Raw genomic sequence first — 72,089 nt, forward strand, 5'->3', positions numbered from 1 at the left:
AAATACAAGAAAAAATATGATGGAAAGAATAGAAATGAAAGTCATTTAGGGTAAAGTGGAGTGTTGTACCTTGCCCTGTAAAGGAGATCCCGGCGGAGGTTCGAGCCCTCCCTCGGTCATGGGTGTGTGTGTGTTTGATCTTAGGATAATTTAGGTTAAGTAGTGTGTAAGCTTAGGGGCTGATGACCTTAGCAGTTAAGTCCCATAAGATTTCACACACATCTGAACATTTTTGAACCTGTAAAGGAAGTTTAACAAATTTCCTTTTACGTATTACAATTTCTGGCATTTACTTTTTACGTGCTGAAGTCTTTTTCTGTAACTACGAAAATTATTCCGAAAAATTAAGATATTTCCATATGTGAAATCATGACACAACATGGTCATGTGGTTAGTAACAAATATTCTACTGAAATTTAACAGAGTTGCAGTCGAGTAAATACTGTCAATACTACATTCAATCGTCTGTCTGTTACGTTATTACTGTACTACAAGCCAGTAATCACTAACTGAAACCAATTAGACAGAAGTATCATCAAAGACCAGTTGCTAGTTAAATACATTGTGAAATAGAAACTGTTAGAAACTAGCACAAATTCTATTCTGAATGTAGTTGAAACAGTTAAGATATTAAAGAAATTCAGTTCATTTGCAAGTAGCAAATGGTAAAAGACATTTTCTGTTTCAAGGTACAATGTGGCGTACAACCGACGAAGCAGGTCTTAACTGTCCATATGTTATATTAATAAAAGCTAATTCTAAAAATACATATCATTTTACTCAAAATAAAATACTGTTCCCGAAGAATTAACAACATTTATCGAATATCCTTAATATATTATAGAACTATTAAATGTCTAAAGCGCGAAACATTTACAAATTTTGCTCGAAACACAACCTCATGTCCAAGAACAACGAAAACAGTAGAAAAGGTTGTTGACTGCTCATGGGTGTCTCTCGTGCGCTTTCCTTAGCGTGATTCTAAAATCAGTCGCTAGATTGAAGTATCGACCAAAAATCATTGTGTGCTGCTACTTACTCTTTCATCTCCTCCTGTTAGTTATGTCAAGAACGAGAAAATTTCATTATCAAACTAATTAATTAATTTTCATTGATTTGTTTTGTAAACTCTCCCTTACGGCCCTTTATTTTCGTTACAGCCATTTTTCAAATAATATGTTCCTCCAACGGAAGTTGCTGACTAAGAACGACGATACTGTTCCGTCCATTGATTTCATAGGTAATTACGCGCACGTTTCGCAAATTACCCGAATCATTACTCACTGTTACCCTACCAACCGACGGAATACTTCAGATTCATGTAATTCATCATATTAAGAAACTCTTCAAATAATTTTGGTGCCGCGCAGTTACATGTGATCATTCCGCGCTAAAGGCCGAACAAAGGCTCTCTTCTCACACATTGGCTCGTGATTGGTAGTTCTTGGTCAGTGCTGAACGTAAAAGTATTATCATTATTATTAAATTAACCCCGGAAGATCTTCAACAGTAATGTACTAAATAAGGGTCTTGTCGTACTTAGAAAAAAATTTTTTCATCAGTGCCATTCGAACTTATTAAATGTTCAATAAGGCCCATTAATTGTTGGTTTCCCATCATGCCAAAGTTTTTCACTTCTACAGATTCGGGCATTATACTACTAAACTTTTCTTTTAAATTTTGGATTAATTTTTTGACATATACGGAAAACATGAGAATGATGTTGGTCGAAATAGAAAGGATATAAAATGTAGACTGGCAATGGCAAGGAAAGCATTTCTGAAGAAGGGAATTTGTTAACATCGAGTATAGATTTAAGTATGCATCTGTTTTGCTGTGATTTCGACTAGTTTGCTTCTTATACATCTGTGCTCTGCAGAGTGATGGTAGAGGGTAAACCGTTACATCGTGTTACCATCGTCGTCACTTCAGGCCATCTTCCGTTCCAAACACGAGCGGTGCGCTGGAAGAACGGCTGACGGCAAACCTACAAGTATGCTCGAAATTGTCTTTTTTACCGACAAAGTCATTTCTTGAAGTATATACTGCATGAAGTAATATACTGCTCGACTCTCCTTGGTATTTACTTTCTCAAAATTTTCATCGTAGCCTCCGTGTTGTTCTTAATGCGTCAGTACCTGCAATTCGGTGAACATTTTCATTACACATTACAGTTTACTTACCAAGCTGTCCTTAGGATCATCTCTACGACATCTGTTACTTTTACCTGGTAATGATCGAAGTCTGATGAACAATGGCCACAAATAGCTTGACGACTGTTTTTAGTTACTATCTATGTGCTTGTATTGTATTTACATAATATTGTTTCAATATAACTCAGTCCAATATCCCGTTTCCCTATAAGTAGCTTCACCAGATTAAATATTTTTGACCGCATATTGCTGCAGGTGTAAAATACAGCGAGCGAAAGGCTATTTACAATTTATACAGAAACCGGATGTCGAGGGGCATGAAAGGGAAGCAGTGGTTGGGAAGGGAGTGAGACAGGGTTGTAGCCTATCCCCGATGTTATTCAATCTGTATATTGAGCAAGCAGTAAAGGAAACAAAAGAAAAATTCGAAGTAGGAATTGAAATCCATGGAGAAGAAATAAAAACTGTGAGGTTCGCCGATGACATTGTAATTCTGTCAGAGACAGCAAAGGACTTGGAAGAACAGTTGAAAAGAATGGACAGTGTCTTGAAAGGAGGATATAAGATGAACATCAACAAAAGCAAAACGAGGATAGTAGTCGAATTAAATCGGGTGATGCTGAGGGAATTAGATTAGGAAATCAGACGCTTAAAGTAGTAAACGAGTTTTGCTATTTGGGGAGCAAAGTAACTGATGTTAGTCGAAATAGAAAGGATATAAAATGTAGACTGGCAATGTCAAGGAAAGCATTTCTGAAGAAGAGAATTTGTTAACATCGAGTATAGATTTAAATATCAGGAAGCTGTTTCTGAAAGTATTTGTTTGGAGTGTAGCCATGTGTGGAAGTGAAACGTGGACGATAAATAGTTTAGACAAGAAGAGAATAGAAGCTTTCGAATTGTGATGCTACAGCAGAGTGCTGAAGATTAGATGGGTAGATCACATAACTAATGAGGTATTGAATAGAACTGGAGAGAAGAGAAATTTATGGCACAATTTGACTAGAAGAAGGGATCGGTTGGTAGGGCATATTCTGAGGCATCAAGGGATCACCAATTTAGTATTGGAGGGCAGCGTGGAGGGTAAAAATCGTAAAGGGAGACCAAGAGATGAATACACTAAACAGATTCAGAAGGTTGTAGTTTGCAGTATGTACTGGGAGATGAAGAAGTTTGCACAGGACAGAGTAGCATGGAGAGCTGCATCAAACCAGTCTCTGGACTGACGACCACAACAACATTGCTGCCTATTATACGTCAGTTAACGTTCGCCAATTTGAAGCAATGAGAAAAAGGAACAATAGCTGCCTTGGTCACATGTTGCGACGAGACTATTTGATGTTGAATGCACTGTAAGGGTTAATTAATGTGTGTGGGAAGAGTGAAGGTAAGGAGGAGTTACAAGATAGTTGATGACATTAAAGAAAGGGGAAGCTACGTGGAGATGAGCAGCGCAACAGACGACGAAAGGACACGGAAAAAACCGGCGTGAACGCTTATGTTCGAATAGAACACGTAACATAACAGGGTCAACTAACACTCACTGAAACAAGGAGAGACACTCCGCAGCTTTGTCAGCACTTCTTTACAAATTTATAGCATTAAAATTTCCCTATACCAATTTCATCGTTCTTGATCAGGCTAATGGAGAAGTAAACATTATCATTAATATATTCCCTTCCTGGAAAGTACGACGGAAATGGGAAAGCATTATTCCTGCGCCTGTATCCACCGATTCCCCAAAGAACACACTGCTGGAATTTCGCACTTAAAACGATTTTTTCACATCTAGTGATCGCTGAGAAACGTCACTGATGTTTCAATATTTAACATGTAAGAGATACGATAGACAAACACATCTTGGTAATATAAGCGGATCAGTTATTCTTGTCTAAAGAGTCATTTCAGTTACTGAAAGTTACTCTCCTGAAAAATGCATTACCAGCTACGTTTTTAGAAAATTAAACGGTGAAAGTAATGAAAAACTGGCTACAACGACTTCATGCAGCACTTTACTTCATGCAGCAGTTTACTTCATGCAGCAGTTTACTTCATGCAGCACTTTATGGGACAATGTCAGCGGAATGAGACTGACATGTAAACGTGGTACTGATATTGTTTACCTGTGACGCTAGGGCTATTGTAAATGTGTGGCGATTTGAAGACCATAATGATAGTAAATATGTTTAACATGGAGTAGAAAGCACATCTGAGGTTGTCAAGGCACACCCTAAAATATCCATCGATAATAGATACGTGAAATTTGTCAGTTGCTAAATTATATTCAAAACGTACTCTCTGATCTCACTAACGAGAGTACAGAATAGGTCAAATGCTGATCTTAGGGTAACATAATATTTCAAACTTCTGAGTAATATTTTTGCCACTTTCCTGAAATAAGTATATTTGATTTATGATTTAGTTACCAACAAGCAGTCTTACCGCTTATTGAAAAACAACGTTCTATCTAAATTTTTTTTTGACACAGTCGTAGAAGACGTTTCTAATAGTGACCGTTTCCAGTCATACACGGAAGTTTCAGTGTCAGGCCGTCGCACATGGGTTGTGTTTGGTCGAAACCGATGACGATAAAGACGGCTTATATGTTTATGTACAAAGGAAATGAAAACAGATATATGAGTCCTGTCAGAAGTGGTCAGACATATTTTCAGCGTCGCAGTGATCACCAACCGATCAAATCTGGACAGTCAAACCTACTTGACTCTTAACCAACTGGCTATAAGTCGCAGTGCGAAAAATAATATTGTCACCGAAAGGCGTTTGAAAAATATTTGCAGTTAATATTGTGCTCTGTGAAATTATGGGTTTCGAAGACCAACAAAAAAGATTGAAATCTCCCACAATATGCTTTTCCAGAAGCTTTGCACACAAAATGTAGTAACAAGAATTAAAGATGTTTGTGATGCACTTTAGCCAGAACGGGCCTTCATCTGTAATAAGCATGATACGGGTTACCTAGTTTATGAGGGGTCTAGTTTCCTTTCTTAGAACAAATTATCTGTGATTTGTTTATGAGGAGGCTCTCACCCCCGCTACAGGAGGCACCACGCGATGCATAATAAGCCACACGTTTCTTCCCACGGTTTCGAAAGGGTAGGTAAGGATGTAGAAAGGTGATACGCTAACAAGCCAAGGGCTGAGTTTCTCGAAACTCCACGCCATTACTACTTATTTGACAAAGTTACAGCTTGAGTTATCGAAATTCTACACGCTGAAATACAGTACCAATGTTGTACCACAGTAGGACTCTAAGGGGTGAGTCACTAACTATTGCCACCGAGAATAACTCCGAAAGTATGATACGATCTGCTGAAAAGTTTGTGGGACCAAAGTTGCGTGGGCAACGGGGCCCATAGTATGACGTTGGTTGTTTGCTGCTAGGTGGGATTGCTTCAGACATTTGAAGGTCAACTTTGTTTCTTTAAATGGAATGCTATGTTTGGTACTTATTTTCTGATAGCGGCTATCGAGACGAATCCAATGATGTGTAACACGAAGGTCTGTGAAGGTCAACGAAGGTCACGAAGGTGGGATGAACATCCATTTACAGAAGGTGTTCGAAGCGATGACCATTGGTATCAATGCAGTGCTCCAATCTTCTAATCAGGGATTGAGTGGTATTCCTTATCACTTCGGCACTTATCGAAACAGATGCACTGACAATTCTCTCTCGCATATCTTCAGGTGTATCTGGAACGACCTTATAAACATTGTCTTTTACGAATCCCCAGAAGAAAAAATCCAGAGGCGTCAAATCTGGCGAACGAGCCGGCCAGGAGACATCTCCTCCGCGTGCAATCCATCGATTTGGGAATTTTCTCTGCAACTCATTTCTAGCCATCAGCGAAAAATGTGCCGGACGCCCATCGTGTGTTAATACCACATTCTGTTCCTCGTTTCTAAAGGTATGTCTTCCAATAACAAACGTAATGTTTCTTGCAGGAATCTGGTGTACTTCCTACCATTAAGACTTCCTTCGATGAAATAGGGGCCTATAATTCTGTCCTCCAGAATCCCAAACCATACATTCACCGACCACGGTGTTTGGTGTGCAACTTGCGCAGCCATCGTGGATTTTCAGTTGCCAATAATGCATGTTATGCAGATTAACACTTCCATGGTTCGTGAATGTAGCCTCGTCAGTAAATAAAATCAAATAAATAAATGTATGATTCCTCTGAATCAGAATTCAATGCGACACATACAGTCCGTACCAGTTAATTCTTGGTGTAGACTGGTATTGTAAGGATGATATTTATGGCGTTGCAGTACACAAACAACACTATTCTGGTTCATGCCGGATTCCCTTGCGATTTGAAGGGAACTAACACAAGGGTCTCGAACCACAGTGGCAAGAGTATCTATTTCCGTTTCCTCGTTAGTAGCTTTCCTTTGCCGGATATGTTTCCGATGCGTTCAAGATCCAGTTGTTCTCAATTTATCATACACAAATTTAAATGTAAGATGTGTAGGGTGAGTATGTTGAGGATTTCTTTCAGCGTGTAAGTCTCTAGCTCTCACTGATTTTCGTTGGCATTCTCAGCAAATGAGAAGCATATCGACTTGTTCTTCGAAGGAATACATCATTGACATTCGTTTGAGTCGACGACACTAGTCTTACCGTTCCTATTAGTGTTTTATTGCGAAACCGTCGAATGATGTTTTCATGTCAATGGCACGTTAGATGGATTTGCCTTATTCGGCGAATATTTACTATTTGCACGTTATACGAGAGTGAATTGTCAAAGCATGCGCCTTGATAAGTGCCGAAGTGATAAGGAATACCACTCAATCCATGATAAGAAGATTGAAGCACTGCACTGATACCAGTCGTCATCACCTCGAACACCTTCTGTCAGTGGATATTCAAGCCACCATTTTGACCTTCATTGACCTTCAAAGACCTTGGATTCGTCTCGATAGCCGCTATCAGAAAATAAGTACCAAACTACAGCATCCCATTAAAAAACCAAAAAAAAGTTCACCTCTGATGCGATTTTACGTAGCAACAAATCCAACGTCATATTATTGTCCCACAAACTTTTCAGCTACAATTACACATATAGACTCACCCTGTATTTGCAGGTCTTAGCTGCAGTGTGAAGTAATGAGACGGTAAAGAAAACTGATATATGATGGGGCGATAGAGCTTGTTTCAGACGTAAAGGTGAGCTTTCACAGAATCACGAACTTGCCGACACAGGATGATTGATGGACGGAAACGCATTCCCTGTTTGGACGAGTTGGCGTTCGTAATGTCTATTTCAGCTACAATTACACATATAGACTCACCCTGTATTTGCAGGTCTTAGCTGCAGTGTGAAGTAATGAGACGGTAAAGAAAACTGGTATATGATGGGGCGATAGAGCTTGTTTCAGACGTAAAGGTGAGCTTTCACAGAATCACGAACTTGCCGACACAGGATGATTGATGGACGGAAACGCATTCCCTGTTTGGACGAGTTGGCGTTCGTAATGTCTATTTCTGCGTAACAGTCATTTATATTTTTCAGCTTTTCGATACTGTAAGCTGACGACTGACAAGACATATCGTTCAAGTTTCAGCTGTTTTGATATATAGTGAAAGGTGTGTAAGGGAATATAATATCTGCGCGTTTTCCGGCAAAGTTCTATTTGTTTTTTTTTCTTTTTTATTTGTCTGAATCAATTAAGCTATACAGGTGGCTTTGCTCATATTTTTGGGGTCAGTAAATATGGAAACTAGCGATAACAGTAGTATATTAATTATTCAGTATTAATCAAGTAGACGTTTACAGACAACTGGTAAAATACAATGTTTCACGGACAATGACGCACGTTTAACTCACTTTACAATCAGTTTGAAGTATATTGATATAAACGAATAAAAGAGCAACGTCTGTTACAGAATAATCTTGATTGAAATCAAATTTAGTTTACCTAAAGCACTCCTCTCTGGTTTTTTCCCGTTGTCTGCAGCTGCCCCGAACAAAAAACCTCGTCAGTATTATGGTAATCAAAGATATAGCTGTACGCAAGACGAAAAAAAACCAGAACGTTCAGTATTAAACTTTAACAACTTTGGAAAAAAAATTCCTTGTAGAAAAACGTCCAAAATAAATGATTTTATGACGGTGTGAAATCCAAATTTATCCTGAGGGTGTTGTTGAACGTGCTGTGGGAACAGATGTAATCATTATTTGTACAAGGAGTAGGAACTCCGTCACTGAACTCTTCTCTGTACTTATTTTGGGAACCAGACTAAATTCATAACAGTTGCATATTCAAAACAAAAAAATTAGGTGTTATCGTTGTAAGAGCGTAAAAGTGCCGTATAAGAATAATAATGTTTCATTAATAAGAATGATAATGTACAAGCGCCTTTGAAAATGGTAAAGGATAATTTAATGCACGTATATGAGAAATCACTTATAGATAATCACAAATTCCGAAATTCGATGAGCTACACGGTCATTCGTGAACATAACATTACACCCAAATTACGTGCCGAATAGTAAGAAAGAAAGTGACTCAGTTGCAACGAAGTTGGATTACTTTTAAACAGGTTAGAAAATGAATGCACATAGTAACTCCATGACATGAGTATTCCTTACATAAATTAATTACAGGTAATCCATTTAAACAATACATGGAAAATAAACTATTTCAGTAACTGCATAAAGGAAACTGTTTCGCAGGGCAAGTTGACTCTTTATTTATAACGTAAAACGCACCAACATAACAAACACAAATTTTCACAACAACGACGTCATCTCTGTAGCGATAATCGTCCGTTTCACTATATCTAAATACTCTCCCCTCCTTCCGCTGCTTTTGTGAAATAAGTACTCACCTTAACATGCTGACTGCGACGGGTATCGTAGAGTGTTGAACTGGTGTCTCTGGGCTGAACACGACACTCCTGACATGTACAAGCAACACACTCACGGCGTTTCTAACATCATGTCACGTGTGCGGCTTCCTATATAGCTGCCGCCTCTACGTAGACTGCAAAGCGTTGCTGCGGTAACCGCCCTCCCCCGGAACAACAATGACAAGCTTCAAAAAACGCATCCCGCTGAAGCACAACTCGAATTAAAGTCATTTCCCACGCGCTTCGGAAGCATGGCAGATAGATTAGAAATGGAACAAATCCAGTAGAAGCTGTGCTGTACGACAGTTATCAGCACATCCCAATCATTTTTTTCTGATTTTCTCACAGTGTCTACAGTTTTCGATGAATTCACTTATAGAGCGTGGTTTTACCGGAATTCAACTAAATTTAGAGCCATATAAATGCAGCAAAAGGATGTCAGTAATTCCTAAATTTTATAATAGTAAAATCCAGTAAGTACTATTAGCAAACAAGCTCGACAAAACGCAATCACAAGACTGAGAACAACTCAAACAAAAGTTTACCAGAAATGATCAAAATAATATTGTCATTCGAAGTTGGAAAAGATACCCTTGATGGAATGAAGATTATGAAGAGGCAGTAAAATCTCGACGTCTCGATACAAGTCATTCAAAACATCGAACAGTAACAAACAGAAAAGTGCACATGACACGTTTCTAGCAATCAGAAAAGAAGTTTCAGAACAAAGAAAAAGGAAGTATGAGAACAAACAACTACGTGAAATTGAAGAAGACTTCCAGAAATAGCAACACTAGGATTTTTTGTAATACATTTAAAACGAAGCTAAATGGTTACCAGCACCTCAATCTCTGCTTCAAGAATGAAAATAGACAACTGCAACTCGAGTCCAGAAAAGTACAAAGAACTTCAAGAATATTTTAAACAACTGACCCGACCCCACAGTGAAATTTTCGCTAGAAATTTCTTTAATAATCACTCAAGATTTACAATCACCAAATGAAGAGAAAATTTTTAGGTAAATTAAAAGGCTACAACAAAACGACTGGTAAAGAGCAATTGTTGGAGAACTCCTGAAATCAGCTGACCCAAAAGCTTTAGAAGATATCACATTGCCCATGCAAAACTTTTGGCTAACTGAAGAAATTACTGATGACTGGAAAACAGTACTGATACGTAAGAATTGAAAAGTAACTGGCGTCAATAATTATACAATGATTTCCCTTCTTCCTGTCTCACGCAAAATTCTTTCTCTGTTGCTCCTCGACCGAGCACATCAATTTGAATAACAAGCAAGTTTCAGATCCAACAAATCTTGCCTAGAGCAAATTATAGTTTTGAAACTCATTCTCAGGCATCAAAAAATTTATGACAAGCAAGTAGTTTGCACCTTTGTAGGTTTTAGAAAAGCTCACTGAGGTGACCGGAAGTCTCTCTTCCAAACTCTGAAAGAACAACAAGTTGACCTCAAAACCACTGCAGTTATTTGTGAAACACAAAAGGACTGCAACATCATTTGCATAAAATATAATACTTGTCTAGCGGCAGCCTAAAACCCAAAATTTTAAAAACTAAATACGAGAAAATCGAGACAATTAGTTCCTCCAAAATTTAGGTGAGACCGTTTAGGAGGTTGGCCCTGGAGAGACTAGACAGGAAATTCGTTACCACAAATAGAAATAGCTTTCAGACTTACAAAAGATCTTTTTAACAAAAATGTATCTCAAAATGCACAATGCAGTTATTAATCCAGAGTGTGTTTATGAGGCTGAAACACTCATTTTAAACAGAAAGAGATGCTCCGAAAAAATCCAGAATAGAGAACAACAAGTAATCAGGAATAGTGTAGTTCTAAAATTTAGTGAAGAAGGAACATACAGATTAAGACCAAATAAAGAAAACGATTAATTAGATAGTTTCTAGAATTCTTCAAAAGTTGCAGGGAAGCTAAAATTGAAATAATAAAGTGTATTGGTGCAGCAGGAGAAGATCTCGAGGAATTAGGGATAGCACACCTTGATATAATAGACAGAAAAAAGTTTTAGGCAGGAAATTCACGACAGCGCAGTTGGCCTACCAGAAAATACCATAAAGACTGGAACATCTTTGCCTGAGGAGCGAAAAAGTGCCCGTTCTATGTCAGGTGATGTACAATGGAAGCTTACAGAAACATGTATGTCGCGTATAGTAGGGCTGACGGCAACGCAGCGGAAGTTGGATGTTTGAGTTGACAAAAATACCCTGATGGAAGTCATCTAGTAAGGTGTACATTTGCAAGGCTCCAACAGCTTCTCCGATAAGGCGAAAGCTTCACAACTGACAGAGAGCAGCAAGAGGACCTGCATGAATCACACCCCAAGTTGATAATTAGTTTTGAAAACAATACAACTGATCAAAGAGAAAAATGCTCAAGTGCCTGTACCAAGCCACACCAACGTATGGAGAAATTTCCGTCGCAAATCGTGTATCCGTAGCATGTCCAGCGAGTTTAGTGTCTCAGTGATTGGAACTTTGATCAAAGAGTAGCTTTGTATATGCAACAACAGGCTGTTGTCATTCAGTGGCTAGTAACATTCTGTTTACAAACGAAGCGGGATTCACACGCTATGATATTTTAATTTTCGTGATAGATGTTTCTGAAGTGACGTATATTCACATGCTGTTCATTAGTCACCGCGTCGGAAGAAGTTATCGCTAAATATGTGGTTACAGGTACTAGGTGATTATCTCATTGAGCCACACATTTTTCCAAGAAAAACTTGATAGACGCAGGTACGTTCGCTTTCTACTGTGGGTTTATTGACAATTACTAAATGAAATAGTTGAAGTGCAGAACACTCTTATTGACATGGTTGGAGAACTGTGTTAGTGAACCGTACCGTCTTGCCGAGTTTTACGAGTTAATACGGTGGTGTTTCAAAGAGACAGAAGAGACGAGTTCATGGAGAAAAAACTCATTGGTCAGTATGTTATCGACGGCACGTTGAATGGACGCAAATATCGATCGTTTCTGGAACAGGAACTACCGCTACTACTGCAGGATGTCGACCTGGACGTTCGACAACATATGTGATTTCAACATGACGGATTCCCAGCCTATTACGCGGTTGAAGCATAGAAGGTATTAGACTGTGATGACACTGGTCGGTGAGTCGGAAGAGGTGGCCCTATTAATTGGGGTGCTAGGTCGCCGCATTTCACGTCGACGGATTTATTTCTGTGGGAATATTTCAAAGATAAGGTATACCAGCAAGTGCCAACAGGCTGTGAAGACATGATCGACCGCATCAGAAACGCCTGTGGAAAAATTCCCGCAGATATGCGATCTACTAAGTGTATTAAACATGGTGGTACTACGTTTGAACATTTACTGTAACAGAAAACGTAGAGTAGTGGTCGCCTCGAGCCATGGCGACATTGCCGCGTCGAGTAGTCCCCTGTTCGATATGTCGGAGAAATACGATGTTGCGAACGGAGGTTTCCAATTAGAAGTTATGAAATACTAGCCCCTCCTATTCTCACAGCATGGAAGTGGGGCCCCACGTGCCATTGGATATTTAAGGGCCATTGGGTAGTATGTCGTAAATCACGCTTGTGTCCACATTTCTACTCCTCCGACTACAGAGCCGTCTGTGTAGGAACAAAGAAAATGCTTCAGACAAAACTTATGTAGATTTTGCCGTAGAATCGTAATTTGAAGTTAAAACACTGGGGTTCCCATTGAAGATTTCAAAGTTGCCACCCGTCCCCCGCCCCCCACGCACGATATGTAGTTTCCGAGATATTTCAATGTCTTCAGTTAAAATTGACAGCGTGTATTGAAACGTCCCCTTTGAACAATTTTACACAGGACTGTGCTTAACCTGACACACAATATTTTTTAGCGCAACGCAATCTGACTTTCAACACACAATGTTTTGTTAGCGCAACGCAATCTGACTTTCAAAATTCTCTACAAGAGAATGGCCCTGACTAACATTAAACTATACCTTTCACAAATCACTTACCTCACAAAAATCTTCGCTGCTCAAGCTACTACAATACAGCGAGCGCCACTACTGCCAGCTAAATAAAAGATTCAAACTATGGAAGGCACTAACTACTGATAGGGATAGTTAGCAAATGAAAGATATTAATAGAGAACAAACAATGTATTTACCTTGATATCATGACAAATTACAAAACTCCGCCATCTCTCTCCCCACATCCACCACTGCTGGCGGCTCACCTCCAACTGCGCAACGTTACGCGCTGTTCACAGCCAGCTGCCTAACACTACAATGGTTGAGTATTACAACAATGCAAAGCAGCCACAGACTGCACACAGCACAGCCAGTGATTTTCATACACAGGTGGCGTTACCAATAAAAAAATCTAAACAGCCTACTTACATAGCCCCCATGCTCCCCACGAAAAAATTTTACAAATTGGTTGGGGCAGTGGCCAAAACATATTTGTTAAAATTTTTCATAATCGTAATTACAATAACAAAGAAATCAAATGCACACACTTATTGATACAATGTTGGTCAAAAGCTAAAATTTTCTCACAGTCCATAAAGACAGTCCTAATCGTTCATCACAGTAAAATATCAGTGTTTTTCTCCAAGTCTGAGCAGTAAAAGACAATGCTCATAGACGTAATGGATTTCCATGCAGTCTTGAAGAAGTAGTGTTGCCCTTCCAACGGAAAGACAGTGCTGACTCTTGACATGCTGACAGGTAATGGGCGACAACAGAGCAAACCCACAGCCGAGTCATTCGACGTTTTGAAGAGTATCGTTTGGTAGGTCATCACAGAGCAGACCCACTGTAGTCCTGGTAGAGATTATGGTATTGGTGGGCCACCAGAGGCGCAGACCCACTGCAGTCCTTGCAGAAATAATGGTACTGGTGGGCCATCAAAGATGCAGACCCACTGTAGTCCTTGTAGAGACGGCCAGCAGCCATCTGTTGTGACTGTGCAGGTGCACAATCACCATTGAAGAGTCTTGTGGATAATTTAGCAAGTCCATAACCACCACTTGTGCACTCACAAAGTTTTTGGAATTGTCCTTAGAACCAGCAATGCTGTTATCCAGTCCCTTGCTGAATTATTAAATCACATGCAAACACTATCACTCCCTACTTCTCACATATTGTCCATATACTATGACCAACAGAAACGTGTGCAGTGAAATGTAACTTACAAGTTACTTAATTTGATGACCTGGTGTCAATTACAATTTTATAACATAAGAATACAATTACAAGGGTACAGAAAACATCATTAAAAACATAATAGTAGAGATAACATTCGTAGTAATAGGGGCTTTACAAAAGAATAGAAATAAACATATAAATCAGTGTTACAAAAATAATGACATAAGTACATACATAAAGATCAGAATAACTTTTGGAATATCAACTTCCACATGAGCATTAAAACAAAACAGAACAAATACTGTATAAACATCTTTACAAAGTAAATAACATGGTATTAGAAAAATTCTACAACATAGGTCTTATCAGATAAACAACTAAAGACAGGAAGTACACAAATACACAAGGGAACACAAACACATAGTGGGATAACACAAGGAAAGGACAGGGTTTCTTTTACTGCAGTATGTTGCAAACAAAAACTTTCTTTACTTTTCGGAGATCTCCCTTCGTTCCTCACTATTTCCAAAAAGTCCTATCTATACCTCCTTCCTGTATTCTATTCATATTTCTTTCAAAATAATTATTTCTCAGTGCAAAATACTCATTTTTGCCATATCTGTTTCTTGTGGCTTCTCAATGCATTTCTTCCAATTCATCATAGTTAGTTTCTTATATAGTCTACCCCCTCTTAAGCTAACTTATATCTACTGAGCTCAGATGCTAAACTAAGGGACGAGGCAATGCAGCATCACATAAAACAATTAATATAAACAACAATAAAAAAACGCAGATTTGCGAAGCAAGCAGCATTAAGAAATTAGCAAAGCAATTGTAATACTACAACTAATCTAAGGCAATGTGCAGCAAACAATAAAAAGAAATCATTAGTAAAACTGGCTTAACAGAATAATACAAAGTCAAATTCAATAACACTATGCCTGGCAAACAGCAGAAGCAAAAGCAATAAATTATATCTAAACATGACAACGCTCAAGCAGAAAAAATATTACAGTAAAGACAACAATGCAGACAAGGGAAATGTATATTCACATCTTAATGACTATGTTATTAAAGTGGTGCACCACAACAACTTATTGTAAAAAAAATATTACCATATACTTGAGAAGAAAATTATGTGTGCAGTTACTGTTACTAGTCCCTTCTTATTGTCCTTTCCTTTCCAAGTGCCCCCTTTTTTTTTTTTTTTAAGAATGTGGATTACAAAATTATTATTTAATAGATCTGTAGACAGAAAATATTTATATTAGTACATCTATAAAATTTTATTTTAACCAGTGCTGCAGTGCAGCTAGAAACTAGATATTAAACAAAATGGGCAAAGCAAGGCGTGAAACGTCATTCACAAGCCATATGGCATTTCTCTCAATTAGCACGACAATAGCCGTGAAATGTTTCTCATCGTTTTCAAGTTCGACCCTGTCGTTTTTGCAATGCTTTCTACAAAGGAACGTCAATAGCGAGGATAATGGCCTCCCCTTTTTTTTTTTCTACCTGTGCCGCTGGAAGGCTAATGGCTTTTTTTTTTTTTTCGGGCGGCTGTCGCCCAGCTGCGTGCCCACGACGCATTACGTGCAGGTGGTCACTGAACTTTCTTACCGAAATATTTACGACAGCAGTTTCCGCTACGACAGTCTCACATAAAAATATTTCACAGGTCAAGAATTAGCGTTGCAAATCTGTAGAAACAAAATCCTATAAATATAAGTGTCCAAAAAAAATATTCGTCAGCATTGTGATACATTCACGCATTTACACACATTTCATAACTCTTAAAGTACGATCTTGGTTTCCAACAACCTTTTCCACAAATCAGAGTGCCCTAATCGCTACTCATTACTCCTTACCTTATTACACATATACAAATTCGTCGACGCTTCTTCAATACTTCATCATTAGATACCTAGCATAATCAAATTCTTCATATAACATTAGCTTATTAATCATAAACATACCTCAACAACATAATACACATCGTCGTCGTAAATATAACATCATAACACCTCAGTCAACTCTCAAAAACGTCGTAGCTTTCTGCAATAATTTCAAATCCTAAAAAAAATTCTCTGCTCATTTCAATAGTGTCATCTACCTCAAACGTACCTTAAAAATCATGATCTTATACCAAATACATCATTCAAAGCTCTCATAGTATCACAATGGTTCCGAAAAAATATGAACAGTTTACAAAGTACAGACAAAATACAGTTTCATAAGTGTGAAGTTATCCAACTGTGTAATTACGTAAACATCTGTCACTGTCGTAGTAAAAAAAATGTTTGTCTCTCTCAGTTAAATGATCAGATAGCTGTGTATTTTGTGTTGGAGAAATATGGTACCGATGTGTAAAGTTGTATAAGCAAATACCATATTAGCTAGGGCTCCTTGTGTTTGCCAAACACATGGTACACAAAGTAAGCGTGCACCCCCCTGAGGATAAATGTAATTATACCCTCAGGTGTTACAAATTACATCAATGGAATGAAATGTATCTCGGAAAACTTTCTTTGTAATTCAAAAATCTTTAAAAATAAATGTTTTAAGTACAAAATTAATCACTCAAATACGTGTCCTGTAGCGCTAAACTGTGCGTCATGTTGTAAGATAATCTCTGTGGAAGTCTCGTAGTTATCGTCCTCCGAAAGCTAAGTTCTGCAGAAGTCAATGTACTTACCTGATGATACACAAAAGTGAAATGCTTTGCGTATAGATATCTTAGTTATTACGCTTATTGTTGTGATGAAGAAAGTACTGTACTGTAACGTATTGTTGTGCTACGGAAAAGGCTGCCTCATTGTTGCTACACCACAAAAGTTACTACTAAAACATGTTTTACTTTCCAGAAGAATTCAGAAAAACTGTGCAGATATAAAACAGATACACCGCAAAAGCAACAAGGTGAATTGTCACTCATTAGTAGCGTCGTGATATAGTCGAGTAGCTGTCACACAAACTCCAGAATGTATTTTCAAGTAAACCAAAATGTTGCATTAAAACCTCAAGTTAAAAAAAGCACATTATCTCTCAATAAACGGTTTAACGTGAGAAAGGTGGTGTAAACCTTTGCTCTTCCTAGCACGTAGAGTTTGAACAATGCAATTATCATGCGGTATACATCGTTAAAGAATACTGGAATTTTTCTCAAGGTTAGCATCTATGTTATTTTTCTCGGAGCCAGCCGGCGCAGGTGTCTGCCTGCGGTGCGGGTCAGTGTCTGTTTCTTTGTTGGAGCGCGTCGTTATTGGGATTCGGAGACCTAACTTCTACAAATTCACCTCCTCGAGAGGGCCCTGCTCTGTTTGAATCCCGCCAGTTCTGATGCAATTCAGGTCTGTCATTACGAATATATCGTCTGTCGTCATGTCGGTAGTTTACATAGTTTCTTTCTTGTCGGTCATGTGGTGGAGTATTTCTTCCTGAATCGTAACTGTGCGCCGAACTGTTGCGTCTGAAGTTATTCTGCCTCCCTTGATAATAATTGTTTTGGTTCCTATATTGTCTGTTTCTCTGGTTATCTCTGTCATATTCGTTACTACGGAAATGCGATCTTTCTCTGTAACTATTGTTACTCTGCCAACGGTTGTTATACGGGTGGTGTCTGTTTCGGTCACGATTTGTGTTGTGAGAATAGCCTTGTCGCGTCCAGTTATTATTTCTTTCATCGCGGAATTGCGACGGATGTGATCTGTAATTGTTGTGCTCGTGCGTTCCGTGATTGTCAGTGTCAATTTCCAGTTCTTGTAAGAGTCCTTGAAATGCTTCAATGTCGTCTTTGCAACGTCCTGCCAAAATAATATGTCGCAAATGTTCAGGCAGTTTGATTAAGCAAATGCGGATGAGTTCTGAGGGGCTGTATGGGTTTGACAGGTACTGATTCTTGTGCAACATGTCTTCAAAATATTTCACAAGACTGGAGAATTCAGATTGTTCGAAATGTTTCATCATTATGATGCCATGTTTTACTCGGTCTTGTGTGGCTTGAGACCAATATGCTGAGAGGAAGGCATGGTAAAATTCTCCTTCACTATGACAATCATGAATGACCGAACGCATTCTTACAGCTGGTTCATTCTCTAAATAGCCACACATAAATTCTAATCTGTGTTCTAATGACCAGTTAGGGGGAAAACAATGAGAGAATTGATGGAGCCACGCTTGTGGATGAATGTCGTTGGCAGAATTTTTAAACGTTTTGAATTTACGTGTAGTAATGAACAGCTTATAGTCAAAGTCATCATGTCGGCGAGTCGCATATCGGTCATTGTTACGTCGTGTCGGCGGTTCCATCTCAAAATTCGGTGTGCCTTGCCAATTTCTTTCATAATTTCCGAAGTGTCCTGTGTTATTATTTTGTGGTTGTTCCGTATTTCTATGTCCCTCTTCCCGTACTGGAGCGCGAGTGTCCTCTGAAATATGTAATTCTTGTATTACTTGTGTCAGCTGATCTTGTACTTCGCGGATTTCTCTTTGGTGTTGCGTATTAATTTGATTTTGATTTTGTTTGAATTTTCTAATTTGTTCATACTCTTCTGTGCCAGTGAAGGCTACAGGTCTTGTGTCATTCAGATCATCATCTACCTTTGTAGATAAGTTAGTGACCTGATCCGAAAGTTCGCCTACTTTCTCCGATAGTGAACACATTTCCTCAGTGTGTTTTTCTGAACCAAGTTTCAGAGTGTCCATTTGTGTTGAAATCAAATCTACTGTGTCCTTCAAGTTTTCCTGAGTTTTTGCAAGTTGCATAACCGAATCGGTAGATGCAACTGAGTCAAATTTAGCTTGCAAGGTCTCATGATTTTCATTAACAGTAGTTTGCAGTTCTTTTATGGCTGCTTCGTGATTCTGTAGTGGATTTTCATGACGCGAAAAAATAGGTTGGAAATGCTCACAAATTTGTGTTTTTACGTCATTACAGACTTTTTGACATTTCGATTCAATGTTATGTAACTCAGTAGTTAAATCCTCACGTGTTTGTTCAAGAGTTTGCTCCAATGAGTCTAACTTTTGAAGATTTTGTTCCATTGCGTCTAACTGTTGCTGTGTTTGACTCTGATTTCTTCCATTTGTTTCTGATTTTGCTCAATTGTGTCTAATTTTTGAAGCTTTTGCTGTTTTTGTCCCATTTGTTGTATTAATTGTAATAACAATGCATTGGTGTCTGAAACATGTTCCTCAGTGGTTTTCGGCAGTGAATTTGCACCGGCAACATTCACATTTTGACAAGCAGAAAATGTGTCTTGACTTATTTGAGAAAACGGTGAGGATCCAAAACCTGAATCTACAGTATTTGCGAGATTGTGTCCTGTCATTTCGGATTCCTGAGGCGAGCTGTTGCCGACCGACCGATCGATAATGCTTCCCTGCTCACTGATTGTTCCACTGTCTACGCCATTGTTTGCAGCCCGCTCCATTTCCCTATGCACAGCTACCAAATTATTACTTTGAACATCTGTTAATTCATTACACAGTGGTGCTGGCAAGCTACGCTCGTCGTCACTATTATTTCTCAGTTTGCTTTGGAGCCTAGTGTTACGTTTTTCACACGCCATTATTGTCACAGTATTTCACACGACAACACAGAAAAACACAATTTGAAGAGCAAAAATAAGAAAACACATTAACATAGCACTGAAAATAATATCTAGTTAATTGCAAGCGCAGCTGCGAAATACTTGCTGCAAATCTACATGCATGCCACAACTGTTTTACTGTACAACAATGAAAAACTACAACTACAAAGGAAATTCTCTCTATAATTACGCGCTAGCAATAAACAAAATCTACACTAATTACACAAACTACAAAGAAAAAACCAGAAGATTCCAGTGAGGTATCCTGGCAGGGTCGCCATATGAAACGTCCCCTTTGAACAATTTTACACAGGACTGTGCTTAACCTGACACACAATATTTTTTAGCGCAACACAATCTGACTTTCAACACACAATGTTTTGTTAGCGCAACGCAATCTGACTTTCAAAATTCTCTACAAGAGAATGGCCCTGACTAACATTAAACTATACCTTTCACAAATCACTTACCTCACAAAAATCTTCGCTGCTCAAGCTACTGCAATACAGCGAGCGCCACTACTGCCAGCTAAATAAAAGATTCAAACTATGGAAGGCACTAACTACTGATAGGGATAGTTAGCAAATGAAAGATATTAATAGAGAACAAACAATGTATTTACCTTGATATCATGACAAATTACAAAACTCCGCCATCTCTCTCCCCACATCCACCACTGCTGGCGGCTCACCTCCAACTGCGCAACGTTACGCGCTGTTCACAGCCAGCTGCCTAACACTACAATGGTTGAGTATTACAACAATGCAAAGCAGCCACAGACTGCACACAGCACAGCCAGTGATTTTCATACACAGGTGGCGTTACCAATAAAAAAATCTAAACAGCCTACTTACAGTATTATCATTTACTTTCACTTGTGTCAGTTCTTTCTGCTAATTATGATACACCCTGAATAAAGGTACACAAACTGGAGCTCATGAGACATGAGTAAGGCTTATAATAGTTTGCTTTACAGCAGGGGAAACAGAGTTGATTACAACGAAAAAGCTTACATCATGACCGAATGTGGTATACACGATGTGTCTAGTATTCCATTTGAAAAATGATATGATTCCAGCAAGCCGGATTTTTAATTACAAAATTTGCGCTAATAGTTTCAAAAACTGTCCGTTTTCAAGTGTCTCTAAAATATACGCCACATCATAAAAAATAAACAAATAAAAATATAGCAGAAACGTAACAGCCGTATGATCACACTGGCTGTACCATTGAACAAACGTAATAGATACCTGTAGTAACCAATGTGGACATATTGTGGTCAGTTCGTTAAAACATCATGTACCACGCATATTTGTACACAGCACAGTCGTCAATGTTTCTTTTTTTCCTTGTTGTTATTTCATCCCCCCAAGATCCGTATGTGGGGAAGGAGACTGTAAGTTGTACATGCAACCCGCTCTTCAGCATATTGGCAGCAAAAATTTAATTAGATGGAGAAAGGAACAAGAAACAAATATTTACATCGAATTAAAACTTTTTCGAGGTGAGAAATAAAATGAAAGTTTTTGGATATGCGAGAGATATGACTCTTGCATTGCTAGTTAGAAACAGTAATAATAAAAGGTAAAACGAAACACAATAAGCGCACATTTAAAGCATTCAAAACTTGATGCTGAAACACTGTTATTTAAAGGTAGCACTTTTCTGTCACCAAGAACTGGAAGGACCCGCCCTGGGTTTCGGAATTTTCGCTGTGCAAGGTTGGCTGGTGAAGAAGGTAGGAGTGTGGTGGTATATGGATGGAGGACTGGTGCATAGCAGCGACAGGTTATGAGTAGCTGTTGATACAGAAGAAGAGGTGGAGTAGAGAGGGGAATTGGTGACGCTAATATTGTTGGGGAAAGGGGAATGGGGAGAGAAAGGCAGATGGGGAAAAGAAAAAAGGGGTAACAAAATGTGAGGAGGGGATGGAGAGGAAGCACTGATGTGGTGGAGTGGATGCGATGGACTTATAGATGGAAGGATGGATGAATGTCAGGGTGAAGTTCATGACCTAGGAGGGGGAGGTGGTTGAAGTTCCTTTAGAAGAGTATGTGGCGGATGTGTCAGTGTAGGGTTGGTGGAATGTGTTGGTAAACGTGCAGCAACATATAGGGATTGGGAAGTGGAGGGAAAATGATTGGACTACTGAAGTCGGGTTTGCAGATGGTGTAGAGTATTTGGAAGTGTTCAGTGTGAGTGAGGACAGACGGACATTTGATGAGCTGGAGGACATTTGTGGAGTAGGTAAACGAATGTGGAGAGCGAGACACAGTGCATGGCATTCGAGAATCTGGAGGGGCTTACAGAACTTGGGATGGATGAATATTAATGCAAAATTTGCAGAGGACACGATGGAACGATGGAGGTGGATCAGGGATTTTTATATGTGAAGGACAGAGATGACTGGCTGGTTAGTAGTTTTAGTCTATTGTGGACTATCTGTTGGATGATTAGTAGGTGAGGTTTCCACATTAGTTTAGTCAAAGGTATTTTAATGTGTTAGTCATCTGGATGAGACAGTCATAAATGGGGAGGTAGAAGTCGTGGAGATTGAAGATGTGGGTGATGCATACTACAGTTACTGCCTAGGTTTTGGAGGTGTTAATCTTAAGGAGCCAAGAGGTGGATTTGGAGGGATCGTGAAGAGAATAGATAGGTGGTCACTTCCAGTTGGGTCCAGAACATCTGCAGTGAGGTGTCCAAGGAGGTTGAGAGATGCTAGGACGATATCAGGTGTGGTGCTGCTTTCAGGAAGAGTGTGCTATAGAATGTGGACAATGTCACCACGGAGGGAGTCTGTAAACTGACGCCAGCACTGGAGTTCTACATGGGATCTACTATGGATGTTGATATCAGCAGTAGTAACAAAGTTGGAGAAGATATGATCGATGTGCGTGTGTGAGGAAGTCGTAGGGAATGGGAGTACTAAGTCATATGTAGATAGTAGCAGTTAGGGTTTGGAAGAAGAAGTTAACGATGAGGTGTTCGTTGGGATTATTGAGTAAGGATTGTGGCTGAGCAGGTATGTTTTTGTTGTGGCTGACTGCAACTCCACCTCTGGCCAGGGGAAGAGGATTATCTGTACTATGGAGGATATAGGAAGAAATTTTGATGGTGTGATATGGTTGGAGGAATGTTTCATTAAGGATGAAGTTATTGACGTTGTGGTGTGACAGGGTGTACATGAAAAGAGGCTTGTTCATAGGTAGGGAACGGGTGTTGTGGTGTAAATGCTGTATTGCTGTCGCACTATGATCGGATCTTAGGATCTTAGGGAGTGGGACGTCTTGTTGATGGGGTGGAGAGGTTTAAAGGAGGGCATTGAGAGGGGTGAAAACAAAGTGGACCTCTGTTAGAGAGCAGGTGGCCTGGATGTTCAGGTGGAAAACACAGTAGGTGGAAAGAGAAATTCGTTGTGGTGTTTGTAGTTTTCGGAAGAGGTGAATATTGAAGAGTGCAGTGGTGAGGAATTTGATGATGTCTTCAGCAGTGGGAATTGAATGGTTCAATTTATTGGGACACATAGTATGATCAGTAGTACGGAGGGGTACTGTTCATTCTGGTTTCATTAATGGGGTTTTAGCCTTGCACTTAGATAGGGAGGGTGTCATTATGGGATTAACAGACTGGAGGGGAGGTGAGGTTGTTGTCACAGCAGTGAAAGAAAGGGTGGGGGGGTTGGACTGTGAGGAATTTGGGATTGTTGGGCTGCAGTAGCTGTGCTGAAGGGAGCAAGGGAGGCATGAAGGCCAAAGACAGCATGTGGGATTTTCAGGAGGAAGCTGGAGTGGAAGTTGGGATTTGTGGATATCATGAGGACAAAATCTTTGTGGCGGATGATTTCAGCGAAGGGAATGTGAGGGATGTTACTTTCTTATTTCTAGAGAGAAGGATTTAGGGTTTAAGAATTTGGGGTCAGGATTAGAGAGAAGGTAAGTGAAAACAGCCCAGAGAGAGGGGATGTGGGGAGGGGAAAGCGGTTTCGATGTGTTCGATACAACTGGGAGTTGTGGTTTTCTGGTTATGGTGCTAGTAGTGCGGTCTGTATTATGAAGCTTCTGTGGTTTCTTGATGATAGTGTGATGAGGTGGGGGCTGGGGAATTGGAGGATGTGGGATGTGACGTCGTGCAGGTCCTTGCAGTAGGTTCGAGTAGGTTCGGCCATATGTTGACGTTAATGTAGTTTCAGGCGAGTTATTTCGGCTGGAGTTGCATGGAGGGTGATTGTCGTGGGAAAACTTTGAATTGGGGGATAGGCAAAGGATGTGGTAGAAGACTTTGAAGTGGTCACAGGAAGGGCAGGGTAGACTGCAGATACTTTGCAAAGGGAGTGTGGACACTGGGTGGTGGGCCAGAGGAAGTCCCCCACGCAGTGACAGTGGGAACAGAGGGGGGGGGGGGGGGATGGTGGAAATGATAGAGCTAGCCGGAGTGTCCAGTGTGGTCAAACGGAGCAATGGAAAAGAAGTCGACGGTGTGATGTGGAAACAGCAGATGAGGATGGCGGCGCCAGCAGTGACCGCGACAGCGGCGGCGACGATGAGAAGACACCTGAACACGACGGCAATGTTGACGGCGACAAGAACACGATGACTCGCAAGAAGATGATGTTCGTATACACACAGAAGAAATTCTCGATGCTCGATGTACAAGCAAACCACATAGAGGAACACACGTGTGCACAAAACGTAGAGGAGCAACAAACAAAACTAGAGACAGAAACTTTTAGTTGGTTGGTGCTGATCATAAGCTGTAGTCAGCGGTGATATTCTACAATATAATATGCATGACATGCAAAGTTGCCGGCCGCGGAGGCCGTGCGGTTCTAGGCGCTCCAGTCCCGAGCCGCGCTGCTGCTACGGTCGCAGGTTCGACCCCTGCCTCGGGCATGGATGTGTGTGATGTCCTTAGGTTAGTTAGGTTTAAGTAGTTCTAAGTTCTAGGGGACTGATGACCACAGCAGTTGAGTCCCATATTGCTCAGAGCCATTTGAACCATTTTTGAACACGCAAAGTTCTTTCGAAACCGCTAACATTACTGATTTTCTGAAACGTCACATCTAGCCAGAAACATCAGAGAAATGAGCTATGTAATGTTTACTACAAATCGCACTACATGTACCTATTCAAATGTCAGTCACACGCATATGAATGGCTAGGAGAATTTTAACAGTAAGTCAAAGAATAAAAATACAAGGAATTTACTGGATTATCGATACGACTATGTCTTTTTTTTTTGTTAACAGTTATGTGGGAGGCATGGATACTTATTCATACAAATCAGTATCAAACATATAGATGTGACATTTCAATAAGGCACTAATGTTATCATTCACGAAAGCACTTTGCGTGTTACGCACTTCATATTGGTGATTTATCTGGTAATAAACATGCAATCAGTTTTTTCATACGTTTTATTCAACTATAAACATGTTTTCGAGCCACTGCAGGCTCATCATCGGACAGAGGTGTTACAGGAACTTATGCTGTGGACAAAGTGTAGCTAGATGCAGTGCTGATGCTGCTGGCGTAAATGACGGAAATTTTGTAATCGGTGACGAAATGTTTACGAAAGTGAAAGTTTATTACGTTTTAGCTACTTGCAGTGCACTGCCTTATGGTATCCATATAAAATGTGTTCTTATGATGTACATTATTGAGCTATGCACACGAATATTCACAGTATTTAGCTGCAATTGGTTCGATACAAAGAATTGGATATGATAAATATTACACTTTACTACGTCATGGTCTTTGGCATGAGATACATTGTATTACAGCACAAATATTATTAATACAGATGTTATATGTCAAGAAATTGTACTAGCTGCAGGAGTGTTTTCTACATTGGCAACATGACTGTAATAAAGGTTAACAGTCTCACAAACGGTAAACAAATAGAGCTTACTTTCTGTGAATCATGTTCTTTAGATGCTCTTGAAAATAGACGGTGTTTGGAACTAGTGGTCCAAATAAAGTAATTTAAAACACAGCCTGGTGGAGTCATTTCATTTTTCAAATTTATTGAGGCTGTGGGGCCATTCAGGAGAAAATAATGTAGTAATTCCAGTTTACACGTATTTTTCGCTACCAGCTTTGGTCATGATTTGTGCTTTGCATTCGTTATCGTCCTTCATTTCTCTGTAGTGTTCTCAAATGGTTCAAATGGCTCTGAGCACTATGGGACTTAACATCTGAGGTCATCAGTCCCCCAGACTTATAACTACTTTAACCTAACACCCATGCCCGAGGCAGGATTCGAACCAGCGACAGTAGCAGCAGCGCGGTTCCGAACTAAAGCGCCTAGAACGGCTCGGCCACAACGGCCGGCTGTAGCGTTCTCCACGCAATGTTTAAGACAGGTTGTCACGAACATTTGAACCTATCAGGCTTTGAGAAGCACTAAAATGAAATACGTGCTTTTTTAAAGCGTCCGACTCCACACGATATCTAGGATAGTCGGATAATAGAATTTTTCCAGATCTTTCACGTCAAACTACCACAGCCATTACTAGATCGGCGATCGTACGAATTTCGCCTTTATAGTGACTAAATCTAAGCATTTGCCTTCTTTCAAGATCTGACTCTCCTGCAAGAAACTCGAGTCTTACGATGCGGAAAAGTTATTTTTCTTAATAAAGAGAGAAAATGAAAAGCGCGAGTGAGCTTCTCCGGATCACGAAATGTGAAATCAAAAAGTAACTAACAATTAAAGAGTTTTGCTGTCCTAACACCAGTTGACATTATTCTATGTCATATCTGGTATAAAATTGCGGGCTGTGATGTCTTCTCGTCTCTTGTTGCCCACATATCAGCCAAACGGGTTAGCTTGGTGAGTAACTCGCTAAACCTCCGCGCATCCTCTGGAGCACGGCTGTTTGGTGAAAACTCTCCAGTGGCCAGCAACTCGAGCAGATGTGTGACCCTCAGAGCACGCCGCAACTCTATTACACGTTAGTTCTCAGCCGAGACCATTTAAGTTTCGCTCTTTGTTTTAACAGAATGCGATGTTCTCCAGAAAGCAGGTGTCTGTCCGTCAAGATTGTGTCGAATTCGCAAAATCTGTGTTTACAGTGGAACAGGAAGAACTAATAACTGCCGTCGCTGCCTTGTTTAGCGCACATTCTCTGCTGTGATTCAAATTAGACAAAGAGCATACACCTTCAGGCATTATCACAATATAACTGACGAATAATGTTTATATAACTTTTTTGTTACAATCTTATAGAGCATGCTGTACGCAACCTGTAAGATGCCCCTCACTAGATGTTACAGATAATTCAGATTGTAAGTAATGTCTCTCGGGCGCACGATGTCTGGTTCAGTGCACCTATACTGGTTTTACTATGTGGCTACTATGCTTGTGAAATGTCATATACGCATATGCTGGTAATTACCCACATCGTAAAAGTTTTTGTAAGAGCATATCCAAAAATGCAAGTTGATAAAATCAAGATTCTAAACAACTGCTATATAAGAACTTCATCTGAAACGGACAGCAATCCAGTTACTGAGATATTGTAATACCCTACTACTTGTCTGCGGAGGAGTGTTCACTTCGCCTCATCATACAAAATCCCTTTCTCACTCACATCAATGTGATGTGATGTGATCAATACTATCGAAGACAGTGCTGCCCAAGCAGAGTTACTAACCACAGCCTTCCGAAATGCCTTCACAAAAGAAGACGAAGTAAATATTCCAGAATTCGAATCGAGAACAGCTGCCAACATGAGAAACGTAGAAGTAAATATCCTCGGAGTAGTAAAGCAACTTAAATCACTTAAGTCTTCTGGTCCAGACTGTATATCAATTAGGTTCCTTTCGGAGTATGCTGATGCATTAGCTCCATACTTACCAAGCATATACAACCGTTCGCTCGACGAAAGATCCGTACCCAAAGACTGGAAAGTTGCACAGGTCACATCAATATTCAAGAAAGGTAGTAGGAGTAATCCACTAAATTACAGGCCCGTATCGTTAACGTCGATATGCAGCACGATTTTAGAACATAATTGCGTTCGAACGTAATGAATTCCCTCGAAGAAAATGGTCTGTTGACACACAGTCAACATGGGTTTAGAAAACATCGTTCTTGTGAAACACAACTAGCTCTTTAGTCACATGAAGTGCTGAGTCCTATTGACAAGGGATTTCAAATCGATTCCGTATTTCTGGATTTTCGGAAGGCTTTTGACACTGCACCACACAAGCGGCTCGTAGTGAAATTGCGTGCTTATCGTTTCAGTTATGTGACTGGATCTGTGATTTCCTGTCAGAGAGGTCACAGTTCGTTGTAATTGACGGAAAGTCATCGAGTGAAACAGAAGTGATTTCTGGCTTATAGGCCCTTTGCTGTTCCTTATCTATATAAACGATTTGGGAGACAATCTGAGCAGCCGTCCTCGGTTGTTTGCAGATGGCGCTACCGTTTATCGACTAATAAAGTCATCAAAAGATCAAAACAAACTGCAAAACGATTTAGAAGAAATATCGGAATGGTGCGAAAAGTGGCAGTTGACCTTAAATAACGAAAAGTGTGAGGTCATCCACACGAGAGCTAAAAAGAACGCGTTAAACTTCGGTTACACGATAAATCAGCCTAATCTAAAAGCCGTAAATTCAACTAAATACCTATGAATTACAATTACGAACAATTTAAATTGGAACACATAGAAAATGTTGTGGGAAAGGCTAACCAAAGACTGCGTTTCATTGGCAGGACACTTAAAAAATGTAACAGACCTACCAAGCAGACTGCCTACACTACGCTTGTCCGTCCTCTTTTAGAAGACTGTTGTGCAGTGTGGGATCCTTACCAGATAGGACTGAATCAGTACATCTCAAAAGTTCAAAGAAAACCAGCACGTTTTGTATTATCGTGAAATATGGGAGAGAGTGTCACAGAAATGATACAGGATTTGGGATGGACATCATTAAAAGAAAGGCGTTTTTCGTTCCGACGGAATCTTCTCACGAAATTCCAATCACCAACTTTCTCCTCCAAATGCGGAAATATTTTGTTGACACCGACTTACATAGGAAGGAACGATCACCAAGATAAAATAAGGGAAATGAGAGCTCGTACGGAAAGATATAGGTGTTTATTCTTTCCGCGCGCTATACGAGATAATTCCAATCCCAAAGAAAGCAGGTGTTGACAGATGTGAAAATTACCGAACTATCAGTTTAATAAGTTACGGCTGCAAAATACTAACGCAAATTCTTTACAGACGAATGGAAAAACTAGTAGAAGTCCACCTCGGGGAAGATCAGTTTGGATTCCGTAGAAATATTGGAACACGTGAGGCAATACCGACTCTACGACTTATCTTGGAAGCTAGATTAAGGAAAGGCAAACCTACGTTTCTAGCATTTGTAGACATAGAGAAAGCTTTTGACAATATTGACTGGAAACTCTCTTTCAGATTCTGAAGGTGGCAGGGGTAAAATACAGGGAACGAAAGGCTATTTACAATTTGTACAGAAACCAAATGGCAGTTGTAAGAGTCGAGGGGCATGAAAGGGAAGCAGTGGTTGGGAAGGGAATGAGACAGGGTTGTAGCCTCTCCCCGATGTTATTCACTCTGTATATTGAGCAAGCAGTGAAGGAAACAAAAGAAAAATTCGGAGTATGTATTAAAATCCATGGAGAAGAAATAGAAACCTTGAGGTTCGCCGATGACATTTTAATTCTGTCAGAGACAGCAAAGGACTTGGAAGAGCAGTTGAACGGAATGGATTGCGTCTTGAAAGGAGGGTATAAGATGAACATCCACAAAAGCAAAACGAGGATAATGGAATGTAGTCGAATTAAGTCGGGTGATGCTGAGGGAATTAGATTAGGAAATGAGACACTTAAAGTAGTAAAGGAGTTTTGCTATTTAGGGAGTAAAATAACTGATGATGGTCGAAGTAGAGAGGATATAAAATGTAGACTGGCAATGGCAAGAAAAGCGTTTCTGAAGAAGAGAAATTTGTTAACATCGAGTATAGATTTAAGTGTCAGGAAGTCATTTCTGAAAGTATTTGTATGTAGTGTAGCCATGTATGGAAGTGAAACATGGACGATAAATAGTTTGGAAAGGAAGAGAATAGAAGCTGAAGATTAGATGGGTAGCTCACGTAACTAATGAGGACGTATTGAATAGGATTGGGGAGAGGAGAAGTTTGTGGCCCAACTTGACAAGAAGAAGGGACTGTTTGGTAGGACATGTTCTAAGGCATCAAGGGATCACAAATTTAGCATTGGAGGGCATCGTGGAGGGTAAAAATCGTAGAGGGAGACCAAGAGATGAATACACCAAGCAGATTAAGAAGGATGTAGGTTGCAGTAGGTACTGGTAGATGAAGAAGCTTGCACAGGATAGAGTAGCATGGAGAGCTGCATCAAACCAGTCTCAGGACTGAAGACCACAACAACAACATACGAGATTGGAGTGACAGAGAATTGTGAAAGTGGTTCGATGAACCCTCTGCCAGGCACTTAAATATGGTTTGCAGAGTATGTATATGTAGATGTAGATGTAGAATGTTACCTAAAATAACAGGAGGTCATTATCTGGCAGACCTATGACCTCCTTTGGTATTAAAAAGACCGTCAGTCAAAATATGACGCACGGAAGTTAGCACCCCACAAGTACGGCTTACGGGAAGTGGCCGTGAATTGAAGGGCAGAGCCTGCTTCTTAATGGTGTCAAAATAATTTATTTCCATCTGTGTGGCTGGTGACATGTCAGCGTCTTGTAGTTTGTAATTTGTATCTTAAGCAACTTACTGCCTCATAGACGTTCCTTCCAGTAACGAGGTGACAGTCCCCAAATATAACCCGTAACAAATAAATACCCCACTCATACGGTTATAGTTGGTGGGGATTTCAACCTTCCCTCGATATGTTGGCAAAAATACTTGTTCAAAACCGGTGGTAGGCAGAAAACATCTTCCGAGATTGTCCTAAATGCTTTCTCCGAAAATTATTTCGAGCAGATAGTCCACGAACCCACGCGAATTGTAAATGGTTGCGAAAACACACTTGACTTCTTAGCCACAAACAATCCAGAGCTGATAGAGAGCATCATGACTGATACAGGGATTATTGATCACAAGGTCGTTGTAGCTAGGCGCAATACCGTTTCTTCCAAATCCACCAGGAACAAACGCAAAATAATTTTATTTAAAAAAGCGGATAAAGTGTCACTAGAAGCCTTCCTAAGAGACAATCTCCATTCCTTCCGAAATGACTGTGCAAATGTAGACGAGATGTGTCTCAAATTCAAAAATATAGTAGCAACAGCAATTGAGAGATTCATACCTCATAAATTGGTAAGAGATTGAACTGATCCTCCGTGGTATACAAAACAGGTCCGAACTCTGTTGCAGAGGCAACGGAAAAAGCATGCGAAGTTCAGAAGAACGCGAAATCCCGAAGATTGGCTAAAATTTACAGACGCGCGAAATTTGGCACGGACTTCAATGCGAGATGCCTTTAATAGGTTCCAAAACGAAACATTGTCTCGAAATTTGGTAGAAAATCCGAAGAAATTCTGGTCGTATCTAAAGTACACAAGCGGCAAGACGCAGTCAATACCTTCGCTGCGCAGTGCCGATGGTACTGTTACCGATGACTGCGCCGCTAAAGCGGAGTTATTGAACGCAGTTTTCCGAAGTTCCTTCACCAGGGATGATGAATGGAATATTCCAGAATTTGAAACACGAACAGCTGCTAGCATGAGTTTCTTCGAAGTATATACCTTATGGGTGGCGAAGCAACTCAAATCGCTTGATACGGGCAAGTCTTCAGGTCCAGATTGTAAACCGATTAGGTTCCTTTCAGGTTATGCTGATACAATAGCTCCCTACTTAGCACTCATACACAACCGCTCGCTCACCGATAGATCTGTACCTACAGATTGGAAGATTGCGCAGGTCGCACCAGTGTTTAAAAAGGGTAGTAGGAGTAATCCATCTAACTACAGACCTATATCATTGACGTCGGTTTGCAGTAGGGTTTTGGAGCATACACTGTATTCAAACATTATGAATCACCTCGAAGGGAACGATCTATTGATACGTAATCAGCATGGTTTCAGAAAACATCGTTCTTGTGCAACACAGCTAACTCTTTATTCGCACGAAGTAATGGCCGCTATCGACAGGGGATCTCAAGTTGATTCCGCATTTCTAGATTTCCGGAAAGCTTTTGACACCGTTCCTCACAAGCGACTTCTAATCAAGCTGCGGGCCTATGGGGTATCGTCTCAGTTGTGCGACTGGATTCGTGATTTCCTGTCAGGAAGGTCGCAGTTCGTAGTAATAGACGGCAAATCATCGAGTAAAACTGAAGTGATATCAGGTGTTCCCCAGGGAAGCGTCCTGGGACCTCTGCTGTTCCTGGTCTATATAAATGACCTGGGTGACAATCTGAGCAGTTCTCTTAGGTTGTTCGCAGATGATGCTGTAATTTACCGTCTAGTAAGGTCATCCGAAGACCAGTATCAGTTGCAAAGCGATTTAGAAAAGATTGCTGTATGGTGTGGCAGGTGGCAGTTGACGCTAAATAACGAAAAGTGTGAGGTGATCCACATGAGTTCCTAAAGATATCCGTTGGAATTCGATTACTCGATAAATAGTACAATTCTCAAGGCAGTCAATTCAACTAAGTACCTGGGTGTTAAAATTACGAACAACTTCAGTTGGAAAGACCACATAGATAATATTGTGGGGAAGGCGAGCCAAAGGTTGCGTTTCATTGGCAGGACACTTAGAAGATGCAACAAGTCCACTAAAGAGACAGCTTACACTACACTCCTTCGTCCTCTGTTAGAATACTGCTGCTCGGTGTGGGATCCTTGCCAGGTGGGATTGACGGAGGACATCGAAAGGGTGCAAAAAAGGGCAGCTCGTTTTGTATTATCACGTAGTAGGGGAGAGAGTGTGGCAGATATGATACGCGAATTGGGATGGAAGTCATTACAGCAAAGACGTTTTTCGTCGCGGCGAGATCTATTTACGAAATTTCAGTCAACAACTTTCTCTTCCTAATGCGAAAATATTTTGTTGATCCCAACCTACATAGGTAGGAATGATCATCTAAATAAAATAAGAGAAATCAGAGCTCGAACAGAAAGGTTTAGGTGTTCGTTTTTCCCGCGCGCTGTTCGGGAGTGGGATGGTAGAGAGATAGTATGATTGTGGTTCGATGAACCCTCTGCCAAGCACTTAAATGTGAATTGCAGAGTAGTCATGTAGATGTAGATGTAGATGTAGATGTAGTAGGTATTCTGATGTTCAACAGAATGACAGGCTCCTGCTTAAGTAGTACGTATGTAAAGAGTGTCTTGTATGTTTTGTGTCATGTTGCCCGGAGGTTGCATTTCCTGGTGACTTAAGTGCTGTAAGACAGCTACGGGAAATGAGTATATTATTCCGTGGTGCGTACCTCATCTGCGTGAGTGCTCTTTGCATCAAATACTGTACGTTCACCTGGATGCGGACAATTTTTAATAGGATACTGAGCTGCAAACGGTCTTCTGGCCTAGTCCCATAATTGTAAATCATTGTAGAGTTTCAATTTTCAAATGTGTGAAAAACTCACTTAAAAGAAAAATAGGAGATACAAGATTTATTGTTCTTCATCAGTTTTAGAAACATCCTCGGCCTCACTAACAACCGGGAAGGATTGTAACTACAGGTCTGTGTATACCATTTGACGAGTAGTCTGCGGTAACACTTGCTGTACAAATGTTCATTACTTAAATTTCCTTATTTATCTAATATTTTTTCTGATTTTACCCCTAAGCAAAGGTTAATAGCTGATCTTGCCATTATATTCCGAATGAAAGACTTTAAAGCGTTCATTTGTCTCAATTGGTGTATACTTGTCGCTATATACATTGATAAGACAAAACATTATGACCACTCTCCATAGCGACATTGGATGCCGCTTGGTGAAGTTGTGCGCAAGTGACGCGGTAACATAACTATTTAGCGGAGCACATACGGGCGGGGGATAAGACTAGGGAAGATATGGGTTGCAAATGGGGAATCCATTGAGATAAATGAGACTGTCACAGGGGCTCAAATGGCTCTAAGCACTATGGGACTTAACACCTGAGGTCATCAGTCCCCTAGACTTAGAACTACTTAAACCTAAGTAATATAAGGACAACAGACACATCCATGCCCGAGGCAGGATTCGAACCTGCGACCGTAGCAGCAGCGCGGTTCCAGACTAAAGCGCCTTGAACCGCTCCGCCACAGTGGCCGGCTGCCACAGGGGAGATTATTATTATTGTGAAGGAGTATCTCGAAAACGGAGACTCGCCTGCTTCGTAAAGTAGGATAGATGGTGACATGTGGCGTCTCTTCCGAAAGAGCACAATGCTGGTGCAAGTACAAGTGTTTCGGAGCACACCGTTCATCGTACATTATTGAACATGGAACTCCGCAGTAGACCGCCCCTATGTGTTCACATGTTGACCCAACGACATAAACAATTACGGGACCATTGGGATTAGAACCTCGATCAATGGAAACGTGTCGGCTCTTCGAGTAAATCACATTTTTGCTACAGTAGGCTGATGGTCGTCTCTACAAACACCGTAATTGATGTGAACGCGATTCGTAACGTGCAGCGCGCCACGGACGCAGCCTGGTGTGAGATATCCTCCTGCACTTTCTTGGGAACTGTGGTAGTAATCGAAGGCACACTGACAGCTGCGAACCGTCTGCATCCCTTCTTACATGATGTCCTCCTCTACGGCGACGTCATCTTTCAGCAGTGTAATTGTTCGTGTCTGGGAACCCAAACCGTGCTTCAGGGGTTTGAGGAGCATTATAATGAACTCAAGTAGATGTCTCGGCGACCAGATTCACCTGATGTAAATCCTATGGAACCCATCTCGGTCGCTATCGGACTCCATCACCCAGTACGCAAATCAGCGGCCGGTCATTTATGCGAATTACATGAGCTATGCGTAGGCACGTAAAGCCACATACCTCCATAAACCTACCAACAAACTGTCGGATCCCGGATACGCAGAATTTGTGGTGGCTTTTGTTCCAGAGATGGACAAACACGTTATTAAGCATGTGCTTTGGATCATCAGCGCCGGCCGCTGTTCAAAAATGGTTCAAATGGCTCTGAGCACTATGGGACTCAACTGCTGTGGTCATAAGTCCCCTAGAACTTAGAACTACTTACACCTAACTAACCTAAGGACATCACACACATCCATGCCCGTGGCAGGATTTGAACCTGCGACCGCAGTGGTCGTGCGGTTCCAGACTGTAGCGCCTGTAACCGCTCGTCCACTCCGGCCGGCCCGGCCGCTGTGGCCGAGCGGTTCTAGGCGCTTTAGTCCGAAACCGCGCGACTGCTACGGTCGCAGGTTCGAATCGTGACTCGGTCATGGATGTGCGTGGTGTCCTTAGGTTTAAGTAGTTCTAAGTTCTAGGGGACTGAGGACCTCAGATGTTGAGACCCATAGTGTTCAGAGCCATTTGACCCATTTGATTTTGGATCATCACCGTAATTATTTTGGCGGTCCGCCAGAAAGTGATGGAAAACATTCTGACCATAGTTTCTTCTTGAACTCACTGTAATATCTACTATCTATTTACTCAAAGGGATCAGGAACTATGACTATAAATGAAAGTTTTGAGTTCTAAGCGATTCGTATATTTGATAAAACTTCACATGCACAACATAGTAATAATACTGATAATAATAATAATAATAATGGCTCTATAATAAACAGTGCTACAGAAGAATTCTGAAGATTAGATGCGTAGATCATATAACCAATGAGGAGGTGAATAGAATTGGAGAGAAGAGAAATTTGTAGCACAATTTGACTAGAACAAGGGCTCGGTTGGTAGGGCATATTCTGAGGCATCAAGGGATCACCAATTTAGTATTGGAAGGCAGCGTGGAGGGTAAAAATCGTACAGGGTGACCAAGAGATGAATACACTAAAGAGATTCAGAAGGATGTAGGTTGCAGCAGGTACTGGGAGATGAAGAACCTTGCACAGGATAGAGTAGCATGGAGAGCTGAATCAAACCAGTCTCTGGACTGAAGACCACAACAACAACATCATAAACAGCACTATGAGCAGTTCAGAGGCGACCTCTATGGTAACTTCCCATTAAATGGTCTTTCGCCCTGACTTTTAATAATCAGAAGTTTTTTTTAATAATCAGTTGCTCGCCACAAAAGTGGAAATAAAATCCCTACTTGCCACGCGGTTTTGTTAACATTACGGGCGGCACACAAACAGTTACTTCCGTGAAATCTAAACGATCCTGGACGGTGTGCAGTCCTCGCGAGTTCACTTGCTATTTGTACCGAAAACATTCGTTTAGCAGCAGCCTGGCTGTCTCGTCACCCGACGCAACGCGTAGGCCGGCGTTTGACTGATGCGCACCGTATGATGGCGGGGTGCGATGTGAGTGTCACTGCTCTCAGGCCGTATTTATATATGGGCGCAGCGGACGGCCGATGGGAACAACTGCCGTAGTCCGCTCTATGCCCAAGTAACAGTATGTAAATGGCCGCTTTCTCGGGCGCATATTATTTTATAACGCTGTTGTGTATCAACTTACAGTCTTCGTAAATTTTGTATGAATGAAGCTGGTGACCCGATAATTTACAGGATGTTATTTTATTTGTAATGTAGTAAGATGTCTTTCTATTTGATGTGCGGACGGCTCGTACGAAGAAAAATAGTCTCAGTATAATCTATTGTTAGCCTTAATTCTTCTTGACTGTTGCAGTGATGTAGTACGGCAATGCAACATATACAAATCTGAGGAATACTCGTAGAATTTGTACTAACAACCAGTTATTGGAATTTTTAGAAGAAGCTCTGTGTGATATCCTTTTCGTTCCCTTTGTTTCACGGTTTATGACTCACCTGACAGAAGTTTTCCCCTCTTTCGCTGAATGTAATCATAAATTATACTGGTTTCATAAATTCCTACTCCCATTCCTTCTTTGTGCTATCCTGGCATCTCTACAAGAACGTTACACCCGGATTCTTTGAAAATTTGTTTCAGATACTCTAATTTTCGTCTGCCATTACGAATTTTTCTCTCTGCTGCTCCTCTCACAGTTAAGTTTCAATATTTCGCACTGACATGTACCTACTATTCTCCTAATTTGCTACTGATATACAAATAAATTTTGAAATCGGTTCTCATAGAAAAGACTAACTTTTTCCGGGACAAAAAATATTTCCAGATTTTAGAGCAAAACACGCGTTGGTATTTTGTAACTCAACAAACTCAGGATTTTTTTTTCTGCTAAAAGAAAAACTGAGAATCTAAAGTACATTTTGTGTATGATAAAAAGAGGTAGACAAAGACTTCCGTAAGAAAAAACAATGTGAGGCTGCTATAACTACTTTAAACGCGTTTAGTAAAAGAGAATATTTTAAGTGGTTGTCGATACCTGCACAACCCTGGGCTCTCGCTCCCATATTGGACATACCAAGCGTGGTCAACAGGTGCGGGGCCATCTCCATAGCTTTCCCTGCCTTACTTGTCTAAGTAGGCTGTTTAGGTTTTCTTCATTGGTAACGCCATGTAGCGCTCTGTATGAAAATCACTGGCTGTGCTGTGTGCAGTCTGTGGCTGGTTTGCATTGTTGTCTGCCATTGTAGTGTTGGGCAGCTGGACGTTAACAGCGCGTAGCGTTGCGCAGTTGGAGGTGAGCCGCCAGCAGTGGTGGATGTGGGGAGAGAGATGGCGGAGTTTTGAAATTTGTAAGACTGGATGTCATGAACTGCTATTTATACATTATGACTTTTGAACACTATTGAGGTAAATACATTGTTTGTTCTCTATCAAAATCTTTCATTTGCTAACTATGCCTATCAGTAGTTAGTGCCTTCAGTAGTTTGAATCTTTTATTTAGCTGGCAGTAGTGGCGCTCGCTGTATTGCAGTAGCTAGAGTAACGAAGATTTTTGTGAGGTAAGCGATTTGTGAAAGGTATAGTTTAATGTTAGTCAGGGCTATTCTTTTGTAGGGATTATTGAAAGTCATTGCGTTGCGCTAAAAGTATTGTGTGTCAGTTTAAGCTCAGTCCTGTATAATTTTTTTAAGGGGACGTTACACTTGTAATTAAATTCTCGATCCTTCAAGACATACTCTTACCAGATGTAATCTGAGTTTCCCTAGGGCCCATACATTTCATACTGTATATCCCAGGCAGTACTGCGCGTTGGTTCTGGGACCAGGCATGGCGATTTGGGTGTTATTATCGTTTAAACTTTTCGCGCTGTGTATTCACTACCTTTTCCTCAAATTCTAGCTTTAATTTACCATCATACTGAGTCCAAGGAGAAGTGGTCGATGTTCAGGGAACGATCATTTTAAGCAAACAATTTCATACGGACATATGCCCTATTCCGAATCGTTTTCGAGATAGAGCACATTTAATGTATGTTGTTATTTATTTTCTGTGTTATTCAGGACATTGTCAGGTATACAAATGCACACATGAGCAACAGCTAGTGAACATTACAATAACTTTGAGAAGAGAAATGTTAAGCTGTAACAAAGGTGTGAACTCTCGTACACACTGTACGATCAGGAATCCCATGTGGGGAAAGGGCCGACGGCATTATTCGACCACAGCAGGAGCAGCGTTATCGCAGAAGCGGTAAACGTACACCATATCTGCATATTTTTAATTAGCGTAGATGTGTGGCATTTTAGCCGATGTGTGTATAAACACAGTTAACCGACGCTTCTCTCTGATACACGTTCAATCCTTCGCACTACTTCACTCGCAACACATCATGAACCACCGGCTAGTTTAATGGCAGAAAGATATCCCGAGCAAATAGTCTGAAAGCAAAGAGGTAGGTTGCGCTAGAATAAGACGTCAAAGAGCTTGTGTGGATAAAACACATACGTGCTCGCCACAGCCAAAAAAAAAAAAAAAACGTACATGAAATGGGTTCTATCTCAGAAACCGTCGGAATAGGGTGTCTGTCCATATGAAGTATTTTTACTTCAATTAAGCGTTCTTGACATATCCCTGAAGACTGACCATTCCCCCAGGAACATACTGTGTATTGCTGCATTTTAAGACAATCGTTAATTTTTGAACTTAATTGAAATTCACAATCTCATACTTTTTTACCATAACTGGTTCTCTCGAAACGAAAAATTAGTCCCTGAGATGTGTTCCACTTAGAGACACTTGTCGAAGCCATGAAGTCAAACTTTGAGAGTTCACATTGTTCGTGTGCAGCCATCCATGTCCGTCTACTCCAGATGGGTATTGGCACCGTTTTTGAGCCTTCCTGTTTAAAAGGCAGAAAGAGGAGCAGATATTTGCTCTTACACGACTTACTGATCCCGACCGCTATGGGGTGCAATTGTCGTCCACACACTACAATGAATTTGAAAATTTTTTTACAATAGAAAAAGAACAACGTTTCGTATGAAAAGACCTTCATAACGTTCTACTGGCACTTACAAAGAACGTAGTGAGAGTTTTATGTCTTTTATCTTCACTGTACGTCTACCCCTTGATAATGTATTACTTTCTGATGTCAGCAGCCTCCACAGCGAATATTGAAATAGGCTGTTTAGATTTTTTATATTGGTAACGCCACGTAGCGCTCTGTATGAAAATCACTGGCTGTGCTGTGTGCAGTCTGTGGCTAGTTTGCATTGTTGTCTGCCATTGTAGTGTTGGGCAGCTGGATGTTAACAGCGCGTAGCGTTGCGCAGTTGGAGGTGAGCCGCCAGCAGTGGTGGATGTAGGGAGAGAAATGGCGGAATTTTGAAATTTGTAAGACTGGATGTCATGAACTGCTATATATATATTATGACTTTTGATGACTATTAAGGTAAATACATTATTTGTTCTCCATCAAAATCTTTCATTTGCTAACTATGCCTATCATTAGTTAGTGCCTTCATTAGTTTGAATCTTTTATTTAGCTGGCAGTAGTGGCGCTCGCTGTATTGCAGTAGTTCGAGTAACGAAGATGTTTGGTGAGGTAAGTGATTTGTGAAAGGTATAGGTTAATATTAGTCAGGGCCATTCTTTTGTAGGGATTTTTGAAAGTCAGATTGCGTTGCGCTAAAAGTATTGTGTGTCAGTTTAAGCACAGTCATGTATAATTGTTCAAAGGGGACGTTACAATATTATTGATGTTTTGTCCTATTGCAAACGAGGGAGAAATGAATTTCTGTACATCTCCGAATATACCCCAGTCTCTTTTATTTGATTCGCGGGATCTCTACACGAGATATATTGCAGTCTCGGCAGAATTGTCTTCCTCGAACACCGGTTCTCTGAATTTACCCGAAGGGGCTTCACGGCAACAGCGTCGTCTTTCTCTGAAATATCCCCATTCAGTTCTGCCGAGCATCTTGTATACGTTTTATAACGACCCTAGCAGAGCGTTTCTGCATTCGTTCTGTCTACTCTCATCGGTATTTGATAAAGACTCCAAACCACGGAAGACTACACTTGGAAATTTAGAAGTTTTCCTGGCAGTTAGAATATTCCACCATATTTCGGCTTCCGGAAATTCAGCACTTCATCTTCCAATATTACGGATTCTAACCGTATAGCCATCCTCAAAGGTGAGTGGTTACTGAATTCTGAGTGTTCATGCGTGAGTATACAGCGTGTTTAAAAAAAAAGTGTTACGCACACGTACAGGAGGCAATAAAGTTCAATATGGGCCGTCTTAATTGTGACGAATAAGTTGTACTTACAGTGAAGCAGGATTCACAAGACATGGTACAGTAGATACCACAACACGCACATACGAGCAGATGAAAATCCTCGGGCAGTCGTGGCAGTGTCGCATCAGAATCTCATCCGTATCAATGTATGGGCAGGAACTGTGGCTGACAGACTCATATGGCAATACACTTTACAGAACAGAGACACACGTACCGTGTATCACCGATTTTCGCGAGATGAGTTAACAGTGCGCTGGGGAAAGGTACTCTTGCAGAAAAACCAAGGCGATGGTTTATTGCACGGCGGGGCATACCCCATTTTCTATGCATTGTGGGACAGAAACTCACCACTACGTTTCATGGTCGATGTACTGATCGAGGAGGTCTAGTAGCATGGCCTCCCCATTCACCAGACCTGACTCAGTTGGATTTCTCGCTGCGGGGACATATAAACCTTTGAGTGCCAATAAAAAAAAAAAAAAAAAAAAGCATAGTTTTAGAATTTTTCAGAAAATTGACTTTGATCGTCCTACTAAGCAAATATTGCAAAAGAAATTTGCAAAAATTAAACAATCATTTGTTTTAAGGTGTAGTTTCGCTTTGGAGTATAATGTTAAAACTTTTCACAAAATGAACCTTTATTGTAGAAATGGGCAAAGAGTAAACAATCAACTTTTTTAAGGATATGGTATCACTTTGGAAGCATTGAGACGTACAGTCCTAAGACTTTCATCACTTCATGAGATATATTTGAAATCAATTTTGCGTTCCCACATCTAGATACTTTCAAGCACTCTTAATGTCTAGCCGGCCAGAGTGGTCGAGCGGTTCTAGGCGCTACAGTCTGGAACCGCGCGACCGCTACGGTCGCAGGTTCGAAACCTGCCTCGGGCATGGATGTGTGTGGTGTCCTTAGGTTAGTTAGGTTTAAGTAGTTCTAAGTTCTAGGGGACTGATGAGCACAGCAGTTGAGTCCCATAGTGCCCAGAGCCATTTGAGCCATCTTAATGCCTAAAACAATTTATAGTCTTAAATAACAAGAAAAATTGGCCTAAAATTAAATAAATTTTTTATTAAAAGTAGCAACGGCTTTTCCGCAGTGGATACACCGGTTCCCGTGAGATCACCGAAGTTAAGCGTTGTCGGCCGTGGTCGGCGCTTGGAAGGGTGACCATCCAGGCCACCATGCGCTGTTGCTATTTTTCGGGGTGCACTCAGCCTCGTGATGCCAATTGAGAAGTTACTCGACCAAATAGTAGCGGCTTCGGTCAAGAATACCATCATAACGACCGGGAGAGCGGTGTGCTGACCCCACGCCCCTCCTATCCGCATCCTCCACTGTGGATGACACGGCGGTCGGATGGTCCCCATAGGCCACTCGTGACCTGAAAACGGAGTGCTTTATCAAAAGTACGTACTGTCCCAGTGGTTTCATTTTGCAACTCATAAAAGCTTACAACTCATAAAAGCTGTAGTTCAAACTCAAATTTACCTTACGATAACTTAAGATATAGACTGGGGTGATAAAAGTCATGTGATACCTCTCAACATCATGCCGGACCTCCTTTTGCTCGGCGTATAACACCAGCTCGATGGGGTGTGGACTCAACAAGTCGTTGGAAGTCCCCTGCAGAAATGCTGTGCCACGCTTCTTCTGTAGCCAGAGGCTTCTGCGCCAAATTACCACTATATTATGTTCCATTAATGTTCAACGGGGCTCAAGTAGGGCGATCTGGGTGGCGAAATCATTCACCCAAACTGTTCAGAATGTTCACGGTGGCACGGTGACAGGGCGCACTAACAACCATAAAAGTGTCCATCGTTGTTTGGGAACATGAAGTCCACGAATGTCTGCAAATGATCTCCAAGTAATCGAACATAACCATTTCCCGTCAATAATCGGTTCAGACGGATCAGAGGACCCCGTCCATTCCATGTAAAAAGTGCTTTGTTGACAGCCTGGGTCCGTGGGTTCGTGGCGTCTGCTCAACACTCAAACCCTACCATCAGCTCTCGCGATATTAAATTGGGACTCATTTGACCAGACCACAGTTTTCCAATCAAAAAATAGGGTCCAAAAGACATGGTGAGGAACCCAGGAAAGGAGCTGCAGACGATGGCATGGTGCTGCCGTAGCCCATTAACGCCAGATTTTGCCGCTCTGTCTTTATGGATCCGTTAGTCGTACGTATCTCACCGATATGTGCTGGTATTTAACGCAGTGTTGCTTGTCTGGCAGCACTGACAGCTCCACGCAAAAGCCGCTGCTACCGTCGTTAAGTGAAGGCCGTCGGTCACTGTGTAATGCATGAAATGCCTGAAATGTGATATTCTCTGCACGGTCTTGACACTGTGGACCTGGGAATATTGAGTCACCTAACAGTTTCCAAAATGGAATGTCCTTTGTGTCTAGCTCCAAGTGCCATTCACCGAGCGAGGTGGCGCAGTGGTTAGCACACTGGACTCGCATTCGGGAGGACGACGGTTCAATCCCGTCTCCAGCCATCCTGATTTAGGTTTTCCGTGATTTCCCTAAATCGTTTCAGGAAAATGCCGGGATGGTTCCTTTGAAAGGGCACGGCCTATTTCCTTCCCAATCCTTCTCTAACCCGAGCTTGCGCTCCGTCTCTAATGACCTCGTTGTCTACGGGACGTTAAACACTAACCACGACCACCACCATCCAACTACCATTCTGCATTCGGAGTCTGTTAATTCCCGTCGTGCGGACATAATGACGTCGGAAATCTTTCCACATGAATGACCTCAATGCTAATGACTGTTGTGGCGTAACAAGCTAGCTACGCCACACTGAGAAGTAGCCGAAAGGGCACGCGTCAACTCACGCCGTCTTGCGTTAAGTCTGAAACAGGATACGTGATGAAAGCTATAAAGAAAAGAACGGAGCTTCTCGTATACTTAACTTTAATTTCTTGTTGTACATTGCTCTTGGTAATACAAGTGAGACTCTCTCCAGATATGGTTAATGCGCCTTGCTAGGTCGTAGCCATGGACTTAGCTGAAGGCTATTCTAACTGTCTCTCGGCAATTGAGAGAAAGGCTTCGTACGTGTAGTCGCTAGCAATGTCGTCCGTACAACTGGGGCGAGTGCTAGTAAGTCTTTCGAGACCTGCCGTGTGGTGGCGCTCGATCTGCGATCCTGACAGTGGCGACACGCGGGTCCGACATGTACAAAAGGACCGCGGCCGATTTAAGCTACCACCTAGCAAGTGTGGTGTCTGGCGGTGACACCACAATGACATCTCCGCCAAAGCACTGCCCTTTTATGTCTTGTGTACGCGATACGACCGCCATCTGCATATGTGCCTGTCGCTGGCCTATGACTTGAATCAGCTCTATTTATAGCTCAACAAACCTGCAGTAGCTGAACATCGTTTCTTTGAACTGCGGGGAAGTCAATATATTGGCCACAGCCTGGTGCTATTGGGATTCAGCTGTCGAGGACGCCGTTGAAATACAACTGACAGACAACCAGCTCGACAGAGATGACGACGGATTTCGCTTCGGAAACCATGTGTGCACACTCTGAGACTTCCCTGACTGATATTTCAGCACCTGCCATCAATTTTAGTAGTTAACCTCATATTTCGAACGACTGTGGATTTGCTAACTTTACGATAGCTATCTTTTTGTATTTTATCTAAGACTGCCGCTATTGTTTTGAGTGTACTACCTGCGATGCAAGCGCATGTTACCAACATTAAGGTTTATTTTTATGTCAGAGGCTTTTGTCATTTCTGCGAAGAAGTAGCCACGACTGAGCAGAGGGAAAGAGTCACCGACTGGGCTTGAAGATGGTGGTATGGTGAAAAGCTGAAATATAGGAACTTGCAGCACTACTATCCTTGAAGGAAGCCCGACAGATGATGGAATACGCTAGTACAGAATTAATGAGCAGCCACTCGACTTGCTTAAGTGTTCTTTGACGTAGTCCATGAATACCTTCGACTCCTGCACTGAAGCCATTTTCTAGTGGATCTGTAGACTGTGCAAAATCAAATGAAAACAGCTGCAATATAAAAGCCGAAAGCAGTGATTGACTAACATAAAGGACATTGGTAGCAACTGGGGGGGGGGGGGGGGGGGGGCTATTCATTAATTCACTGCACAGTTGAGGAGCAGCTGCGCTCTCTAAACACGCGGAAAATTGTACTCTAGTATTGGTCGCGCTAGCGCCCTGAATGCGTTGGACTTTCCCAGAACCCTTCCATTCACCTTCTCTATACTGGTTTTCATAATTCTTTTGCATTCTAATATGACAGGTGATTCTAAAATGTTTCTGTTTCTGATCCCACTAGCATAGCACTGAAGGATTTGAGAGCAACACAGGGAAGATATAAAACAGTACACTGAATATTAAAGTTGAGAGATTGCAGGGCACTCTCACTTCTGATTCAGTGTCATGACACTTAATGTTCTTAGGGAAGATTATCTTTATTAAGATCTGCCTTCACACATCATGATGAAATGGTGGGCAGTAGTTAACGCTCTTGCTTGTGTGCTCTAGTGAAGGTACCTGGATGAAAACATTTCCGAATGGTCCCATGATCTCATTGTGCAGACACGTTGGATGGCGCCAGTCAGTCGGGGGCTGTGTCATGGTAGGCTGACTAGCGCCGAGCAGACGCCACTGCAATGTGCTAAGCACTGAAGACCGGCAATAAATCAGAGGATGGTCCCTAGTTAGGCAGGAAGCCGACGTGGCAAGTGTAAGCTTTCTGCAAATTTTCTGTGGGGGAGGTCACTGGTGCCCAGACGCCCATACTCTGTTACAAAACATATTTGTCTAGGCATGAAGCTTTTAGCGAGTTTATAGCCGTTCTTTGGAAAGATCGACAATGGACAGAACAGGGGAGATAACAATCTTATTATGGAGGGCTGTGGTTCCATTATGGTCATGTTGTTAGCAAAAGCTGACGTAAACACGTGGGAAAGAGGCACCTAAGCTGAATCTTTTTCTTTTTCCCATTTAACTTTTAAGTCTCTGACTGGTCAAATCTGTGTATGCAGTTCAAGGGGCACTCTCCCAGCTTCGAATGCCGTGCTCCAGCTCGTGATTGGCTTGTGCTAAAATGGGAGTAGTCTAAGATGTAAATGTACTTTGCTACCGAGCTGACGAGGAATGTGGAGAAAAAGAGAAGAATGCTCTCTTGTCCTGGTGATTTGCTAGTAAAGAATTGCAGGTCTCTACCTAAATGGTGAGACTTGTGTCCCTTGCTAGTGTGCCACTTAGATCCTGCGCCAGTCGCCTTCTGAACTGTCAGAGTGACTGATTCTAGCATCACACACAACGAGTGATGTGTGGGTGTATATATTTGTCTTGAGTTGGCTGTCTAAACATATGACATATTCTGTCATACAGAGTCGTGGGATGAAAAATTGGTTTGATGGGGTCCACCTGCACACTGGAATCCACTAGGGTTCCAGAGGCTCATAGGGAAGTACCTGCATTCTGAATTAGCCGAACGCGAGACCGCGTACTTGCGTTTTTCAGGGGGGCCATTAATAACAAATTGCTGCAGTCTATGACTTCAGTCGCCGAACGCATCGTGGTGTGCCGCCCTCACCAGCAGAAGGGTAAAGTATTCGCAGCACCCTGTTCTTTCGAACCATATTTTCCTTTTTGGAGTAGTAGAGTATAGATGCTTGATGGTGGCGTAATTTTTGTGCCAGACCCCAGACTCACGTGTATGAAGTCAGATCGATTAGTGTTCTGGTTAGTGTCATGTGTCGACCCCAGCTGATCACTTTGTCCACCATAGACCCTATATTAGTGAAAGTGTTTTTCACGTGAAAATGTTAGTGTGACGTTTCTTTAGCCATTTTTTTGTCTTCTGATGTTAAGAATGAATAAAGCTATTGTTATTTAGATCAGAGCTCCGCCCCGTGTTCTGATTAAGATTATCTTGCCATTTTTATTTAAGTCCTGATTACAGTAGAAAGTAGCAAGCTTGCAAGGTTCACGGCTTGTAGAAAATTAATTGATGCCAAATCGCAGTAAGAGTCAGTTGTTATAGTTTTTAAACCGAAACCAAGCTATAACCGACATTTTGATTAGGCAGTGGCATATGGTTAGTGAGTCTGGATGATCCGAATTCCTAGGTGTTCAGGTAGATTGTAAGCTGTCATGGAAAGACCGTGTACAGGATCTTGTTCAAAAACTGTATCCTCCTGCATTTACAACTAGCAGAGTACCTGCAATAGTAGATGGTCCTACAAGAAAATTAGTCTACTTTGTTTATAAGATACAGCATTATTTTTTGGGGAAACTCTACCCAATACTATTCAGAAATAGCAGTTAGAGTGCTATGCATAAGTTCGCAAAGCTATTGTCGAAAACCTGTTCAGGAGTCTGTGAATGGTAACATTGGCCTCACAGTAGGAGCTACGTCAGGCAGACACCCAGTCTGCATTTGGACTGGGCTTCCTAGACTCTTCTTCGGAAAGGCTTCTAATATTCAGCTGCATCTACTTTAATTAAAATCTTGGCATCAGTCATCGCACGTTGGAGTCCAAACTGAATAATTTCTCATGGCTCATTCCTTCCATTCCATCAGGGAGCTCCTGGAAAAAAAGTAAACAAATTCCTTTTGTTACACTGTTGAGTAGCAGTACTTTTGTTATGATGAGTTATGGTGAATGTAACCGACTGTAATGTAATAACATCCGCTGCCCTCACGTGTCTGCCTGTTCAGATAAGCATAGCTTGTGACGTGCGCCCCCCCTCCCCCCGCCACTAAGCTGTCACAAAACACAATGTGCATCGGCACTGCCGAGCAGTACATACATAGGGATGTGGGCATAAGCGTACGTCTATGCATCACGCTATTTCAAGCAGCTATAAATTATACAACGTGTACATTACGCAACAAATAGTGTGGAAGTATGGATTGAACAAGTTGAAGACTGTATAAGGAGAGTATTCATTACTTTGAATCGTATTACATATCAAATATCAACCAAAAAAACACTTTCGATAAAGATCAACAGCGAAAGAGTAAATACCTTTCTTAAAGAGTAAATGGTTTTCGCTAATTCGCGTAATATTCTTCAGATCAATAGGTATCTTGTACTACACAATTTCTAGAACAGCCCAAGTTCTTCCTTAGGGATCAAGTTATGTCCATACCAAATTTCATCAAAACTGGCTCAGCAGGTTAGTCGTGAAACTGTAACAGACAGTTACTCTAGCATTTATAATGTTAGTATGGATAAAACTTTCTGTTACAATACCCTTATTTTCAGTGGTCTTATTTTGATGAAATAAAACTGTACGGAGCCCTGAGCTATGCTCAAGTTACCCGTGGAAACCCCACGAAAGAGATTAGCTTTTCCAAATAGACAAGCAGACAAATACATCAGTTTTAGATAAAACTTTAAATCTGGATATATTTTCTCCGTGATATGATTTTGATGAAATAGAGCCTATATGGTACCTCAAGCTATGTTCAAATTACGTGTAGAGACCACATGAGAATTCATCTAATACTTTTGGAGATTAACGTTTTCAAACGCAGGTGTGATAGTTTTAAATAAAATTTTAAATAACAGTATATTTTTCTTCCTGATCTTATTTTTATTAAATAAAGCCTATATAGAACCCCAAGTTATGCTCAAGTTGCCTGTGAAAACCTTACGAAAATCCGTCAAGCTGTTTTGGAGATTAGGGTGTTCAGATATGCAGACAGACAAGATGGTTATGATAAAATTTAAAAATTATGATTTTTTTTCCTTGATCCGATTTTAATGAACTGAGGCCTATGCGTTGTCCCAAGCTATGCTCACGTTACCAGAGAAAACCTCATGAAAATTCGTCCAGCAGGTTTGGAGAAGCGCATTCAAACAGACAGAATCGACAGTTTTAAGGATTTATTATTAGTATAGAAAATACGCCAATAAAAAAGGGTGTCCCACCCAACTTTGCCACCTCTTATATTTCCGAAACAATGAATCTATGTCAGGGGCTCACACAGTTGGCTGCAATTCACAATCTCTGGAAGTAAACAATCATGACTTTCAACACAGAAGTTAGGTGTTTTATTTTTTATTTTTAAATTAAACATTTATGTTCTTTCTACAGAAAAGAAAAGCAGAGGTACAATTGTGATGACAGACTTGGCTTCACTGTTCTAAACCTTGTACATTCTGGAATACGTAGACTTTAAACAATGGAAACAGTGTCACAGATCGTCCCATAACGCTGTAATGCGGGTTGCATGCACAATCCTGAAGTCTGCTGCAGACAACCTATGCTTTGTGCATTACGCCAGAAACTGTGGCGTCGTTGCCATTCTTTAATGTCAACGTATTTCAGAAGGTATGAGGCTTATAACAATGACGACAAGTCTGCCGTCACTAACTGTACCTCTACGAGTAGTTTTCATTTCCGTAGAAAATACATAAACGTGCTTTTTAGAAATACGCAACTTTGTGTTGAAAGAGATGTTTGTTTACTTGTGGTCATTGTGGATTCCTGCCCTGTGAGCCTCCGACATAGGTGCATACACGGCCATTTGCGTTTTTCAAATTTTATTTCCTTTCGGAAATACACAGGGTGTAAATTTTAAGTTGACAAACCAGAATAACTCGAAACATAAGCTTCACACGAAAAAATATGTAGAATCGGAAGTTGATTAGTTTCAAGGGAGACATCTGCTGGTGCTAAAATTAGCCCGCAACCCCAGCTCCCTGGGGGTGGGGCGGAAGGAAACTTTAAAATTTCACATGAAAACCCCCATTTTTTATTGCAGAATCAGAATCTACATAAAAAACTACGTACATGTTGATTTAACATTTGTTTTGATTCTTGGTAGTTGGCGCTGTAACGCTGTAATTCAAGAAAATCCATGTTCTCATTTTTGCGTATAAATAAAAAATACTTGTTTACTTCGTAAATTTTGATTCGCTAAATCTAAAACTCACCCTCTCTCCCCATAGGGTAAGGTTTGAGAGAGAGAAATTAAAGTTTTAAAAACATAACTTATTCGAATCTGCGGAAAAAATTAATATTTGGGTCAACATTTGTAAAACTCTGATTCCATTCTCTCAAACCCCACCCTATGGGGAGACAGGGAGAGTTTTAGCTTTGGTGAATCAATATTTACGAAGTAAATAAGTATTTTTTATTTATTCGTAACCATTTTCCACGCAAAAATGAGAATATGGATTTTCTTGAGTTATAGCTTCAACTACCAAGAATCAAAACAAATGTTTAAGACAAAATTGTACATAGGTTTTTTTAATGTAGAATCTGATTCTGCAATAAAAAATGGGGGTTCCCATTTGTGCGTGTGTGTGTGTGTGAAATCTTATTGGACTTAACTGCTAAGGTCATCAGTCACTAAGCTTACACACAACTTAACCTAAATTATCCTAAGGACAAACACACACACCCATGCCCGCGGGAGGACTCGAACCTCCTCCGGGGCCAGCCGCACAGTCCACGACTGCAGCGCCTTAGACAGCTCGGCTAGTTCCGCACGGTGGATCCCATTTGAAATTTTAAAGTTACCTGGCGCCCCACCCCGAGGGTGCTAAGGTGGCGGGCTAATTTTAGCACCAGCAGATGTTCCCCTCGAAAATAATCAACTTTGGAGTCTACACATTTTTTCGTGTGAAGCTTATTTTCCGATTTATTCTGCTGTGTCAACTTAAAATTTACATCCTGCATTTTATGGCAAAGTCAAAAGGCATACATACACAGTAGCTTGAAATATGTGTAGGATTCCTGTAAATTTCATTTTGGTTCAAATGGTTCAAATGGCTCTGAGCACTATGCGACTTAACTTCTGAGGTCATCAGTCACCTAGAACTGAGAACCAATTAAACCTAACTAACCTAAGGACATCACACACATCCATGCCCGAGGCAGGATTCGAACCTGCGACCGTAGCGGTCACTCGGTTCCAGACTGTAGCGCCTAGAACCGCACGACCACTCCGGCCGGCAAATTTCATTTTATGTAATATTAACGTTTCTGATGTAATTTCATGTAATGACCTGTTCTATGACAATGGTGACTGACTTCCCTATTTGGTCGTAAAGCTGTAAATAAATAATAAAAAAATCACGTAGCTTCTTGTGAGTACCTCAGGTGTTACCACAATTTTGTAATAGCGAGTTAACAGGTTTTGTCTCTTTGTTCGGCTTCCATTCATCCCAATATAAAGACAGTTACAGTGAGTGACAGTGGCCGCTGACTCTGCCCGAGCTCGGTAGCGAGGCGACTGGAAAACTCCCTCTAGACACTATCGGTGGGTCCGCAAGCACGTTCCTGGTCCCCGGAGACGGCGACACAAACCGCGCGCAGAGCCCGTGTGATAAGGACTCACTGGCGCTCGCGTGGGCGGCTGGGCACTCCGAACGACCGCTGGGGGAGAAGCCGAGCGTCCGGCCCTTATCTGCCGGTGGCGACGGCTGCGGCGGCGGCGCCGACGAAGAGAAGCTCTGAGCCGAGGTCGGTAGAGACGTAAGGTGTCTGCGGCTGGCCGAGCCATCGGGATGAGCGTCGTAACGGGACGGACCGTCCCTGCAGGCTTATCGCCCCCGAGACACGCTGGCCGGTGGAGCCGACGCCGTGTCCTCCTGCCGCAGATCACCTCCCAGGGATGGTCGTCTCGCCGACGGCGCAAAGGACAGCATGAACGCGTGTGCAATTCAGCAAGGCGAGGCGATCTAGGAATTCCCACCCCCCTCGCAGTACGATGTGCAACTCATCGTCTCTGAACTGTACAAGAACAAGCTTCCGGACTATTAACCATCCCAACATAGATCTTACTCTGGGGTGGGGGAGTAATTTTGTGAAAATTAATTGTGGCACTTGTGATAAACATCTATACTTCTCCATCGTTTTATCATCGTTTTATTCATATAACTTCTCGGTCGGAAAAAGATTCTAGTCCAGGTAGCGATGCGTTCTCACAGCGAACAACTGCGAGTGTAAACCACCCACTGCCAGCTGCTCCAGTTGCTACATCAAGTGAAAAATTAACTCGACATCCACGGAAAAATATTGGGCCATTAAGAATAACAGATTGTGCAGTGCCATTTCCTCCAAGTTTATTTACGAGGCTGATTATGTGTTTGTAAACTGGCATGCGGTGACGGCGGTGACGATACACACGTCAACGAGGCATAGTGCTTCAATGCTGTTGCAGATAGAGCTCACAGCGGAATGATTCCGCTGGAGTGCACTGCTCGCTTATATAGAGAGTGAGTGAGGTGAGCAAAATCATAGCATAGCGATACATGCATATAAAGATTGCAGTTGTACCAAGTACACAGACAATAAAAGGGCAGAGCGGTGAGAGATTCATGTGGAAGGGTTTCCGACGTGGTTATGACCACACGACGGGAATTAACAGACGCTGACCGCGAAATCTACATCTATATCTACATACATACTCCACAAGCCACCTGACGGTGTGTGGCGGAGGGTACCTTGAGTATCTCTATCGGTTCTCTCTTCCATTCCAGTCTCGTATTGTTCGTGGAAAGGAAGATTGTCGGTATTCCTCTGTGTGGCCTCTATTCTCTCTGATTTTATCCTCACGGTCTCTTCGCGAGATATACGTAGGAGGGAGCAATATACTGCTTGACTCTTCGGTGAAGGTATGTTCTCGAAACTCTAACAAAAGCCCGTACCGAGCTACTGAGCGTCTCTCCTGCAGAGTCTTCCACTGGAGTTTATCTATCATCTCCGTAACGCTTTCGCGATTACTAAATGATCCTGTAACGAAGCGCGCTGCTCTCCGTTGTATCTTCTGTATCTCTTCTATCAACCCTATCTGGTACGATACCACACTGCTGAGCAGTATTCAAGCAGTGAGCGAACAAGCGTACTGTAACCTACTTCCTTTGTTTTCGGATTGCATTTCCTTAGGATTCTTCCAATGAATCTCAGTCTGGCATCTGCTTTACCGACGATCAACTTTATATGATCATTCCATTTTAAATCAGACCTAATGCGTACTCCCAGATAATTTATGGAATTAACTGCTTCCAGTTGCTGACCTGCTATTTTGTAGCTAAATGGTAAGCGATCTATCTTTCTATGTATTCGCAGCATATTACACTTGTCTACATTGAGATTCAATTGCCATTCCCTGCACCATGCATCAATTCGTTGCAGATCCTCCTGCATTTCAGTACAATTTTCCATTGTTACAAATTCTCGATATACTACAGCAAAAAGCCTCAGTAAATTTTCTATGTTATCCACAAGGCCATTTACACTCCAGGAAATGGAAAAAAGAACACATTGACACCGGTGTGTCAGACCCACCATACTTGCTCCGGACACTGCGAGAGGGCTGTACAAGCAATGATCACACGCACGGCACAGCGGACACACCAGGAACCGCGGTGTTGGCCGTCGAATGGCGCAAGCTGCGCAGCATTTGTGCACCGCCGCCGTCAGTGTCAGCCAGTTTGCCGTGGCATACGGAGCTCCATCGCAGTCTTTAACACTGGTAGCATGCCGCGACAGCGTGGACGTGAACCGTATGTGCAGTTGACGGACTTTGAGCGAGGGCGTATAGTGGGCATGCGGGAGGCCGGGTGGACGTACCGCCGAATTGCTCAACACGTGGGGCGTGAGGTCTCCACAGTACATCGATGTTGTCGCCAGTGGTCGGCGGAAGGTGCACGTGCCCGTCGACCTGGGACCGGACCGCAGCGACGCACGGATGCACGCCAAGACCGTAGGATCCTACGCAGTGCCGTAGGGGACCGCACCGCCACTTCCCAGCAAATTAGGGACCGGCGAGGACCATTCGCAACCGTCTCCATGAAGCTGGGCTACGGTCCCGCACACCGTTAGGCCGTCTTCCGCTCACGCCCCAACATCGTGCAGCCCGCCTCCAGTGGTGTCGCGACAGGCGTGAATGGAGGGACGAATGGAGATGTGTCGTCTTCAGCGATGAGAGTCGCTTCTGCCTTGGTGCCAATGATGGTCGTATGCGTGTTTGGCACCGTGCAGGTGAGCGCCACAATCAGGACTGCATACGACCGAGGCACACAGGGCCAACACCCGGCATCATGGTGTGGGGAGCGATCTCCTACACTGGCCGTACACCACTGGTGATCGTCGAGGGGACACTGAATAGTGCACGGTACATCCAAACCGTCATCGAACCCATCGTTCTACCATTCCCAGACCGGCAAGGGAACTTGCTGTTCCAACAGGACAATGCACGTCCGCATGTATCCCGTGCCACCCAACGTGCTCTAGAAGGTGTAAGTCAACTACCCTGGCCAGCAAGATCTCCGGATCTGTCCCCCATTGAGCATGTTTGGGACTGGATGAAGCGTCGTCTCACGCGGTCTGCACGTCCAGCACGAACGCTGGTCCAACTGAGGCGCCAGGTGGAAATGGCATGGCAAGCCGTTCCACAGGACTACATCCAGCATCTCTACGATCGTCTCCATGGGAGAATAGCAGCCTGCATTGCTGCGAAAGGTGGATATACACTGTACTAGTGCCGACATTGTGCATGCTCTGTTGCCTGTGTCTATGTGCCTGTGGTTCTGTCAGTGTGATCATGTGATGTATCTGACCCCAGGAATGTGTCAATAAAGTTTCCCCTTCCTGGGACAATGAATTCACGGTGTTCTTATTTCAATTTCCAGGAGTGTATATACATTGTGAATAGCAACGGTGCTACGATACCTCCCTGCGGCACACCTGAAATCACTCTTACTTCGGAAGACTTCTCTCCATTGAGAATGACATGCTGCGTTCTGTTATCTTGGAACTCTTCAATCCAATCACACAATTGGTCTGATAGTCCATATGCTCTTACTTTGTTCATTAAACGACTGTGGGGAACTGTATCAAACGCCTTGCGGAAGTCAAGAAACACGGCATCTACCTGGGAACCCGTGTCTACATCCCCTGAGTCTCGTGGACGAATAGCGCGATCTGGGTTTCACACGATCGTCGTTTTCGAAACCCATGCTGATTCCTGCAGAGTAGATTTCTAGTCTCTAGAATTTTAGTTGGAGCTAGACACATGCGACAACCCATTTCGGAAATCATTAGAAAGTTAAATATTCAGAGATCCACAGTGACAAGGGTGTGCCCAGAGTGTCAGATTTTAGGCATTACCTCTCACCGCGGACAGCGCAGTGGCTGACGTCCTTCACTTCACGACCGAGAGCAGCAGTGTTTGCGTACAGTTGTCAATGCTATCAGACAAGCTATAGAAATGAATGTAGGACGTACGACGAACGTATCCGTTAGGATAGTGCGGCGAATTTTTGCGTTAATGTGCTATGGCGGAAGGCGGACGATGGGAATGCCTATGTTAAAAACACGACGTCGCCTACAGTACCTCTCATCGACTCGTGACCGTATCGCTTGGACCATAGACTAAAAAATCGTAGCCTGGCCAGATGGGTCCCGATTTCAGATGCTCAGACCTAACGGAAGGGCTCGAGTTTGGCGCAGACCCCACGAATTAATGGTCCCAAGTTGTGAACAAGGCACTGTGCAAGCTGGTGGTGCCCCCATAATGGTGTGGCCTGTGTTTGAACCAGAGGACCCAGTTCATTCCATATAAACAATCAACTGGGTCCTCTGGTTCAACTGAACCGATCATTGACTGGAAATGGTTGTGTTCGCCAACCTGTAAAATATTTGCAGCCATACATGGACTTCATGTCCCCAAGCGATGATGGAATTTTTATGGATGACAACGCGCCATGTCACTGGCCCACAATTGCTTGCGGTTGGTCTGAAGAACGTTCTGGGCAATACGAGAGAATGATTCGACCACCGAGATCGCCCAACATGAATCCCTTAGAACATTTATGAGACATAATCGAGAGGTTATTTTAGCACAACATCCTGCACTGGTAACACTTTCGCAATTATGGACTGCTGGAGAGGCAGCATTGCTGAATTTTTCTACAAGGGAGGTGCACTAGCCGGGAGAAAAGGAAGTTCGAGTCGGTATTAAGAGGTATCTTATGACTTTTGTCCCTTCAGTGTATTTGTTAAGAGGAACTGAGGAGCATAAATCAGTGTCAAAAAATCGACTTCTTAAATTTTTTCTTCAAAAGTTCTGTGTACTTTTCTGTACAAAAAAAATATGTTACTTCGACGAAGTTGTATCGAAGAAACCACCAAAATTAGATGAATTTAAAACAATCTGCACGCATGACACACCCCCATGTCATGCAGACAGTTCTGTTGCATCCGTCACTTGCTTTAATCACAAATATATGTCTGAATGATGGTAAATGTTTGTTTCCTTACATAACCCGCGCGGCCTAACGCACGGCTTTCCGGGTGGGAAGGAGCGCCTGGTCCCCGGCACGATTTCGCTCGGCGGACTTGTGTCGAGGTCCGGTGAGCCGGCCAGTATGTGGATGGTTTTTAGGCGGTTTTCCATCTGCCACGGCGAATGCGGGCTGGTTCCCCTTATTCCGCCTCAGCTACACTATGTCGGCGATTGCTGCGCAAGCAAGTTCTCCACGTACGCGTACACCATCATTAACCACGCAAACATAGGGGCTACACTCGTCTGGTGTGAGACGTTCCCTGGGGGGGGGGGGGGGGCACCGAGGGCCGAACCGCACAATAACCCTAGGTTCGGTGTGGGGCGGCGGAGGGGTGAAGTGGACTGCGGTAGTCGTCGTGGGGTTGCGGACCACTGCGGCTGCGGCGGGAACAGAGCCTCTCCGTCGTTTCTAGGTCCCCAGTTAACATACAATACAATACAATACAATTCTTACATAAAGAAAAGTATTATCTTCTCGATAACCTTCAAATCGTGAGCTACATGCTTAATTTTTATATATGAATTATTTCTCATGCCAATTTTGCTACCGGCCGCTGTTGCCGAGCGGTTCTAGGCGCTTCAGTCGCAAGTTCGAATCCTGCCTGGGGCATGATGTGTGTGATGTCCTTAGGTTAGTTAGGTTTAAGTAGTTCTAAGTCTATGAGACATGACCTCAGATGTTAAGTCCCATAGTCTCAGAGCCATTTGAACCATTTTACGCTTTTGTCGCCTATGCCTATGGTCACTTTAAGAACTCAAATTAATAGTGATATTGACTAATTTAATAAGATTGACCCTTAAATTGCTGGTGTACCTATGTACCACCACAATGAGTAGTAGAAGGAATATGAATGAGGACAGGGGTGTATTTGAGTTTACAAAATAATGACAAGTTTTATTAGTCCTTTTGTAACTATAATTAGCTGATAAATCTTACACAAAAATGACAAACACAAATCAGAAAAGGAATGGTGTTTGAGTGGGAAAGCATACATTGCGGTGGAAGCTATGCAAATTCTGCCCTGAATTAATCGTTTTTGCAACGAATCTTTGTTTACACGAATCCACAGTGAGGCCCAACTCTATTCAGATGGAATCAAGTACGACCAAATATATCAAAAACTTTGGTTCATCTGAGAACTGGAAGCTGTGAATATAATTTAACTTTCCTAGACAGATGCAGCAGTATTTTACCTTGATTCAAGCAGCAGCAGGAAAAGGCGCGCTGTGGGCAAGAAGCTATGGCAGCTGTATTGTTCTGACACATCCATGAAAATTTGGGAACTACGCGGTCTCGCGTTCTGATTATCAGAAAGCAGGAAACTTTCCTATCAGAGCCCTGAAATCCCAACAGATTTCAATGTGAGGTGCACCGGTTCACTGGTCTGGCCAAACCAATTTGACTCACAGACACGATGGTGCGTGCTGGAATTGCCGAAAAACAGACGATCAACTCAGGACGGAGAAGTTCACCGTCATAACAAACGATATGTCTCAGATGATATGCAGTTGCACTGTCAGCACAGTTGGAAACTGCCACTGGCTCTTAGTCCACAACAAAATATAGAACACAAATCTCATACACTAGGGAAAGACCTGAAGTTCTCCACCAGGGGAAGACTAAAAGATGAAGAAGGTGAAGAAGGCAAAGAATCACAACCACTTTCCACCAGGCCGCCATACAGCAGCCGAATTAGCAAGAACTAAACCGTTCCCACATTGCACAAACCCACCGAACTATCCTCTACTCATTGAATCTTCCCTGTTCACCGTTCTCTTAGCTTGGTGGCCAATCCAGTCACAGCATTGTGGTTCCGATGCTGGGGCAGTAAGCCTCCACTTTTCATATCCAGAGAGGAGCCAATCAGGGACTTCAAATCTCTCTTGTCTGAGAAAAGAAAATTATAGACTAGGGGGGCTTCATTCTGACGGTGAACAAGGCCATGTTTTGGCAAAAATCATCTACCTAGATGGGATCGAAGTTTCTCATTTACAGAGAGATCTAATTTTTCTAGGTCGACCGTTTCCAATTTCTGAAAGAAGGCTGTTAAGCTACCCAGACAGTGATGCGCATGAAATATACGTTTTTGCCGTTCGCTAAAAGAACCTAGCAACTTCCTGGCGTCATGGGGGTTACAGTCTTTCTTCCACTAAACACATATACCGGATGCTCTGTCCACATTGCCACAGATTCTAACATAAGAATGCAGGGTTACTATTAACCATCCCAACCAAGAATGTATTTCGGGTTTGAGGGGGGGGTGGGGGGGGGGGAGTAATATACGCTGAAGCGCCAAAGATAGAAGTATAGGTATGTGTATTCAAATAAATAGATATAAACAGGCAGAATAAGGCCTTGCGGTCGGCAAAGCCCAAATAAGACAAGTGTCTGGCGCAGTTGTTACATATATCGATTACTGCTGTTATAGTGGCAGTTAATAAAGATTTAAGTGAGTTTGAACGTGGTGTTATAGTCGAAGCACGAGGAATGGGACACAGCATCTACGAGATAGCGATGACTTGGGGATTTTCCCTTACGACCATTTCATGAGTGTTACGTGAATATCAGGAATCCGGTAAAACATCAAATCTCCAACATCGCCGGGAAAAGAACCTGCAAGAACGGGACTAACGACGACTGAACAGAATCGTTCAACGTGACAGAAGTGCAACCCTTCCGCAAATCACTGCAGGTTTAAATGCTGGGCCATCAACAAGAGTCAGCATGCGGACCATTCAACGAAACGTCATCATATATGGTTTCGGAGCCGAAGGTCCACTCATGTACTCTTTCTTGATGACTGGACGACACAAAGCTTTACTTCTAGCCTGGGCCCTTCAGCACCGAAATTGGTCTGTTGATGGCTGAAAACATTTTGCCTGGTCGGACGAGTCTCATTTCAAATTGTATTGAGCGGATGGACGTGTACGGGTATTGAGACAACAGCATGAATCCATGGACCCTGCATGTCAGCAGGGGACTGTTCAAGCTGGTGGAGGCTCTGTAATGGAGAGGGGCGTGTGCATTTGGTGTGATATGGGACCCCTGATATGTCTCGATACGACTGTGACAGATGACACGCACATAAGCATCCTGTCTGATTATCCACATCCATTCATATCCATTGTGCATTCCGACTGACTTGGCCAATTCAAGCAGGACAATGCGACATCTCACACGTCCAGAATTGCTATAGAGTGGCTCCAGGAACACTCTTCTGAGTTTAAACACTTCTGCTGGCCATCAGTCTCCCCAGACATGTGCATTACTTAGCATATGTGGGATGCCTTCCAACGTGCTGTTCAGAAGAGATGTCCAGCGCCTCGTACTCTTACGGATTTATGGACATCCCTGCAGTATTCATGGCGTCAGTACCCTCCAGCACTACGTCAGACATTAGTCGAGTCCATACCACGTCGTGTTGCGGCATTTCTGCGTGCTCGTGGTGTCCCTACTCGATATTAGGCAGGTGTAACAGTTTCTTTGGCTCTTCAGTGTATATACGTCTCGATCATGTTCCTCATGTAATGTATCACAGTCGTGTACACTGAGGTGATGAAAGACATGGGATAGCGATATGCACAGACGGCGGTAGTAACGTGTATACAAGGACAGTACACTTTCGGAGCTTTTTTTTTTTTTTCTTTATTGATTTTCAATTCCCCCCCCCCCCCCGAAGGGGGCGCGCTGGCAGCAGCTTACTACGCTGCTCTACAGCCTACAGACTTTTTTTGAAGAAAGGAAGAAGAAAGAAACAAGGAAAAACAGGCGATAAAATGGTGACTTAAAGTGTAAAATGGCGTCAAATTGCGGAAAGTTAAAACAGAAAGCAAAAGGGGTTGGCAATGTAGATAAAATACACAGGAATCAGACAAGTAACATAGTAGACACACAATTAAAAAACATGGCGACAGTCTGGTTTCTGTTCACAAGAGATAAAAGGCACACCCAGCGACAGTATGATGGCCGTTCGCAACAAGTCCCAAAAACCACAACACGGAACACTCACTGTAAAACACGCACTGTAGAACACTCACTGTAGAACACTGCACGATAGTGGCAGCACAAAGACGACACTCCCGAGCCGAAGGCAGATGGGGGGGGGGAGGGGGGGGGGACCTGCAGGAGGGGGAAAAACAAGAAGGGAGGAGAGGAAAAAAACGAAAAAGGGGGGGGGGAACCAAGGAGGGAGAGGACTAATAAAGGGGGAGAAGGGCAGACGCGAGAGGGAAGGAAAGGAGGCAGAGGAGGGAAATGTAAAAGGACGCGGGGGAGAGAAGGGGGCAAAGAGAGGGAAGGTGGGGAAGAAAGAGGATGGAAGTGGGGGGAGAGGGAGCCCGGCCCTTTCCTGTCATCTATACTTTGGTGATTTATGTGTAAACGTTTCCGACGTGATTACAGCGTCACTACGGGGACGAACAGAGTTTCAACACAGAATGACCGTCGGAGCGAGCCGCGTAGGAGATTCTACTTCGGAAATCGTCAGGAAATTCAATATTCCGAGATCAACAATGTCAAGACTGGCGAAAATAACAAATTTCAGGCATTACCTCTCATCTAGGACAATGCTGTGGTCGACGGCATTCAGTTAACGACAGAGGGCAGCGGTGTTTGGCTTGGTTCAAATGGCTCTGAGCACTATGCGACTTAGCTTCTGAGATCATCAGTGGCCTAGAACTTAGAACTAATTAAACTTAACTAACCTAAGGACATCACACACATCCATGCCCGAGGCAGGTTTCGAACCTGCGACCATAGCGGTCGGTCGGTTCCAGACTGCAGCGCCTAGAACTGCCCGGCCACTCTGGCCGGCGCAGCTTAAGAGTCCCTTCGAGCATATATGGGACATAATCAAGAGGTTAGTTTAGCACAAAATCCTGCACCGGAAACTATAGGCGGCTGCAGAGGCAGCATGGCTCATTTATCAGCAGGGGACTTCCAACAACTTGTTGAGTCCATACCACGTCGAGCTACTGGATTACGCAGAGAAAAAGGAGATTTGACACGATATTAGGAGAAAATGCCAGTGTATTTGTTAAGGGTACTTACTAGTGCATGAATCAGTGTCAAAAAATCATTTTTTTCTTTTTTTCTAAAAGAATTCTCTGTAGTTTTCAGTACAAGAGGAAGTTTACTTCGACGTCATTTTACAGATGAAAGCTCGAAAATTAGAGGAATTTAAGAGGGTCTGCCCACATGACGGCGCACCCCCATGTCACGCAGACGTTTTTGTTGAACACATGATTTTGTTCACACTTGTCAATTTTTTTTATAAATTTTTGGTCTCTATTGTCTTGGTGACACAGGATTACTAGAGACATAATTACATGGTGGACTCAAAACCCAGATGAGAGTTTAAACAACTGTACTGACAATGGATACCAAAAACTGTCCTGGTAGGACCAAATCCTTTGGAAGTAGGCGTGCTGGGTGTTTACCTATGTTTCGGTGATGATGCAGTGTCATGGATTAAGCTTATGAAATTCTCCGACTGTCTGGTAGATTAAATATGCAGAGAACTTCAATTGCCACTGAGTGCAGGAGACTCTTTGTAGCAGAGAAATCAGTGTTGGAAACCATCAAAGAAGCAAGAATAAGATGAAGAAGTCTGAGAAAGAAAAGGGAGGGAGAACAACACCAGAAAAGAGATGAATGCGGACCTGGGATGCATTAGCGTAGTACGGGGCAGGAAGAGAAACAAGTTTTAACTTTGAATTTCCTATAAGTTCACTTTTTTGTGCTATGATAAACATGGGTTAAAAACTATTAAAGACAGAAAGCTGAAGTTGTGTTTACTGTCTTAAAACATACTTAACTAAAAAGTATCCTATTCTTATGACTTAAATTGGGAAATTAAAGATTTTTCTAATGAAGAAATATGAGTTACTGAAATTTTGATAACCATTGTAAAAGAGTTTAAACCATACTTCATGACAGCAGCATTGTTTTAAAAGTCTCTAACTCAAGCTTCTACTTTTTATTTCGAGATATTGGTACATAAATAATTATTGTACTTTACTTCACTTGCAACATAAAATACAATTGACAAAAATGTGTGAGATCAAAAGCTACGGTTCTTACATCAGATTGTTCCCAAAAGAACTGTTAAAAGATGGTAAACATGAGATCGACTTACAGCTCTCATTCTTTGATTCTTTGAGCTGCTTTCTTTCAAGATTTCCCTTTGTGTTTAGGAAACAGTCCCCTTACAGACATTTTAAACGTTTCCACATCCTCTATTGTTGACATATTGAACTGAACACTGTAGGTGTGTTTCTGTAAATGCCGTAAATACCTGTCTAATTATCTCTGGTTTGGGTGATAGAAGCTTTACTAATCGGAGTAGTATTGGAATCGCCTCTTGCTACTGGGCAATGTGAGATCAAAGTCTGTGGCAAGCATAACCTGGTGACTGCGTTTGAGACGTCTTGATAATAGAGTGCAGTGTCTAGCAGCGTTGTAGTAAATACGATGACACAACTTGCTACTAGCTTATTTCAACTTACACAGCTTATCTGTTCCCTGCCACGAAAACTGACAACGGCCAGGAAGGTGGTGTGCTGATCACATTCCCCACCGTAACCGCATCCAGTGACGCCTAAGGGCTGAGAATGACACAGCGGCCAGTGGGTAACGTTGGGATCTCAAAGCCTGTTCGGACATTGTTTTTTTTTTTTTCTTTATCTATCCACAGCTACGATCTAGCGTTGTATTGTGTGTGACACGTAGGTCCCTACGTGAAATGGAGTGTCACTGTGATCAATTTGCTAGCACACATCTGATACGCCCTACCTACACTGGGTTTAGAATGCAAACTTCGGAGAATGCACACATTTCAGTCTCACAGTACGCAAGTTGATTCAGCTGTCATACTCATAAGAAATATTCTACAGCATGCGTAAGTAAACGACAAAAACTGGATAATCGTATCTCAATTTCGTTTTGAACTGTGACATCATCTAAAATATGACAGAAATTTGTTGCTATCTCACCATCTGCATCGAGGTGTGTGAAAGTAGGTCTGTGTATAGCATCTCTTAGATGCACGCTTTCTGCAAACTTCGTTACTAACTGTGCTTACGTTAATGCTTGAAGAGAGGTACGTGCTCCTTAGGATACAGGATAGTTTAGGTTTAAAATGAAAAATGCTGGCAGCGCCTCACGGATGTACCGCTAAGGCGGGATAAGAAAACACATTTTCTGTTATTAACATTAATTAATTGATTAAATACGGTATCCATTAGACATATTGTGCTTCTCTCTAACTATTACGTGCACGGTTCTCAGAAGCAATGTAATTTAGTCAAAGAGAAGGTAATGTAAACAGCGTGGTACGTTTGCGGTAGCACGTTCAACACATTTAGCAGAAGTGAAACAAATAAGTAAATGAAGTTCTGGACCATAGAAGGAGTACATACTGGTTACTTTACATAAGAGGACACGCAATTCAAACAACAGCACCGAAGCATGGGAAACTCTGCAACATAACAACGTTTATTATTCTTTTATGTTTCTTCTAAGTTACGTAGTCAGTGCCACAATTTATCCAGCTAAAAAGAGCCTGAAGGTCACAACAGAGTCACGGAGAGTGTAGGTGTGAATGAACTTTGGGAGAATTTCCTATAGTATTGAAGTGCATTGTCTTTTGAGATGAAGTTGGGTCCTAGACTTCACGACGGTGTAGAATAGATGAAGCAAGTCGCACAGAATGTCGTCCCATCTTGCATCTGTCAGTACCGAAATTTTGAATCATTTTCATACGGCCTTCATTATTTAGGAGCGATACGGACGTGCAAACAGCTAGCTATCAAGAAGGGTCTTTTTTCATTCGGTGATCAAGTCGGGGAGGGGGGTATGTCCCACCAGCTCCACATACGGCCTCGGAAACTGCCATGAGGAAGACGTCCTACTAAAGGGTCGGTTCTGCAAAAAGATTAACCGATATCCTTCCTCCTCATCCTCCTCCTCGTCCACAGCTCGAGGCCGTGCGGTAGCGTTCTCGCTTCCCGCGCACGGGTTCCCGGGTTCGATTCCCGGCGGGGTCAGGGATTGTCTCTGCCTCGTGATGACTGGGCGTTGTGTGATGTCCATAGGTTAGTTAGGTTTAAGTAGTTTTAAGTTCTAGGGGAGTGATGACCAAAGATGTTAAGTCCCATAGTGCTCAGAGCTATTTGAACCTCCTCCTCCTCCAATTTTAGATTAACGACATCTTCATCGAGAGTGCATTGAATCCTAATCTTCTTCCTTCTTCTTACATCACAGCGAAAATCTTAAACGATCACACATTGCAACAGACATGCCAGTTAACAAAATTGATCACTATGAAGCAACAATATCTCAAATTTACCAATTCGCCCTTGTCTTACTGCCGTTTGACGAAACGCTCTGTCCTGTGGTACACGTTTCCTTGTGTGTCATTTTCCCATCAGGTCAGGGACAGAACTTCGTATTCCCTGTTTCCTAACTGAAGCGTGAACACACACACACACACACACACACACACACACACACACACACACAGTTGCAGCTGTAGCGGCGCATCGAAAGCTAAGTACTAATTAATTGTTTGTGTATAGTGGTTTATTTAGGAACTTTAGTAGTCTTCAACCGGTGCTTTTTGTGTTTTCTGGTGAAATAATTTCAGAAGAACCTTTTGGGAACTGTTTTCAGCTTCGTTACTGTGTCATTAGACGTTTGATTCTCTTTCTGTAATAGTCTTTTGTTATATTCACATTTGTTGTTTATTAATACTGTTAATAATAGTAGTTACTTCCCTTGTAGAGTGAGTTTGTGATTATTGTAGTCAGGTTATTAACATCTTCTTATTGTAGTAGCGGAACTTAGAAAAAGTAAAATTTTACCATGAGTGAGAAGTGTGGGCTTTGCCGTAGGTTCGTGAGTAGTGGATTGCGGTGTGAGACTTCGAAGTATTTTCACTGGGGGGAATGCAGTGGGGAAGCCAGTGGGTATTCTGGTGAGATCCTCTCCTGGAACTGCAGGTTATGTAGCAAGAGTAAGTTGATAGAGGAGCAGGAGCGTAAGATCTGTGCCCTTCAGGTGCAGTTGAAAAACGCACAGGAGGAGCTAGAGATGATGAGGAGGAAGAATGGGGTTGGGGAATGGGAGCTTGCTGTTGGCAAGAGATCTGCTAGAAGAAGAAGATTTTCAGATAGTTTTACTATTGGTGTTTACAATAGATATGACCAATTGTCAGAGTCTAGTGGAGAGGAATCTCTAGTAGCTGTAGATGTAGGAAGTATGCAGCAGACCTTAGTAGTTAACGGTGGCTAGAACAGTTGCAAAGTCGAAGAGGAAGAAGAAGGTTCTGCTGTTAGGTAGTTCTCATGGCAGAGGTGTAGGCCAGCAGTTGCAGGAAATTCTGGGAAGTGAGTACCAGGTCACCAGCATTGTGAAGCCTAATGCAGGATTGGCTCAGGTGACTGTTAACATAGGGGAGTTATGTAGGGGTTTTACTATAGAGCATCAGGTAGTGATTGTGGGTGGGGCTGGTAATAGCATTGATAGGGATGGGGAGTATGACATAGATGGTGACCTGGAAAAGATAGGCACTCAGACTGGCAACACGAATGTACAATTAGTGGGTTTCAGCGTCACGATCGGCCTCATCTTAATACAGCCGTCAGGCGTAATAACATGAGACTTGGGGGTGCGCTGATGACAGAAAGCATGGGTCACATTTCAGTGGTGTCGGTGAAGTCTATCAGCAGGACGGGTTTCACTAGACATGGCCTGCACCTCAACAGGTATGGGAAGGGGAGGTTAGCAAATCTTATAGGTGACAGCATAGGTGGGGTTGGTGGGATCACTCATGGGAAAATTCCTGCAGTAGTGGGTGTTAGAGCTGCACCTTTTTTAGACTGAAGTCAGCTGATAGGTATTCCTGCTTAAGGCAAGTCTGTCTAACAAAGTAACCACTTTTGACAAAGCTTAGGTATCCGAGTAATGAGGGAATTAGTATATTTCATCAAAATATACAAGGTATTAGAGATAAAGTTAGTGAATTGCTTATAGATGTTGACTCTGAAATTATTGGTATATCTGAACACTTCTTAAATAAGGAGATAATTCAGAGGCTTCCTTTACCAGGATACAGGTTGGCTGGCAGTTTTTCGAGGAGCTCTTTGCGGTGTGGGGAAGTAGCCATGTATGTGGAAAACGGCATCCCATTTGAGTCAATTGATGTTTCAAAGTACTGCACTGAAAAGGTGTTTGAATGTTGTGCAGGTGTGGTTAAATTTAATGGAGCTACACTTCTAACTGTTGTTATTTATAGATCCCCAGACTCCGATCTCACAACATTTTTGCTAAAGCTAGAGGAGGTTCTTGGTTCACTTTATAGGAAATACAAAAAGTTAGTTATATGTGGTGACTTCAATATTAATTGTATAAGTGATTGTGCAAGGGAGAGGATGCTGGTAGACCTCCTTAATTCATATAATCTTATGCAAACTGTATTCTTTCCAACGAGAGTGCAAGGGAACAGTAGAACAACCATAGACATCATTTTTGTTCATTCCTCATTACTAGAAGGGCATTCTGTTAGCAAAAAGGTGAATGGCCTTTCAGATCATGATGCACAAATTTTAACTCTAAAAGATTTTTGTGCTGCAACACGTGTTAAATATAGTCATCAGCTGTTTAGGAAAGCTGATCCAGTTGCTGTAGAGACCTTTGTAAACCTTATCAAGGAACAAGAGTGGCAAGATGTTTATAGCGCTGATACAGTAGGCGATAAATATAATGCTTTTCTTAAGACTTTTCTCGTGCTCTTTGAAAGTTGCTTTCCGTTAGAACGTTCAAAACAGGGTACTAGCACAAACAGGCAGCCTGGGTGGCTGACTAGAGGGATAAGAATATCTTGTAGAACAAAGTGGCCATTATATCAAAACGTTAGATACAGTCAGAATCTAAATGCAGCAACCCATTACAAACAGTATTGTAAGGTGCTTAAAAAAGTTATTAGGAAGGCAAAAAGTATGTGGTATGCAGATAGAATAGCTAAGTCTCAGCATAAAATTAAAACCATATGGTCAGTCGTAAAGGAAGTGCCTTGTCTGCAGAGACAGGTCGAGGATATAGAATCAGTGCGTAATGGGAATGTCCGTGTTACTGATAAGTCGCATATATGTACAGTGTTTAATAATCACTTTCTGAATATAGCAGGTGAACTAAATAGAAACCTAGTCCCAACTGGGAATCATATAGCGCTCTTAGAAAAAAGTGTTCCGAGACTGTTACCTGAAATGCTCCTCCATGATACTGACAAGAGGGAGATTGAGTTAATAATTAAATCACTAAAGACCAAGAACTCTCTTGGATATGACGGGGTATCTAGCAGAATACTGAAGTATTGTTCTATGTATGTTAGCCCAGTACTTAGCCATATCTGTAACTTTTCCTTTAGGAGTTGTCGGTTTCCTGACCGATGAAAGTACTCGGTAGTGAAACCACTTTATAAAAAGGGAGACAGGGATAATATTGACAATTATAGACCTATTTCTATGCCATCAGTGTTTGCTAAAGTTATCGAGAAGGTTGTATATACAAGGTTACTGGAGCATTTAAATTCACATAATTTGCTGTCAAATGTTCAGTTTGGTTTTAGAAATGGTTTAACAACTGAAAATGCTATATTCTCTTTTCTCTGTGAGGTTTTTGACGGATTAAATAAAAGGTTGCGAACGCTAGGTGTTTTCTTTGATTTAACGAAGGCTTTTGACTGTGTTGACCACAAAATATTACTGCAGAAGTTGGACCGTTATGGAGTAAGGGGAGTAGCTTACAATTGGTTTGCCTCTTACTTTAAGAACAGAAAGCAGAAGGCAATTCTCCGCAATATTGAGAGTGGTAGTGATGTTCAGTCCCAATGGGGCACTGTTAAGTGGGGCGTTCCCCAAGAGTCGGTGCTGGGGCCACTGCTGTTTCTTATTTATGTAAATGATATGCCTTCTAGTATTACAGGTGATTCAAAAATATTTCTGTTTGCTGATGACACCAGCTTGGTAGTGAAGGATCTTGTGTGTAATATTGAAACAGTATCAAATAACGTAGTTCATGAAATAAGTTCGTGGCTTGTGGAAAATAATTTGATGCTAAATCACAGTAAGACTCAGTTTTTACGGTTTCTAACTCACAATTAAGCCAGAACCGATATTTTGATCAGACAGAATGGGCATATTATAAGCGAGACAGAACAGTTGAAGTTCCTAGGCGTTCGGATAGATAGTAAGCTGTTGTGGAAAGCCCATGTCCAGGATCTTGTTCAGAAACTAAATGCTGCTTTATTTACCATTAGAACAGTGTCTGAAATAAGTGACACTTCAACACTGAAAGTAGTCTACTTCGCATATTTTCATACGCTTATGTCGTATGGTATTATTTTTTGGGGTAATTCTTCTGATTCAAAAAGGGTGTTAGTTCGAGAACCTCTTGTCGACCCCTGTTCAATAGTCTGGGAATTCTGACATTACCCTCACAGTATATATTTTCTTTAATGTCGTTTGTTGTTAGCAATATTAGCCTATTGCCAAGAGTTAGCAGCTTTCACTCAGTTAATACTAGGCAGAAATCCAATCTGCATGTGGAATGCACTTCCTTGACTCTTGTGCAGAAAGGAGTGCAGTATTCTGCTGCATCCATTTTCAATAAGCTACCACAAGAACTCAAAAATCTTAGCAGTAGCCCAAACTCTTTTAAGTCTAAACTGAAGAGTTTCCTCATGGCTCACTCCTTCTATTCTGTCGAGGAGCTCCTGGAAGAGCTAAAAAATTAAGTAAATTCCAGTGTTACATTGTTGATTTTCTTTATTTAAACTTACGACTTGCCACCTTAATGGTTTTTGATATTTCATTTTATCTGTTTCTAATATCGTGTTATAATTTCATGTATTGACTCGTTCCCTGACCATGGAGAATTCTCCTTAATTTGGTCCCACGGAACAATAAATAAATAAATAAAAATAAAATAAAATAAATAAAACACATGCATGAATACTGAAACTCACTCAACATTAGACACAAATTATATAAAACTATTTACCAAGTAAAACTTTTTTCTTATTGTTCATTCTGGTAAAAAGAAATAATAACCATATTGCCATGGTAAATATATGAAGTGAGTGAGCCGGCCGCTGTGGTCGAGCGGTTCTAGGCGCTTCAGTACGGAACCACGCAGCTGCTGCGGTCGCATGATCGAATCCTGCCTCGGGTATGGATGTGTGTGGTTTTCCTTAGGTTAGCTAGGTTTAAGTAGTTCTAAGTCTAGGGGACTGATGACCTCAGACGTTCAGTCCCATACTGCTTAGAACCATTTTTGAAGTGAGTGTGGAGCCTTCTGACCACACTTCTCCAGTTTGTTGTTGTTCTCTCACTCGTAATCTTTAATTCGCATGAACAGAACTCACAACCTAGACTCCAAAATACATAGCGTTGACACATGCATAATGTACACTGACGCAAAAAAGTCGCAACTCCAAAGAATGATTAATGTAGGGTAATGAATTTTCTGGAATACATTCATCTACGTAATATACTTAAGTGATTAACATTGCGACGGTTGCAATGGCCGAGTCTTTCTAGGCGCTTCCGTCTGGAACCGCGCGACCGCTACCGTCACAGGTTCGAATCCTGCCTCGGGCATGGATGTGTATGATGTCCTTAATTAGGTTTAAATAGTTCTAAGTTCTAGGGGACTGATGACCTCAGATGTTAAGTCTCATAGTGCTCAGAGGCATTTGAATCATTTTTTGATTAAGATTGCGAGATCACAGGTTAATAAAAGCATGAAATAAGCATTAACAGACGTGAAATGGTTGACCAGTAATAACCGGTGTAACCGCAGAACGTTGAATGCAAGCATGCAGACGTACATGCATTATGTTGTATAAGGGCCAGATGTAAATTTGTGGGATGGACTTCGATGACATTTACACTTCGTTGGTCAATACAAAAAGGTTAATGCTGGTTGTAGATGACGCTGGATTCCTTGGAGGCAGACATGGTGATGAATCACGGCAAGGAAACATGTGGGCACTATGTAGAGCATATTGTATTACGACAGCGGTATATGGTGAGCGTTATCCTGCTGGAAAACACCACTTGAAGAACTTCAAAAATGGCTCTGAGCACTATGGGACTCAACTGCTGTGGTTATCAGTCCCCTAGAACTTAGAACTGCTTAAACCTAACTAACCTAAGGACATCACACACATCCATGCCCGAGGCAGGATTCGAACCTGCGACCGTAGCAGTCCCACCTTGAAGAACTGTTCACGAACGGCAGCATAACAGGTAGAATCAGCAAAGTGTATAAATTTGCAGACAGGATGCTTGGGACTACCACGAGAGTACTCCTACAGTCATACGAAATCACACCCGAGACCGTAACTCCAGGCGTAGGTCCAGCGTGTCAAGCACGCAAACAGTTTGGTTGCAAGCCCTCAACTGGCCTCCACCTAACCGACATACGGCAGTTAATGGCACCGAGGCAGAACCAGCTTTCATCAGAAAACACAGAAGATCTTAGCCTGCCCTCCTGTGAGCTCTAGCTTGGCACCAGTTAAGTCGCAAATGACGGTAGTTTGGGGGCAGTCGAATGCACAATGCAGGGCGTCTGGCTCGAGGCCGTCCTTGATGTAACCGATTTGTAACCGCTGTGTCACTGTGGTCCCAACAGCTACTCAAACTGATGCTGCGAATACAGTACGATGCCCCAGAGCCATACGCCGAACACTATGGTCTTCAGTAGTGCCACGTGGCCGTCCGGAGACCGGGCTTCTTTTGCGACCGAACTTTCTCGCTACCATCTCTTCCGGCTACCATGTACAGTGTTTACATTCCTGTCAAGTATTTCTGCAATATCGCAGAAGGAACATCCAGCTTTTCGTAGTCCTATTACGCGACCTAGTTCAATCTCACTGAGATGCTGATAATGACGTATTGGTTCAAATGGCTCTGAGCACTATGGGACTTAACTTCTGAGCTTATCAGTCCTCTAGAACGTAGAACTAATTAAACCTAACTAACCTAAGGACATCACACACATCCATGCCCGAGGCAGGATTCGAACCTGCGACCGTAGCGGTCGCGCGGTTCCAGACTGTAGCGCCTTTAACCGCTTGGCCACCACGGCCGGCCAATGATGTATTTGTCGCCTTAAACGCATTCTCGACTAACATCAACTCGAGATGTCTACTCTCAATGGTAATTAACCCTCACGACCGTTATAATTTGCACCCTCATAGTGTCACAAATAGCGCCACTCTAAAGCGACTGACGCGAGATTTAAGTAGGCATCACCTTTCAGATGTGAAAACACACCCACCAACTTTCGTACATGTCGCACAACTCCTTCTTTGTGCTGCGATTTTTTTCCCGTCAGTGTACATGACAGAAAACATAAAGTATGTCTGTCGGTTTTGTTATTGTATTATCAGAATATTTTTCTTGTGTGTAGTTGTTCTGTTTGTTATTTGAATACAAGGTAATGAATTTTATTACAGCTGTATTCACAAGAAGCCTCTCCGACTAACAGTTTTGATTCCAGACATCGTCAAGTGAACGCCCTTTTAATGAGGACTTTATTGTTAGTTGCTGGAAATTTAGACTAAGCAAATATGAGAATGTTCGTGTAATTTCTACTGAAAAAGATGGTTCTAAATAAACTATTTCACCAGATAAGGGAAAGAAGTCTTTTACATTATGTTCGTTCGAAATTTAACAATGTGCTTCCTACGCTGGAAGCTGATGCATGTCATTGTTTATTTTGTTTACAAAAATATTCTCCTGCCTTATGGTGAACTTGGATGCAAAGAGCGTTGCCTTAGCGACGTAAACGTTAACAGCTGCTCACAAAGCTTTATATGACAGTCACTGTGTGCAGCGTTGTTTTTTCTGATATTTTATACTCTTTCGCAAACATTGGATTAAGGTCAGTGGACAGTACAGTGAAGGTGTCCCTCCAGTTTCACGACCCAAAACCGAAGAACTAGTACCACAGGAGCTATGAGATGCAGCTCACAATCATCTGTATGTGAAACTGGGCGTCCAGTTAACCAGAACGAAGTCATCGAGATCTTGAACGTGTACACCGACTCCACAAACTACAAGTTAAAAAGCAAGCGTTTATCTGAGTAGACAGTTGCTCAGACAAGCGAGCGAAAGCAAAGAAACTACTGAATAAGACCTTCGAGCTGGTTCCACAGGTATTGTATTACAGTAGCTTGGTTCACTCTGTGGAACCAGATACAGGTTATATAGCTTTGCGTAATGAGAAGTCCTTCAGAACCG

Source organism: Schistocerca nitens, chromosome 4 (assembly GCF_023898315.1).
Source record: "Schistocerca nitens isolate TAMUIC-IGC-003100 chromosome 4, iqSchNite1.1, whole genome shotgun sequence".
NCBI classification, from domain to species: domain Eukaryota; kingdom Metazoa; phylum Arthropoda; class Insecta; order Orthoptera; family Acrididae; genus Schistocerca; species Schistocerca nitens.